Here is a 60,948-nt window from a genome sequence, read left to right on the forward strand (position 1 = left end):
ATAGTTTGAGGCATTGTTTTTTTTTGCTTGCTACCACACCATCCTTTGGGCTTCAGTGAAACCAATCCTGAATTATTCTTGAAACACCCGATTTCTCCACGCCAACGGCTCTAGCAATATATGTAACACTTACAGAAGTTGTTGAAGAGCTCGAAAATGTGAGTAATTTGATTTAGCTGACAAAGAGCTGACTACAGGTGAGTAAACCTACTCAAACTGGTTTCCTCTGGTCAAGGTCAGGTGTTTTGAGTAAGCTCAGCGTCAGTAGAAACATACTCATGATGATTGCATTCAAATAACAAGGCCGAGTAATCATTTTGTGGTTTTTTTTAGTTTGCACACCACTTTATATTATTCTACAATGCGTTATTTGCAAGACAGTGGCCATGTATCATAGAGTGGGTTTTCACCTAGTTTTTAACTGTTGCAGACTTTTCACTGTAAGTAAGAAAGCCCTTAGCTTCACATTTCCACAGACACTGTGAGTGAGTAATAATACCCTGGAGCTTCTTTGGTTTGCATTTTTTAATTTGATTTTGCAGTCTGATTTACTTACAATCAAATCACAGAATTTTATAACGTGGGCTTTGCAATTTGATAGATGCATGTTTTATAAACTACTTTTCGACTTGTTGCAGCAAGCCTTCAGACATTCATCGTAGATCTGAAAAGAATTTGAAGAATGAACTTAAACAATGTTATCCTTAACACAACAAGTTCCAAAACATAATTCAAAATTTCAGTTTACACGCCTGAGTTCCTTGAAAATTACTAATTTTATTATGTTGATAAAACATGCATAGGCTCTTCACAACCTTTCCTGGCAAAAGTAATTTAAAAGCTATTGCATATTTCACACACATATAATGAATTAAGATTTTAAATGAGAACGTATATGACAAATAACTATATTAACTACAGATTTATGCTAGTGTGAAAACCGTTAATAGCTATCCATGCATTTCAATAATACTGTACTAAGGTACTAGACATCTTTATGGTGGAGCTCTAAGTCAACCGAAAATATCGACAAAGGATCCCATACATTGCTTGTGATAAAAAAACTGTATACATTAATTTTCCTGTCACACATCTGAAATTCTATTGGGAGTATAACAGACTTTGCCCCATTTTTCTTTTAAAACAGTACTTTCTCATATGCTAAAAGATGAGCATTCCCTCTCTTTTCTAGAAGAAAATCTAACAAGAAGATGAGAATTTCATGAAAAAGTAGATGTTTGTTTATCTTTTTGGTACACCAAATTTTCACTATTCTTTAAGAGACGCTAATCTAATATTTGACCCATCGTTAAGGATACTGTTTAATTCTGCCATGTGCCCCAGCCTTAGGGGCGTGCGACCTGTGCATAACACCCAGGCTCCAAAATTGTTCAACAAGGGCTGGACTGGGCTGATCCAGGTCATACTGGCCGTTTGTGGACAATTTTAGACCAGCACAGGGAGACAGGAACACAGGCAGGTCACTTAATGTGAGGTTATGTGACCCTGCAGTGAAAGTGATCTGCCAATAAGTGTTTGCGTAGCATAGATGTGTAAGTGGTTGTGTGTTAGCATGGATGGGTTTGTGTGTAAGCATGTATGTGTAAGTGTTTGTGTGTTATCTTTGATGTGTATGTGTGTGTTAAGATGGATGTCTATGTGTAAGTATGTGTTAGCATGGATGTGTACGTGTAAGTGTTTGTGTGTTAGCATGAATGTGTAAGTATGTGTTACCGAGCACGAAGGAAGAGACAAAGAGACTCCAAATGGTAAGAGGCAGTCTGGCTCATCCCCTTTGTAACCAACTGCTCATTTTTTTCTTCCAATACAGAAAATTATAAGGCTTTTTGTGGAATATTGAATGTATAATATTATCATTTTGCTTTTTATTTCAGAAATAAATGAATGCATAAACCTCATGTCTTATACATTTAGTAATTAAAACAAGTTCCATCAGCATTCACATATTGCTTCATTTGTTGCTCTTTCATTTGCATGTCCTGAAGGATTTGAGTTTGGATACTTTTTTACAATACCTAGTTGATGCACATTGTGAGTCAGATACGATCCATCTGTTTTTACTCCTGTTGTAAAAACTTGAAACCTTATTTAGTCATTGGTATTGTTTTATATGCAGAACCGCTTTGTGGCTATTTCTGTTCCACTTATACCACCCTCTCAGTGAAGTAAGATGTATTTAAATTATATCCAAGCCTCTGTCCTTCTAGTTTTAGACTAAGACCTCTTGTCTTAGATTATTTTGAAATAAATAATGTTGATTCTCATAAGCATTCAAGACTTAATTTGTCATCTGTTATAATAGACAATTACTATTTCTCGTGTTGGACGTCCAATGGCTTCAGTTCCTTTGCCCAGCAGACAAGCAGAAAATGAATGACATATACTGAAATGTGTCAAACTGCATTCTAGTATCATTTTAGCCCAAAATGTCAGTTATGAAAATGTGTCAAATTTTGAAGTAAATATTGTAGCAATAATGTGTTTTCTTCTAATATTCTAGAAGTATATTTTGGTATACATTAACTTAACCATGAATTTAGAACATGAGTAATTAACATGTCTTTCATTGAAAACTTGGAGTGCTTAGTCAACTCCAAGCCTTGTGAGGAGTTGTTTTAAGTAGAACCCATCTAAGAAGAAACCATATTCAATAGAAATGTATTTAACCAGAGGGAATTACATGTGAATTAAATTACTTGTGGAACTTCTGAATTGACCTTCATTGAGAATCTTTAGGGTCTATTGAAACTTAGTTGGACATAACCCTCAATGGCAAAAAATATAAAATAAAGTGAGCCAAATTTAACCCCTAAAGGACAATGTGCGGTCCCAAAACCCATTGAAAACAATGCATTTTGAGCCCGTACATGTACGGGCGTTGTCATTAAGGGGTTAACATTCCATTTTTTTGTTCCTGTGATAAAACTACATACATTAAAAAAATAGGCTGGTTATTTTAACAGTGGGAAAGAAAAATAATTTGAAAAGTGAATTCTGACATTGTTGCATAGTCTGCTTTAAGCAGTAACCCCATACAAGCCCAAAATATGAAGCACATTGTTGTGAAGAGATGTGTATCATATTAAAATTAATAATCAATACAATATTTTTATTTATTTTTACCCGCATGATCTATGCTGTGACTAAATTGCTGTTAGTGAAGTGAATATTTTGCTTGATTTCATTTGGTAAATGAGACACATCAATAATGAGGATTTAAAAGGTTTGCACAACTTCTCAGTCGCCAGGTGTTTTATGTGCAGAATGGAACCATTCCCACTAAAGGAGGAATTTAGAAAAGGATCGTAACTAACAAGAACTTACTTGCAGGACGAACATAACTGGCTGTGAATTGGCTTAATCTCAGCTGGCAACTGTGAGCAGTTAATAAATTATCTCACAGTGGTCTCTGGGATTATGCTAAACACAGCAATTCACTTGCTTTAAAGGATCAATAAACTGTAAATGTGTGCAGATACATAGCTATATATATATATATATTAGATATATAAATTAAGGATGGAATGTAATAAAACTATAAGAAATCTTTACTGTGTATTGTACCTGTTCACGGATATGGCAATTTTGATGTTGTAGATACTGCATCAGGAACTGATTGGATCAAATGAGTCACCATCAGTTCCTAATGCATTGCCTTCAGCATCTAATCAGTCGCCACTATTACTATTATTATTACTTTCCATTCATTTTCATGGAATGTTCATAACTCGAAAAATCTCACAGTGGCAAGAATGAGGAATAAAATTCCAATGGGCTCCAAGCAGAGTTCTGAATTAGAGCCCCTCTTTTGTTCCATACTCCCACGTGATTCATCATCTAGGGTATGGAAGCAGGCCCTGTAATGCTTGTTCTGCAGCAGACTAACTGATGATGGATTTTTGGTTCCTGCCCATTTGCCAGCCCTGGCTTTGCAATAGGAATATGAATATGAATGTTTTAAATATACTCAATAAAATTTAGTATTGTGGAGTATGGTTCCAGTTTTATTGAATAAAGATAAATACAGATACAGGTAGCACAATACAATGCAACTTGAATCTTGGCACAAATATGATTAAAAACAATTTGCAATAACATAATACGGAATTTGGATTTGTTTTTTGAATAATACATTTCTTGTACGCACAATGACATTTAATAAAATGAGACATAAGCATTTATAGTATCGGGCTCAGTGAGCACATCAATTAACCATCATTATTGGCATAAGCAGGATTTGCCCACAGAGACTATGGGCATGGTTGCCGGTCTCCAGATCACATGAAAACTTCACAGGTTATGGTAATGAGTAATAGCCAGTATATCACTCTACACTGCAATATGCCATGATTGCTTGCAGGTATTTTGTGAAAGTCATTGCTGCTCTCACATGGGTAAGAGGCTGTGGGAAAGAGTATAGAGTGGACCAAGTTAAATGCTGCTTCATCCGTAGAACAAAAGAGTATCAGAGAGGCTTGGCAATCAGCTAGTAAATCCAGAGCTGCCAGGGCAGAACTGGCAAGTGCCCAGGTATGCAGATATTGCTTGTTCTGCATTGTGACTACCAAGGCCTAGTCCTCAACAGGAAATTTTTCATGACATACTTGTAAAATAAGCCTTACTTTATCCAAATATATCATAGTCCAGGGCAAGGTCTCTTGCTAGTACAGTAACGTACATACAAAACACATGTCAAGTTGTTCAAATGACCTAAAACATAACGTTACTCAATTCCTTGTTGTTGGCTTAGTCATTCTGATACGTATCCAAAAAACTAATCATTAAGTTTCTAGGGATTTACTTGAACATAAAGCTGTTAGTCCCTGTGGCACAAATGTGAATCATGTGCTGTTATGCAGGGAATTACCACACAGCCTCAAATCCTTCTCTTTACAAATTTCACTCTTGATAAAATTCAACAGTCTTTTAACACGATTTACAGCTACGTATAAAAAGCAAAAACAAAATTGTTTTCAAGTTGAATACGGCACTATAGCAAAATATACCCACTGTCAAAATGCGTGTGTTTTTGGTGTACCTGGGAAAAGCAAAGAACAAAATAACAGGTTCAATTATCTTAAAAGAACAGTTTAATTAATTTTCTCTTTCTTTTAATCAACACATGTACATTTTTTAAAATAATATAGTGCTTTTTTTAAAAAAAATCTGTGAAAATGAAAACTGCAATGTGAAATAACATTTCCCTGCATTAATTTAGGTAATTGAGAATGATAATTCTAATCAAGATCTAGATCTTCTCTAGTATTCAAAATGAATTGTTGACATATTTTGTGGATTTTGATTTCGGTGAGTAAAGAGGAAGTCTCATGGAAAAACAAATTTATTTAAAATGTTTTAGTACTGTACACAGTAATAGAGGTTGGCATTAAAGAAGGGCTAGCTTTCTTCCATGTCATTCCAATAAACCTTCTTTATCTGCAAACCTGGAGACTAACATTGTAGGCACTCTTTGCCTTGCCAATGATGCAACAAGAATGCTGGTCATTGTTGTAACCCCGTTAATTGTCCTTTTATACTCCACTAGCTCCTCATCTTATATTCATAAGCAATATGGAATTCACTGACCTTTCCCAACATACACTGCGTGTCATTTACAAGTTCCTTCCTTGTGATTCATTGCACAGCAGTGTGTGATCGTAAGGGCTGGTTTGCATAATCTCATACATTTTTCCATTTTTCTTTTTATATAAACATTTATAGTGTGATTAGTTCATTGAGTGCAAAATCTATGGCAAAGAAATTTGTCATGACGTACACTCATTGCTTCATTATACGACCTTTATAAAAGTGTTTTTTTGCTGTCCCTGCCCAATAAGGATAAGGGTTTTGATAAGTATGGTATGCAAACTAAACATATAAAATAATAAAACATTTATATAAAGGGCTGTTATTTTAATGTGCAAAATGAAGGGAGCCTCGGTCAACGGACAATTCTTGAGTTGGAAAGTAGAATAACATACAAGGTTCTAGATTTCTTTATCGTGGCATTAAGCTTTAGAATTTGACTCTTAAGAATACCATTAAGCAAACCTCACCTAAGATTTTTTTTGCAGATGAAAAGCCTGCTACTTTGTCTCTTGATATCTTACTGTACAAGAGAGGGTTGTGTCTTTCTGCAATAGGATCGCCACTATTAATTATTATAAGTTAGGGTTTTTTTTGAGAGTCAAAAAAGTTGAGTGTCTCTTTAATTTGTTTATTAATGATCTTACTGGAGGAATTGAAAGTCTTACCAGTTGAACAGTGGTGGCTCAAACGAATGGAGATACATGCAAAGCTATGTATTTGGGGTATAAAATAAAATAAAAATATACAAATCACATTTACTATAGAGGTAGACTTAAATAAGGCATATTTAGAATAAATAACAATTATAAACGTTTAAAACACTTTCCCTTGCACTACATTTATATGTATATATATATATATATATATATATATATATATATATATATATAGTCAAAAGTATTGGGACAACTTATCATTGCACCCACAAGAACGTTTATGACATCGCATTCTTAATACATAGACATTAATATATAATATGTATGTATTGGCATGTCCCCTTCAGCTTACTAAGACAAGACATTTTGGACAATGCTATTTGTGGGAACAGTTTGGGGAAGTCGATTTTCTATTCCAGTATGACTGTTCCCCACTGCACAAAGCAAGGTCCATAAAGACAAGACACCTACATGCCGCACAAAGAAGCTCTGTCCGACATTTGTGCCACTATAAATGCAGATATCATAAATGGTGCACTTTGGAGAAGGCCTCATTTTGCATCCCCCAGCTGAATATTCTGAAAGGAAGCATCTCATACTTTTCCAAAAAACATTGATATAAATCTTTTTGTTTAGACGACTATAAATCTTAAGTAAACTGGTGATCAGGATGGATATAATTGTCATGCTCAGAAGAAGAAACGTTATCTGCTGTATACAGTAAAGCAAGTATAACTGTTGTCAAACACCTTATCTGTGAAAATCCTCAACTATTTAACATACACGTTTTTTTTGTCACTGACACCTCGTTCATCATATTGGATCCATGACAAAATCTCTCTGGGATCAGCAATGGAAACAGGGCATAAATGGAGTAGCTGTTGCACTATGGACCATCCGATTCCTCCTCTGCCGAGTCATCAGGAACACTCGGACACACCCAGGCTGTGAGAGTTATGTTTGTATCCTACAATGGAGTTATTCACAAATGGATATATATATATATATATATATATATATATCACTATTTTCATAAATAATGACTAATTTACTGTGTAGCCTATTTCAATAGTGTGCCAAAAAAGAAATATTTTTTTTGGAAAATGCACCACAAGCTGTTAAAAACAAACAATCTCACCAGGCAGGGTGAAATTTGTTTCATTGGCAGCCAGAGGACACCCAAAGGACATCCAGAGGACAACCAGAGGATTTACCCCACATTTTTAACTTACACTCTAGATCAATATGTACTATGTTATTGACCTTACAATGTACAATACAGTAATGTGAATAACGTGTGCATGGCGTCAAAGTACATTATTTGATAAAATATGTCCATTTTATAGGTATGGATAAACATTAATAAGGCAGAAGCAGATTTTGATTAAATGAAGTGTTTTAATGATGAAAGACTAATAATTAAATTACTAAGAGCTTTGTTAACCCCTTAATGCATTGTTTTCAATGGGTTTAGGGACCGCCCATTGTCATTAAGGGGTTAAATCTGTATCAGTTACTCATTTATGATGGGACAGATACTTCCTTTCACACTTAATGTGGACATTCTTGGAAGGTCTTGCAGGACCATGGTGGTCCATGACTCTCATACAGATAAGATGAAGTATACCTTTATAAAGAGACTGTGAGGGATCAATATTTTAGCAGTATGTTGTTTGGAACTATGTGGTTCGATTTCTACTTTATCACAAAATCACATTTTCACAAAATCTAGTAACAATCTAGTTAAAACAATTCAACTTTAATTTAGTTTTGATCCAAGGAAGCTCTGATTGCCTTTGGAGTCAAAGTGGATCTTTTTATCTCTTTGGAACAACGTTTGAGGGGTGTTTTTTGCCTTTTTTTATATGGGTCCTATGAAATATTTGATGGACTTTGTGTTTGTTCAACCTGAGTGACTATGTCATTATGTAATAGTATATTATATATTATGTCATTGAATATTGACGTTTTGTAATGTTGACATAGTAACTGGTGTTCCAACTCAATTATTATGATTAGAAATAAACTTATAATGAGCACCTAATGTTGAATTTACCCCTCCTAATCACTATGGCTTTTTGTGACACTAAACACACACAGCCTTTTGTAATAAAAATCATATTGCCGACCAGAGTTCTCTTGCACACCAGAGTTCTTAGATCATTAGCTCATAAATCAGATTATGGCATGTTTAATCAATGTAAAATAAATTACTGAAATATACCTTTAGAGTACATTCTTCAAAAGAGCAACAAGTGATGCATAACTGATAATATCTGGTAATAAATACTTTGGGTAAAATGATATTTAAATTCCCATACAAGATATCAACTGGAGCATTTGTGGTTTGCTCTTTAAGATAGCAAATTATATTCATGGAAGTATAGATGTAATAAATGTACACATTCACAATGGGATTGAATTTACAGCTCCAAAGCTCCAACGTGTTAGGAAATCTTACTCTCATTATTGTAATAATAGCATGCCTATGGTTTACATACATATTTAACACCGTTTTAAGCCACAAGGACCATGGTCCACAAGGAATTGTTATATCAGGGAGTTGATATGCTTGCCTCTCCTGTGAACTCTCTTTTTAGTGAATATGCCCCAAATTGTGTTAGTTACAAAGTTCAACCTCTGTATTCTTGCATATAAATTTAATGGAATTTCCATTTATGGATTATATATTTAGATACTTAATTGACAATTATGTTAAGGAATAAATAAATTATTTTCATAGAAATTCTTTATAGTATTTTAGCCACTTTTTTCCATTAAAAGCACTGGCTTCCTGTGTATGTATAAATTAAAGTAGCAATCGTATATTTTAATAGGTTTTAAACAGGAGATTAAAAAAATTCATAGCATCCACACACATTAAACATTTGTAAATAACATCATTTCACAGAAATTGCTGACTTATATGTCAACTGCTGTTTTCGTAGTGGGTGTACCAAATGCAATGGAGGTACCTGATGAACAATAAAGAAAGCCAGTCTCTTAATTACATTATGTAAGACTTTAACAGATATTTGGTTGACTAAGCTGTACATCCCTTAGTATACTAATATGTATGTTTATAACAACAGATGCTTCTTGTTGTAATAAATTCATTTCTGGGATCTAAGTGTCCTGACTTTGGGTCCACCAAAAAGTAGCCATTCGCCCTTGTAACATCACATTGTCTGAATATGCAAGGGGCATATGAATAGTTGCATAAATGCTGTCTTCTAGCATTCTCGATATCTTTAAACAACAGCTGCATTCACGGAAATGGGCAGCCACCTGCAGCGGAGAATGAAAAACATTTTCTGAATTTCAAACACACAAAGTACTGCAATAAAATCAGAGCATAGCAACCAATATTTACTTACTTGCAGGATCAGGAATATTGCTTCCTTTATGCCACTAAGTAGAACCTGGGCATTACATGAAGGGTTCAGTATAAAAAGTAATTCTGGTGCAAATTCCAAATAATAGTCATATCACCATGGCAATTAATTAAGATGTCCAACCAGCATATTTTGTCCACTTTGCAAAAACATCCTTGTTACGCTCCAAGCAAGCCATGTCAAGAACTTCCTCCTGAACACGAATGCAGCAATGACATACCCCTGGCTTGAGAATGAAGGCTCCATGCAATATTTTTACTTGCCACAGTGACGACACCAACCTATAGAACCCCTCAGTCACCTGCAGATCAATGGACCTTTCAATCCTACTACAAGTTCACTTCTGTATTGACTAAGCCTGTCCAGCCAAATTCAAATCCCTGCCCTATTGATGTTCCTAACTTTTCTAAAAGTGGCCAATCCGAGTTCATTTCTTTGATTTACTTGTTGTTCATCTCCAAAGGCCTCCCATCTGCCATGCAGTTCCAGCTCCAGTGACATTTCCATCTTAACCAATGTCCTTAAGTTTCACAATAGCACCCCCACAGCCTTAGTGATGTGCTGCCAGTATCTCAAATGATACTATCAAGTGCTGTCCAGATATTTTCTTTTACTACCCCATAAAAATACATCACGCTGCGCATCAGTGACTTACTGCTTTCTTTAAGTATTAATGTCCCATAAGATTATTCAAGGGAAACTATGGTCAGGTTTGGAGCTAACATTTAACAACCTGCTTAGTGCCCCACTCGGTAGAATTAATGCAATTACAGCATGCAATTAAAATCTTGCTATGGGAACAGTCATGCCATTTTTAGAAAAAAATATGTTTATATTTTAATTTTTTAAAGATATATTATTCATCTTATTCACATTACAAGCAGCTATCAATAGGTCATGACAGCATGTAAAAAGTCATAATAAAGCCCACACTAAGTGATGCTGCTAACCACATGCCCTAAATCAAAGGTGTCTTTGGCTCTTTTGGGGGATTTGGGGAGGTACACTATATGACAAAAAGTATGTTGACACCCCTCCTAATGAGTTTAGGTGTATTAGCCACACCCATTGCTAACAGGTGTATAAAGCACATATGTATGCCTAAGAATGGGTTATAGAGGAGAGTTCAGTGACCTGGTCCACTGTAAGTGCTATTATTGTGCAGTGCAAGCATCTCATCTCAGCCACAATGCGGTAGAGCACACACACTCAGGGCAGGGCTGCCGATTGCTGAAGTTCATACTGCTTAAAAATAATTTGCACTCGGTAGCATCATTCAGCACAAGCACTGGGCAACAGGATCTTCAAGAAATGGGTTTCCTCGGCTGAGCAGCTGCAATGCCAAGCATTGACTGGAGTGGTGTAAAGCACACCGCCACTGGCCTCGGGCAGTGAAAACATGTTCTCTGGAGTGATAAATCACACTCTACTATCTGGAAGTCTGATGGATGAACCTGGGTTGGGTGGATGCCAGGAGAACGCTACCTACCGGAATGCCTACTGTAAAGTTTGGTGGAGGTCTGAGGCTGATTTTCAGGGTTTGAGGCTAGGCCCCTTAGTTCCAGTGAAGGGTGATGTTAATGTTACAGCACACAAAGACATTTTGTACCACTTTCAACTTTGTGGCATCCGTTGGTGGAAGGCCCTTTCCTTGTTCCAGCATGACTGTGCCCTTGTGTACAAAGCAAGGTCCAAAAAGACATTCTTTGACAAGCTTAATGTGGAGAAACTCAAGGGACCTATACAGAGTCCTGACCCTAAATCTGTTGAACACCTTTGGATGAATTGGAAGGCTGATTGCGAGCCAAGCCATCTTGTCCAACATCAGTGCCTGATCTCACAAAACCTCTTTTGGTTGAATGGGCAAAAATTCCCACAGACACGCTCCAAAATATTGTGAAAAGCCCTCCCAGAAGAGTGGGGAGCCCAACAAGTTCATATAGGTGTGATGGTCAAGTGTTCGCATACCTTTGGTCATTCAGTGTATAGAGTATATCTATGGGAAGCATTCTGCCACTCCACATTACATTTCATCTGATGACACTGGTCTGTTTAGCCATTGCAACTGTGCCAGATGAGAAAATGAATTTGAAGTACAGATGAGAAAATGCATTTGGATGCAATTGTTTAGGTGAATAAAAGGCAAAAAACACTGTTTCCCTCACTGACGCCTGGAACATAATATCCATAAAATACTGCCCCTTTAGAACTTAAACTTATTCCTGAACCCACTCACCTTAATTTAGTTACTGACAAAAAGTCACTTTTCCCTTTAATTGAGATGCAGAATGTGGAATTTGAACTTCTCTGATAAAATCTTATTCATTTTTCCTCAATAGACTGTCAAACTGTATATGTCGGGGGGGGGGGTGATAAGTAGTGTGTGAAAGGATCATAAAATCCCACATACGCTGAGGCACGGTAAAGGTCAGATAATAAAAATATACACATTTTTTATATGTGTGTGTTACAAAAATGTAACTGAGGATGGTTTCATTGGAATATTCTGTTTGCTTGTGAGCTGGCAGGATCAGTTAACACATCACATATGCTTAAATAATGGGAGGATATTAACAGTAAAAGAGGAGTGTCCTAAAATCCAGTCTGAAATGAATACCTCCTTTCAACACAGTATCCACATGCCTGAAGCAGCAGAGCGTTGATCTGTTCAGCTTTCTGTACTTTGTGATTTCCCAAATTGCTGTGCCAAGGACTCCGCTTTGCGTTCCTGCCTTCATCATCTCACCTGCAAGGGAAACCAGGGTTAAGGTTATAAAGTGGATCAGATACAGACTTACTTATAAGAAAGGTAATGCAACTTTTAAAACAAAAATATTCTGGAAGTAGGTTTAATTGTGACGTTACGTACGTTACATTTCTTGATGACCTTTTTAAATTAGGTCAAATTATGAAAGTTACATTATTGGTTTTTTTATACTGATGTTTTACTTTTCCTTGCAAGATCATTAGCCTATATTTACATAAGTATTGTTTCTTATGGGACTTCAATGAAAATTATGAAAATATCAGACTTTGCGATGTTTCTTAAACGTTTCTTGCTCATAAATGACCGTTTACTATTATTTAAATTACTAATCAGTGATGCATGTCAAGTTGAGAAAACAGCAGTGGACAATAATAAAACTTATCTTCTGAAACAAGAAGTACTAAGTTAGTCAAGATTAGGATGTCACTCATTGTGCATGCTTAGGCTTCCTATTCTATCGCTTATGTCTCATGTACACTAAAGTCTGATGGACTGAAGACCACACAAGAACTGTTAGGTGGGTTGCAGGGAAACACCCTGATGCATCTCTTTTTTTATGCTGTTCATAAAAGGAACCTGAATGGCAATCAGCACTGATTATTCCCTTTACTGGTACGGTGGCATCTCCTGCAGTAGATGATTATAGAATCATATGCACGGCTGCGAAGATGACCAGTAACTGCTTCTCTCACAGATCTGACTCTTGTGCTGCTTATCCAAAGTATTTTTGTGCCTCTATGCTTCACAGTGCATACACAAAAGTCTGAAAAATATTTTCCAGTGAGCAGAAAAGGCAAAATGTAATCTTGTTGTGTTTGTTGGACTCTGCAAGAGGTTTAAGAGTGCAAGTACTATATATAATTAAGATTATTAAGAATTGAAACAAACTCCTATCGTGACATCATTATTGGCATGTTAATCGCACCATAATAGGTTATATACATAAAATATATAAAAACAAATAATATTTCAACAGGTTGATTTACTTTGATTTTTACTTTGAAATAGGAAGGATGGAATATTTTTTCTACACCAATTCATATTAGGAATCTGTAATAATAATTGGGGATAAAAGCAAAATACAATAGGTAATTGTATTGTACTGGATAAATGATATTATTTGTACTGAATAATGTTTAGCAACTGGGAATAATAGTCCAGAAAAAAAGCTACAGAGGCATTAATGAAAGAGGCATGAAGCACTCTTAGCACATTCAATATGTACAATCCCTATCCAAAAGTGACTACTTAACTAGGTCTTTTACCCTTCACAGTGCATAGTCATTTCTACTACAGCAAGCCTTCCATCATTTCTAATGGCTAAATAATCTGCTTGCATGAATATCTATCATACACAATCAAATCATATATTGGACACACATTCATATCTCACAACTTTCATCTAAGAGATAAACCTCTTCCATCCATCTGTTTGCTCTTGTTACTGCACATGTTCTGTGTTGTGGAGAAGTCAGACACTTACCCTCAGTACAAGAAGACAGTGATTTCTGGTCCAAAACGCTGACTGTTCATTTAAAAGAAGGTCACTTTGGCAGATATGATACCAACGGCAGTAATAGTGAATACCGCTGTGAAGTCCTCAATAGGGCTTTTTCAAAGGGAAAGTTGTCAGGAGAGCTTGCAGGAAAGTTGTGTTTCAGCTCCTTGACTTCACTATACATGAGGTACCAAGCTCAGCTTCTGCTGCAGGAAGATCTTGGCTGGCTCCGTATACTGAACAGTTAACTTAGCAAAAGTTCTTCAAAGTTTCATTACACATTGAATTATGCATTATATGAGGCCAGCCCAGCCATTCACAATGGAGAATTTAAATTCACTTTATAATGAATGGTCAAGTTAGAGCATTAAAACGACTCTCCTGCTAACTCTCCCTTTAGTGAATAAACCTATTTTTTGTTAATGTTGGATTGTCAGTGAACTTGAAGATATATTACGCAGCCTTGATCAACAAATTATAACATTTTCAAAAAGATCTGAGGACAAAGTTGTGTTAATTTAGTAAATGTATTTTATAGGAAGCTTGTTATCAACTGATATCAGACAGTGCGGCATCACTCAGTGTGGTAGTAATCATTGTGTAACATTGTGTAATATTAACTATATAGTGATATAGTGTGATAATATAGAAAGTTCAATATACATTATGAGAGGTCAAACAGTAACTTCTGTTTGTGGCAAAGTGCTTACAATGTAAATATAAACCTTGTAAAAATTGGCACAATTTTAACACCACTGTTTATGGCACAAACACAGTAATTCAGGTTCAGTTAAATAAATCATTATTAAACATTATCAGAAGTCATTTTCTTTATTCACTATGCAACAGTCCAAAGGTTACAGAAAACCACACATCTTACTGCAATTACATTATCTCACATCAACGTGACTTCATGTGGTTTTGATTTGAACCCTCCTCTCTCTATATAGAATGGCCTTAGCTATTCAACAAACGTTGCCAACCAGCTTAAACATCACAAAGTGGGCTAATGAAAACAATATCACAATGTATTACTGTAGGGTATTTTTTTAAGATTCTAATAAAATAGACTTAGACATTTATATATACAGTTGTGTGAATAAGAAAGTACACCCTCTTTGAATTCTATGGATTTACATATCAGGACATAATAACAATCATCTGTTCCTTAGTAGGCCTAAAAATTAGGTAAATACAACCCATGACATATTAAAAAAACAACACATGACATATTACATTGTGTGATAACATATTCAACAAAACTAAAGCCAAACTTGAGAAGACATAACCCTTACTGCTTCCATTGATCATCAGCAAGTATGAACATCTCTATAAAAGCCAAAGTTTTAGCACTTTCCTGGTCTGGAGGATTCAGGTGTGTGTTAACAGAATCTTAGAGAAACAACTGTTGGTGGCCATCAATCTGGGAAGGGTTATAAGCCAATTCCAAACAATTCCATCATTCTACAGTGAGAAAGATTATTCAAAAGCGGAAAACATTCAAGACAGTTGCCAATCTTCCTTGGAGTGGACATCCCAGCAAATTCACCCCAAGGTCAGAAAGTGCAATTCTCAGATAGTTACATCTCAGAGTATGGTTTGTTTGGAAGGATTGCCAAGAGAAAGCCTCTACTTTCAAAAAAGAACATGGCCGCACAAGATTTCTGGAACAATGTCCTTTGGACAGATGAGACTAAAAGTGTAAATGTTTGGCAATCATGCACAGTGAAATGTTGGCTAAAACAAAACACAGCATATCAGCACAAACACCGCATACCAACTGTCAAGCACAGTGGTTGAGGGGTGATGATTTGAGCTTGTTTTGCACCCACAGGACCTGGGAACCTTGCAGTCATTGAGTCGACCATGAACTCCTCTGTACATCAAAGTATTAGAGCTAAATGTGAGGCCATCTGTCCGACAGCTGAAGCTTGGCCGAAATTAGGTAGTGCAACAGGACAATAAGCCCAAGCACACCAGTAAATCTACAACAAAATGGCTGAAACATAAAAAGAATCAAGGTGATGCATTAGCCCAGTCAAAGTCAACCCTATTTAAATACTGTGGTGGGACCTTAAGAGAGCTGTGTATAAACAAAATCCCGCAAATCTCCAAGAACCGAAGCAACGTTGTTATGAAGAGTGGGCCAGAATTAGTGCTCCACAACAATGTGAGAGACTGATAAAGTCATTCAAAAAATGTTTAATAAATCATGCCACATCATGCCACAGTGTAATATGTCAGGTGTTGCTGTTCATCCAAGCTTGCATTTCCCTAATTTGTAGACCTGCTAAGGAACAGATGATCATTATTACGTCCTTATATGTAAAATCATAGAATTTAAAGGAGGTGTACTTTCTTTTTCACACAAGTGTATATACTCAGAGAGAGCTGGAAGGTATCAGATAATTGCAAGGTGGGGATCTATCAGCTCTTTACATAGAAACACTCAACAAGGAATGGGGAAACTGTGGTGTTTTAATGTAAACTGTACCATCGTGTAAACAAAAATGATACAACAATTTCTTAAAATAATAAATGGAAGGAGTATAAATTATTAAGAAAACTAGTATTAATATAATATGCTCAATTGGATAGATTTTTATTACTTTGTATGTGAAGCCATTCACATTCATTGACTGTGCCACTATTCATTAGTAGTCCCAAAGTGCAGAACTTGCTAAACTCCATAGAAATATAGAATTGACAGCTGATAAGAACCATGGAGTCTGCTCTTTATCCCTGCTGTAAATACCTTAATAAACCTTAGTTGGACCTTGTTTTATCTTATATTCAGGATAGCCATATCTCTATCCCATACCTATTTAATTTCCCTCAGTGTTGGTTTTTGAGTTTGATTTTGAATTCACCTTGAGTCAGTAGAATACAATTGAAACTTTTGAAATGTATTAAACCCAACTTGGCATCTTTGAGTGCCCAACTTAGCCATTCTCGCAGGCAATACTTGTCTGGGTAGATCAGTTCCATTAAAGCCCACATGCTATTTCTATGAGCGACACAATTTGTGCAAAAACTCAACTGAGGCTTCACAGGTTTTCTGAGTTCCACCTGTGATTTTAGTGATTTTTTGTCCTTATCATGTTGGCTCCCTAAACGGCTGCCAAGGTGGTTTATATAGTAGGAACGGCCTTATATACAGGTGAGTACTGGTGACAAACTACATTGTGTTTGCAGGCGGTTTAACAAACACCTGGCTTTGTACATAATTCAGAAACATAAAGGAAATACAAATTATTAATTTTAAACTGTAACATAGTATGCTATATGTGTTCTGTATAAAATGTTGAATTTCTACAAACACTCAAGACAAAATGGAATTCCTCAATGCTGCACCACATCTGGTCACCTTGCCTCCTCAGCCGTCACGTTCCAAATGTGCATAGGAAGCACCTGCCTTTGATTTTACTAGTTCTGGTCAAGTCATTGAAACAATCTCAATGGTATTGAATGGAACATAACTAACAGAGCAGGCAATATCTCTGCCAAATATATTTTGGGTGATGTATTACTGAGCCTTCTATGGTTGAACGTGGCTAGGTGACTAGCATAAAAAAAGAAATATAAAAAACGTAGTGCCCTATCTGATTTATAAGATTTAACATATATTTTAAAAAAGTGGATGTACCCGCTGAATGCAGCACAAGTAAACCCAATGTGAGCAAAACAATAGTCTTGGTATCTAGAGCTAAGCGCATGTCAAACTGGACTTGCATGCTGAATACAGGAAGTCAAAAATGGTAAGTATGAGTTTGAATTGGCTCCACCTTGTACTTCTCCCGTTTTGACAAGGCAAACTGGTTGGCCCAGCTGTAATAAATTGAAAGCAATCTTGGCCCTATGGACCTAATGGACCATGATAAAACTGGTATGACACTCGAAGCATAAAGCAAGTTAGGTTTGACATGTGCTCTACTTTGAGGCCTAGAGAGTGTTTAGGGGACATTTCCAGGTACATAAAGATATCAAGGACAAGAGTATTAAGCGGGTGCTCTAAAAACAAGCAAATCTGGTCAATCCTACTTTTAGGCAATTATGCACAGACTAATCTATGCATTTATTTTTTAAGAGGTAATTTACTCTGAATTGTATAGATCTCTATGTATGGGTTCATCTTTGGTCAGTTGGAATGACCATCTAAGAAGATTAAGCAGTTGTGTAGAGAAGCCATTAATCTGCATTTGGTCTCTAGTAAAATACTAAAATATTGTTTTCGTTTTTCCTGTATTCCAGCATGTTGAAGATTCTGCTTTTTGCCACTTTGATTCAGAGACTATCATCCCAAGAGACAGATGAGACTATAACTTTCACGGTAAGGGCTTACATCACAAAATTGAGTGTGCATTTTTATAGGTTATAGGTTGTTATAAATTTTATGTATATATTGTGCTGCTGAATAAAAATATAAAAAAACCAAAGGATCTTAACTTCCTTTCCTCGGTGTCTAAATGGTTGTTCCTCTTAAATTACTGACAACCTTTATAAATTCACTGATTGTTGTTAATTAGTTCAGGAGTCCTGTGTAAGGGTCTAGTGAGGAGAAACAGAAAATTGATTAGATATGCTAAAATGTGTGAAAATGAAAGTTACTCTTTCATTTCTTGTAGAACATACATATTTGTTATATAAATATATCTAGCTGCAATAGAATTAAATACTGTTCAACAACAGATTGTATTTAATTGAAACCCGGCATTGTCCAGGGAACACACGGTGGCCCAAGCCAACTTGGCCTAGGGATGGCATATCCAGAGGGGCAACAGCTCTCTGCCACATAACAGGGAGCCATCCGTCCTGTGATCAGGCTCCCTGTAGAACCAATGCTTAATGGTTCTGATCTCCCCAATCGGCTTATAAACACTAAGGAAGGCACCCATAATATCACTTGACTGACAGCAAAGGCAGCCTCCATGTCTACAGATAAAGGCTAATTCAAGGCCAAGTTATATAACAAGCCATCTGTGATAATATGAAAAGCGAACACTCATTTTATTTGTTCGATTGTTAAAATCAAACTATTGCATAATTGTGTAGTCATATGTAAATATTTTTTTTTACTACGCAGAGTTGTTGCATAAAATTTATAAATGAAAATCCTATTCTTGGATAAGTGCCAATGTTGGACTTGTAAGGAACTTTACTGACTTTTTAACCATCTCCCATTTGATTACACAATGGTTATGATAAATGGCAGTACAGGTCAAGCAGAAGAAGACCATTGCCAATTATTATACAAAGAGCATTGTCTGGAAATATGCAGTCATGATACTGGATGGATACAGCCCTGGGGACATTTTCTTACTGTAAGCAATGGCAAAAACATGTTGTCCTTTAATGGAGCTAATGGAGGGTCGATCTAGTTTTGCCGTGAAGACATTTGCAGGTGAAAGTTTAACAACCCCTCTAAATTCTCCTCTAGGGGGAGATTACGGCACACATTAAGCATGCATTGTTTTTAGTAGGCACGTTCTGCCATTAGCCTAGTTTAGTTCCTATAATAAAAACCAGGCGCTGGTTGAAACAGAATGCAATTTGTTTGATGGAACAAAAAAAACTATAAATAACCTATACGGGATGAAGTCTGTTTATTTTGTATGTCTATGGTTATGATCCTCAGCACTTTCCAGATGACACCTTTTTATTATCTGCCAAATGCAATTTTCATACTTCTTTGTGCTATCTTTCTGCCTTGTTGCTGAAAGGCATGAAATAAATTAACTCAAAAGAAAAGAGTTATTTGTATAATGCACAGCTGATCAATGCATAGTAATAGAAGGTTGTCTATAGCTTAGACTACTGGCTACTGCCCCTGGAAAACAGCACACTATGTAAGGTCATGCATAATTAGGCTCCATTAAATTATGTGGAGGGATGCATGCATAGGGAGTGTTATTTTTGGTACTCTACAGCGTGTGTCTATAGTGCTTAAGTGATTGAAGCTGCAATTTGAAATGTGATTTCCTTAATCACAAATAAACATATCAAAAAACATACAAATGGTAAAGATGTGTTTCTCATAAAACACAATAGAATTATGGCGTCCCCCACTATGCATATGTATATAGGAAAGGAAGGTGTCAAAAAATGCATAAAAAGTACAACCTTTTAAAGGACTTGGAAGTGTCCTCTAATTTGCAAAAATCCTAAATATAGTATAATGTTGAGCCGGGGGGGGGGGTAACTAGAAACCACGGGGGCCCTTGTGCGAAAATCCCCCCCAGCCCCCCAACTTCAACGGCTAGTCTGTGCCATCACACACAAATTACACACACTTACTCATGCTCACTATTACACACTCCATCTCACCCTACATCCAAGCTCACACACAATTACACATCCATGCTCACGCACACACAAAAGTACACTTATATGCTCACACACACATACACACAAGTACACATCCAAAAAGGAAAGGGCCAACATCAGCATATATGAAAGTAGTATATAATTTAATAGTAACAAATACCTTACATAAGGGTTTGGAGAAAAAGTGCAGCATCAAATCAGCAGCAATGACAGACAAATCAGCAATGCGTTTCACCCGTCATGGCAGGCTTCCTCTAGGCTAGACATCTATACGGATGAAGAAACTATAGGCTGGCCAAAAGCATAAAAGTCTTATACATTTTACTCTTATACTATAGTAGTTAGTATGGCTGCTGTTCATAATCGGGAAGGACTGGGGATAAAAATTGGCCTTTACACTTTAAGACCAGAAGTCAATAAATGAAATGTGTGTGTCCCCCTGCATAATACACATGGATGCACACTATATTTTTGCAGAATACATCTGCATGTATCTAGCCAAAAGCCACATACTATACAGGGCCAGCCCAAGACAAAATGCCGCCTGGGGCGAAGTTTAAAATGCCGCCCCCCCCCCCATTATCTACCCTTCCTCTCCCTCTCTGCCGCCCCCCCATTAACTACCCTTCCTCTCCCCACCTTGTACTTACCTTTCAGCAGTCCTGCTGCGAGTCTCCCTGCTCGGTCTCGGTGCCAGCTTGTAATGCTGAGCGCCGGAAATGACGTAATCTTCCGGCGCTCAGCATTACAAGCCGGCACCGAGACCGAGCTAGTTGCCCCACTCAGCTCCATTGTCGGGCCGGCCCTGATACTATAGCATTGGATTTGCTGCACAAGTGGAAGTAAGACACTATATGACACTAGCCTACTGGTCATTTTTCCAGTGTACCCAGTCTGGGCCCTTTCGTATTTAAATATATAGGCAGTGATAGTTTTAATCAGTAAAGAACACGTTACAGGCCAATGAACTGTATATGAAGTATGGTAGAGTGAAAGTTCCATTTTTAAGTCCAAATTTCACAAATGTTATTGAATCTGTAGTAAAATGAAAGTATATAAAGTATTTGTTTATGGGATATCTGTAAAACCTTTGCTGTCATACAAATATGAAAACTATTCAGTCATAAGAGTGAAGACTTGGCCTGGTATTTGGACTGGGTAACGTGGGTAGACATGTAGTGAAGTTCTGCCAATAATGCCTGATTATTTAAAGCAATTTAGTTTCCTGGGACACCAGATAGTCATGTTGAAAGCTGCATTCTATTCTAAGGGGAATGGGATTCAACATAAAGCAGGAAAGTATTAGGTCATTTGGACTGGGGCAGAAACCAATAAACGCAAGGGCCAAGTAAAAAAAACAAAAAAACTAAAAGAGGTCATTAACGATTTCTATCCAGTTCTTAATAGTGCGTACGGTTTGCAGTTCAGTACACTGTGTACACCTATAAAAAAAGTGATTAAAAAGGTAATATTCATATTTCAATATATCAGTATTTATATGATTATTATTCTCCATTAAGTTGTTTATTCTCTCTTTTTTTTAAGTTACTGTACTTCTACTCTAGTGGTTCAGAAACCCTTTTATGGGTGTGAGCAACAGCAGAGGAATTAACATCAGGACAGGCAATAGTTACACTCAGGCCCGGACTGGGACAAAAAATAGGCCTGGGCATTTAAGCCAGAGCAGCCCATTTTTATTTATTTATTTATTTATTGTTAAAGCCCACCCTTCATGTACCATCTTTGCATTTACGCACTCATTCACACAAATCATTAACACATTCATTAATGCAGTCTCACAAATCATTCAAGCAATTCATCCACACATTTATTCATTCATTCATTCACACTACCCCTTCTCCCCATCTTATCTGCCCCTTCTATGTTCCCCCTTTTCACTATGTACCCCCTTCCCCACTTCTCAATATGTATCCCCTCTCCCCATTTCTCACTATCTAACCCCCCTCTGCCCCTTCTCACTGCCCCCTCCCTCACCTTACTTACCTTGTTGCCGGAGCAAGCAGCAACTGCGACCGGGCCCACGGCAGGGCTGGATTGACTTAGGGGCTGATGGAGCTGCAGCTCCAGGCCCCTACCTTAAAATAGGCCCAGTCAGGACTGGGCCTATGCAGCCGCATTAACGCAGAGCCCCTTAAGCCTGCCGCAACATCATACAGCATTAATAGCTTCCACAGAATAGCAGGTCGCCATGGCAATCGGTGGTCACTCTGTGCTTAAAAATATGCGACCGGGTCCGCCACTCTAAGGGGCTGGGAAGCCCCCACCAGGGCCGGCCTTAGGGGTCTGCGGCCGCACAGGGCTTAAATTAAAACATCGGGGTGGTTTTTTTTACTTTATTTAACATCCTCCATGTTAAATAAAGTTAACAAAAACTTTATTTAACATGGAGGATGTTAAATAAAGTAAAAAAAAAAAAACCCCGATGTTTTAACTTACACCCTGTGCGGCTGCACACCCGTAAGGCCGGCCCTGGTGGGGGCTTCCCGGCCTCCTAGAGTGGCGGACCCGGTCGCAGTTGCGGCGGGCTTAAGGGGCAGGTGCCACTTATGCCCTGCGTTAATGCGGCCGTAGAGGCCGCATAGGCCCTGTCAGTCCGGTCCTGACTGGGCCTATTTTAAGGTAGGAGCCTGGAGCTGCAGCTCCATCAGCCCCTAAGTCAATCCGGCCCTGCTGCGGCCCTGGCCTGGTTACACTAATTCTGCTCCCTTATTGTACAGATCTCACTTTTCATTGGATAAACCAAATACTACGTAGTTTTAATACAGTAATTTGATATTTTTTTTTGGTGTTATTTCCACCAAGATATTTTTCTGGTGAAATTTTCCTCTTTACTAGCTTCTTTCTTCCCTCTAGTGTGAATATGGATGTGATGAATGTATTTTACAATTAAACATCTACCTTATTTGTTTAATCTCTTACTTTGTTTTGTAAATAGTAAAAATGTAACTTCTAAATTTCATTTCGGTTCCTGAAGTTTTAGCTTGTTTTTATTTTATTAACATTTCTGTGATTACTATGTATGTGAACAAACAGTGTCTATTTCTAAAGAGCAAACTTGATACTTTTCAACCTCTAGTTGACCCATCAAATATGGATATAATGGAATTTCATGAAACACACTCTATTGTGTCTTGGCATCTTTATGAGACTCTTTATTATCGAATTCTCCTTTTAAAATAACTGTAGAAAAAAAGTCAATTATTACTTGGAACTCTTTCCAAGCTGTATTCAAAACTCACTAACACTTGATAACATGAGCATTGACTTACATTAACAAACCCACTGTGTTACCGAACTCCAACATTACTCCCTAAAGCGATATGAACCTTAGGACCTACAAGTGACCAACATCTGTGTGCCAGATTTAGATAATATATATTTTTAACAAAGGAACACTATACTGCAACATGCTTTTTTTAACAAAAAAAATCCAAAACTAATAGATTGAAATGTGTTGTAATTTATTGCTTATTTAAATTGAACTCACTAATTGCTACGTGGAATATTGGACTGAAGATATATACGTAAAGCATAGCACAACTGCAAATCGAGTTCACTGCTCTCATAAATTACATTGTAATATGTTTTGTTCCCAGTGCTGTATTTCCAGCTGTTTCTAATGGACCAGATAGATTGCCTTATTTCTGTTGTCACTAAGGAAATTACATTTTTTTTTGTACAGCAATGCACTGATGGATATGAGTGGGATCCCGTAAGGCAACAATGTAAAGGTAATACTACACGTGTGTTTGATTGCTTGTTTGTGTTTATTCAATAAATGTCTAAAGTCTACTTACACTATTCTTATCCCAGATATTGATGAATGCGAAATTGTGCTAGATGCATGTAAAGGAGGGATGAAATGTGTTAACCACTTCGGAGGATATCTTTGTCTACCGAGAACTGCACAAATAGTGGTTAATAATGGGGAGGATGATACATCAGTCTCACAACCAGGATCACAACAACCTAATAATCCATCAACCTTTGTTGAGCCAGTCAACACACCCGAAGTGCAGCAGCCCGTGGTGGTTCCAAATCCATCTCAACGAATGCAGTGTCCAGGAGGATATGAACTCAACGCACAAAATATGTGCCAAGGTAAGGACATATATTTCAGGCCAATGTTACATAGTTACATACAGAGCCGGTCCAAGACATAATGCCGCCTGGGACGAAGTTTAAAATGCTGGGTAAGCGAAAACCACTCGGCGCCCCTCTCTCTCCTCCGCTTACAAAAAAATAAAAATAAGGCGCTTGGGGCGGCAAAGTGCCGCCTCTTCAAAAGTGCCGCCTGGGGCAATTGCCCCAATCTGCTCCATGGTAGGGCTGGCCCTGGTTACATGGTTACATAGTGACCTGAGCGGTCTCTCTATAGCAGATCCCCATCCTTCAGTGGATGTGATCGCTTCTGCAGTCACATGCACGGATACCGTGTAAGCACTGTCTTTGTCTTTGTTCTGTACTGCTCTCATTCTCACTGTGATTGTAGGCTGGAGAGAGACAGAGAACAGTAAGAAAAGAGTGTTTCCCTGGGTCCCAAGCCTCAGGTGTTTTAAAAATATGTATATATTTTTTATTTAATCTTTTTTTAACTTGACCCTAAGGGGTTAAATTTTCCCTTACTATATTGGCATCGCGTGTACAAATTAAGGAATAACTACGTAGCTAGATAGAAAGATGCTAGACTATATTTGAAGTACCCAACGTATGTTTTGCTGACATGATATCAGCTTCAGGAGTATATAGAATCATACATAGAGTCAGCACTTTCATATAAAAGCTTCCACTAGGTTATTGATTGCATGCAGTTTCGGGGGGTTTGTTTCTTCCACAAGGTCGCTGATTGGGCACAGGTCTCGCGATCGATAATCATAACTGTACCATGGATCAGGTTCAGGCATGGCACTTTTTTGTATATTAGAAAACTTAAAACAAATGAAAATTGCCAAATCAGTATATATTAACAAAAATAGTTTATACTAGCTTTATAACTGTGAATGAATGTGCTTTTAAAAAGCAAAAATTAATCCAGCTTTTTCTTGCATATATAAATATGTTTTAGCCCTAAAAAAATACCGTGTGAGTACAAAATATTAAAAAGAAGGAAATAATGGTTGCTCTGGTCCTGTAGTGCAAAATTGGCCTTGTCCTTAAGCGGTTTAAGACACAGACCTTAATAAGTCCTTGGTCTTGTATCAATTCAGGATATCCATATGTACACATCACAAATATTTCTGTTTATAATAGCTCCACACAAACACTGGAAATAAACTTGGAAATTAAACCCTACCTTCTTCCAGTACTTTCTGCTTCCATCATTTATATGTGGACCAGTCTTGACTGAACATGTATGGAAGCATATCACACAAGTGTTTTCATAGAGTACAGTATTTTAAAACTACAAATGATATTGTTCTAAAAAATATATCAAAATAAAACAGAATATTAGTTGCTTTTTTCACACTTCATGGTAGTATTTTTTTGTGTGTGTGAATGTCTAAAGTTGGTAAGTAGTGTATAACATAAGAATTAGGACTTACTGAGACAAAATGTGAATAATATTCTACATAGTTTACATAATATTTCGTACATATGTACACTCTGAAAGTTCGAGAGATACTAAGGAAGTTCAGCTAGAGATAGGTGGGATAAAGGGAGTTAGGAAGTGGGTGTTTATATTATATTTTGAAGGACCAAAGGCAAGGGGAAAGACTGATAAGCCATGGAAGGACATTCCAGAAGATGGGGGCAGCCCTTGAGATATCTTGTAAATGAGCATCAGATATGGGAATCAGAGCAGTGGACAAATGAATATCACTGGATGTGCATAGGGACTGGGTTGGAGTGTATCTGGAGATGAGTGAGGAGATGTAAGTATGGGAACTACTATGAAGAGCTTTGAAAGTGAGGAGTCAGGATTTAGAATTGACTCCTGAAGCATGCAGGCAACCAGTGAAAAGATTTACAGAGGGGAGAGGTGATGAGTAAGGAAGATAAGTCTGGCAGCAGCATTAATGATGGATAGTATGGGGGCAAGACAATAATGAGGGAGACCAGCCAAACCAAAGTTAAGATAACAATGGTCCACTAAAAGGAACACAAACCTTTGCAGCCTACACTCTCTACAAAGGCCATTCTGTGTTATATCATTTTACGCATTCCATTATCACTCTGTTCACTGTTAAAAGAGAGACTTTATATAAGCGAAAGCAGCACAACTTTCTATTTTAAGCATTGTACTTTAATACGTTTACTTGATAAAGGTGTTATGTATGTGGGGAAATAAACAGCATGCATGCGTGACAAGAACCACATTTGATGTTTATTTTATCATTAACTTAATCAAAACATTATGTGCACACTCTTGTAATTACTCACAGATGTATGACATTTTTCTTCCACTTCAGCGGCATTAAATTAGGTTTTATGAGCAACGTGATGTCGTGGGACTTATTTTAAAAATAATAGTTTACCCAAGGGAGCTATAATGATCCTACTGACATCATGCTGAACATTAAAGGGCCTTCTGTTTAGATGCGTTTGGCCTCTTTCTTCAGAATGCTGTATTTTATAAAAGTGATAATAGGACTGGTTTTATTCCAATTTTAGTCTTAAACCAATACATAAACAATTATTTGTACGAGTTCTCAAAACAGTGTACTTACATCCAGTTTCATTGGGGTGGGGGAGAACATTTTGTCATTTTTTGTTATTACACAATCACTGCAAAAGAAGGAAAAAAAAGTTGCTAAAATATTTTGTTACACTACATTATATTATATATAATACACATAATCAAGTCAGCTCGTTTTAAAGGAACAGTTATGTTTCTGAAATAAATAACTTTCCAGCTTTACAGCATCCGTCACATTCTGGCACACAGCAGTGAGGACAGCAGCCACGGACTTAGGGTGCTGCCCATGGGTCACGCGTAGAACAGTGCCCAAGGTAAATACTTAACTGACTGCCCTGTCAACACTCAACAAGGCCCTAGGCCATAGATGCCATCCCCCACACACCATCCAAACTACACTTCATTCATAGCCGCCATTTTGTGTCAGTACATTTCCGCCTTGCTCTCCCTGTATTATTGGTGAAAAAGCCCAATGTAAACGGTGTTTACTACCCTTCAAATACATACAGTTTAATTAGCTATTTTGTAAAAATAATATAAATAAGATTAAAAAAACTGATTAACATACCTGGGAACTTCTCGGCTCTGGCTACCCGGAGCCTTCGCTTACGGGACGCGGCCAGGACTGCACACTGACGTCAGCAGGCGGTCCCGCTGACGTCGGGTGGGTTCCCGCTGACAGCAGCGGGAAACACCCTCATTTAAAGCGGAAATGGGTGGGGAGCGGGGCGTGTCAAGACCCTGCTCCCGCGACCCAGAGAACCGGAGAAGCATCGGTCACCCGGCAATCTCCGGGTCAAACCTGGAGAGTTCCGGTATGCTGATTAAACAAATAATATTTTTCCATTACAGCAAATTACTAGGGATTTGTTTCAAGACACATGTGACACCGTTTATATCAAACTCTGCTTTTATAGGAAAACCATCTCAAGAAATTCAGAATTCTTTATTTATGCCATTTAACTTACTGGTTCTGAGGATACCTATATTTCCCAATGTTTGCGCCACAGAATAGACAACCACAGCATGTTTATGTTCATGCCTAGGAACTGTGTTCTCAAAGATAAAACAGGTTCATGCTAGTGGCCCTATACCCTCAGGTCAGGACACCTCTGTATTCAGATCATCCCAGCCCCTAGTGCAGCTGTCTCCTGTAGCTAAGTAACTCCTATACTCTAGCTTCCTTTACATGAAGCTTTCATACCTATGTTGTCTAACTTAGCCTTTATCCTATGTGTGATATAATTAACTAACTGAAAGGAATACAAGCCCTCTGGCAAAAGATAATACTTCCTTTGCTTTTTCTCCAGGCGCTGTTTTCTGACATTGCCTAAAACCTCTGTCAAACTTGTGTTGCAATCTTGCGTAATTTCATGTATTTTCATTACATTGCTGAATGCATGACTGAACTTGAGATTTTGTGTATTTGTAAAAAAAAAAATGAAGATAAATTCTGTTTTAGACATCTGCACTAAAAAAAAAGAAGAGGCAAAGGAAATACTGATTTCCTTTTCTTTTATTAAAAAGGAGAATATATGTTTCTAAATGGATCACTGCTGCATAACCAGTAAAATGTGTGCATCACTTTAACTTCTGATAAAACATCTCAGAAATAGGATAAAGAATGTAAGAATGTGTTAAAACTTAGTGTATTTAAATGAGCTGTGTCAATGACCTATTAAAGAAAAACTCTTTAACATACAGCACTGTGCAAAAGTTTTAGGCGAGCGTGAAAAAAAATACTGTGAAGTAAGAATACGTTAAATAATAGACAAACTGCTGTGTAGAAGGAATAAAACTGAGTGAGGAACAGCCAAACTTACTAACAAGGTGAGGTTGCTGAAGTTTAATCAAAAGTTATGCATCATGGCATAACTGACGACAGCAACAAGCCACTGGGTAGTTATACTGCATCAGCAAGGTCTCTTCCAGGCAAACATTTTGAGGCAGACAGAGGGTTCCAGATGTTTTGTCCAAGCTCCTTTGAAGAAGCATAAAGAACTGAGCAATGTTGAGCACCGTAGACACAGTGGTTAGCCGAGTTGGTTGGAAGATGTCCAGCAGTGCGATAAGCTCCGCATTGGAATAAAACATTGTGGCCCTAATACAGTCATTTGCTGTTTAGAGAAGTCTAGACAAAGTGGTCTTCATGGAAGACTTGTGGCCAAAAAAGCCTTTCCTCCAAAGGGGAAACAAGACCAAGGTTCAACTATTCATGAAAACCAGGGCCGGCCCTATAATGGGGCAGACTGGGGCAATTGCCCCAGGCGGCACTTTAGAAGGGGTGGCACTTTGCCGCCCCAAGTGCTTTTTTTTTGTTTGTTTTTTGAAGCGGAGGAGAGAGAGAGGGGCACCGAGTGGTTTTCGCTTACCCGCTCGGCGCCCCTCTCTCTCTCTCCTCTGCGGCGAGTCTCCCTGTTCGGTCCCGGTGCCGGCTTGTAATGCAGACCGCCGGAAGTGACGTCAATTTCCAGCGCTCAGCATTACAAGCCGGCACCGTGGCAGAGCAGGGAGACTCGCCGCAGGACTGTTTAAAGGTAAGTACCGGCGGGGGGGGGCGGCGTTTTAAACTTCGCCCCAGGCGGCGTTAAGTCTTCGGCCGGCCCTGATGAAAACACAGGAACTGAGGTGCAGAAAATGGTAGCAGGTGCCCTGTACTGATGAATCAAAATTTTAAATAGTTGGCTGTAGTAGAAGGCAGTTTGTTCATCGAAGGGCTGGAGATCGGTACAGGAATGAGTGTTTAGGTAATAGTGAAGCATGTTGGAGGTTGCTTGCAAGTTTAGGGCTGCATTTCTACAAATGAAGTTAGGGATTTGGTTAGAATTAATGATCTAGTCAATGTTGAGAAGTACAAGCAGATACTTAACTATCACACAATAGCATCAGGAAGGCCCCAGATTTATTCGACAGCATGACAACACCCCCAAACATACAACCAAAGTCATTAAGAACTGTCCACATGATAAAATGAAATGAAGTTTTAGGTTTAATAGGAGAAGATTGGTTTGTCTTGCTAAAGTACATTTTTTTCTAAATATCAAGCTGCATAGTACATTACTACTTTGTCCCTTACAGCAGTGATAAGAGTCCCATCAAGCATACCTACCGTGCTAATCTGCTAAACCCAAAGATTTTGTTATAGTCACGAGATGGGCAAAAACCTTCACCTACGTTCTAAAAATGGCAGAAAATTACATTTTCAATCCTTGCAGAATCTTATGCAGAAATATCAGGAAGCCGAGTTGGCATGCGCGTTGTGAAGTTACTAAGCAGAAACTCAATGTTCATGTTCTACTTCTGAAGGTCTATGCTTTATCTTGGGAGGTGTCACACAAAATTAGGAAAAGCAATTAACAAAAACTACCACTGGCATAAACGTTTGCTTTTCACCAGGGATCTAATAATAATTACTTTAAGCGGTAATTATTTTGTATTACTTTGTTACGTTAATAAATAACACTCAGATGAAGGTATAATGATGGTTATATCCTTTTATTACTCATATAACTGTGTTTTCTTGACTTCCCATAACTGTGTTTTCTTGACTTCCCTAACTCAATATAATTTGTCATTGTTTAATGTCAGCATTTGTAATATATTAGAAATATATTAGAAGTAGGATCAAAGAATGGTGTATCTATGCCAGTTATTCTTGCAACAGGATTGAGATCTTTTTTCGTCAACTTTAACTCTTAAGTATTTTGCAAAAATATGCTGCATGTGACTATAATTTACAATAATTACTCAATAACTCAGGCTTACAGGTTACCATACAAAGAGGTTAAATTTCCAATCATAGGATTTTACTTCTTTAAAAGCTTTATCTTGAATCCCCAATAAAAAGTTTATTTATAAATTCACCTTGGCAAAACCACAATGTTCTACTGTAACCATAGATTGCAGAATCCTTTAGCAGAGTTTTATGAAAAGGTCAGAATTGCTTTACTGTAGAGAAATTAAAATGTCGACATACAGTAGGTCAGTGTCACCTGACATCATTTAGGAAACCTTTAATAAACCCTTGAGCAGTTAGAAGTTAAGTATTGTTTTAGTGAAAAATAATTAAACCTGTAATCTATAACTTAACTACTGATTCTTGCAGACCTGTGTCATGTTGGGACACTGTCAAGCGCAACCTTTGTCTTTCAAATATTATGTAAATAATTCAACAATGCCCCTGAGGTACTTAACAAGGTGTTCAACAGGATCACACCTGTGCATCAAATGCTATGTTGCATTAACAGCAACAGTGCCATCTACTGTCATACAAGTATTCAGAATTACTCCTAACATTATGTCTTTAAACACAGCCATGACTGAATTGATCTTGACTCTTCCCTATTGTTCTATTGCCTGAACAAAAACAGCATTCCATGAGTTAAACTAATTGGACCGTAGGATAGGACTTTTTTGAGGGGGGTAATACTACAGCTGTTATGTGCATACCTGTCTCGTATCAAAGTATCTTTAAGCTAAGAAGACAGAACATGGCATGTATAACACGTGTAAAATATTGTTTCAAAGGCCTACAGACAGTGGAGAATCTAGGAACAATATATAGGGGGGAGGGCATAAGATACCACAGTCAAAACTGGGGGGGCACTAATAAGTTCCACCACTAAATCATGCCACTGAAAAACTAAATAAATATATATAAAGAAGATGCCAGAATACCAGAGTACTGTAGTATGCAATGATACCTTTTTTATTGGATTAACATAATCCTTAAAAGTCAATCTTTCAAAAGTTTTCCTCTCTTCTTCAGGAAAAAGAGAGGAAAACCGTTGAAAGCTTTTTGTTATAGTTTACAAATATGTGCAGAGACAGAACGACAGGCTCTCGCGATGCCTGGTTGTTATGAGCAGAGCTGTAGTTAGCTCCATCTGTGCCCCAGGCAAGAATGGAAAATTACCCCCTCCCCCCCATACACTGCCCTTTCACATGACTGCCCCCAAACAATGCCTTTACAAACACCTTTCCATAAACACACATATACACATACACTGCCCTTACACACGACTGCCTTTACACACACACACACTACACTGAACCTACACTGCTCTTACACACACCTGCCCATACACAAAGGTATATACACATTCACTGCCCTTACACCCCTTTCTCCCCATCTCTTACCTTTCTAATCTTCCATACTCCAACCCATCGTGGGAGTGCGAGGTCTGTCACCTCAGACCTCTGCTTTAGTGCTCCCTAATCGCTATGACCCCTCCCCTATAGATACGCAACTGTTTTAGGGGCTTTTTGGTGAATCCCATTGCTGGCAACAATATGATTCCTGGCATCAATGTGATTCACCACAGGGCCCCTAGAATGTGGGGGGGGGCAAAAGAGGAGGCAAGGAATAATCCAGCCCCCCTTGCCCCCTGTAGCAACACCTATGCCTTCAGATATCAAAATGATTGTACAAATACACAGAACACTGCTCTATAAAGTATTACAATGCAAAAGTAAATCACATACCTGTATTCATCCAAGACGTTCCATGGCATGAAACATTAGTATAGAAGGAACTGATACAGAGCTCAATGTTGCAAATTTCAAAGCCTCGCTTGCTTTCTATTGGAAAGGGGATCTGGTCGAGATAAGTGGGCTAGCCATTCAAGGGCAGGTTTAGCCGCACACTGGTGCTGCGCTAGCCCAAATTAGACTTGAAAGTGGTCAGAGGAAATACTTTTGTTTTTCTATTATTGTTATTTATTGTGTTATATAGCTCCAACATATTCCATGGCGCTGTACAATAGGTAGACAGGACATAACAATTTGACTTACAGAAACAACAGGTGAGGAGGGCCCTGCTCAAACGAGCTTACAATCTTGAAACATTATGACTGTGTTCTTTCTTATTTTCCCTGATCACACTTTATAATACATTGTCAACTACTGTTATGCAAGCATGGGCAAACGTAAAAGCAAAGTAAAGCACAATTATACAAAAATGCAAACTGGAAGATGTTCCATGGAAGCAGAATAAGGATATTTTTAGACTGGATGTCAAAATGTTCAAATATTTTATTTTTGGCAAACAAAATGATTGCTGGTATGCGAGCATCCTGTTGAATAATCTGAGTGCTTGTTTTCTAGAAAGCCAGAATTAGTTTGCATTTGGCATAAAGTGTATAAATAGACATCATTTTTAAGATGACCACCCCATTGTATGATATATAGATAGATAGATAGATAGATAGATAGATAGATAGATAGATAGATAGATAGATAGATAGATAACTAAGTAGACAGATAGATGCTCTTTTTTATGTAATGGCATTTACAGCTAAAAAATACAAATAGACCCTTATTCATGGACCAGTTCTATTGCACTTGATACTGCTGTATATTTAAGGTGATTTTAACTATGCATCTGATTCTTGGTAACAGCTATTACGATCTAAATGTAGAGGAAATTTATACTGCAGGGCCCTATCAGTAACTACTCGATCACATTAAACATTTTAATGATGAGAATTGCCAAGAACAACTGGAGAATCAAGTTAAGTTGTGCTCTTCAGGGACTCAATGGCTAGATTTTTAAGTCTTCTGTAAAATGTCTCATTCTCTTAAGTTCCACATAACATACATTATTTACTCCCAGAACATGCTGAGACTGTTCATCTCCTGATGATCTTTAGTGGCCATATTATGAAAAGTTTCTCCCAAGCTTCTAACTTCCATGACACATTGCTTCATTTATATACCTTCTCTGTGAACCGCGTGAATGAGTTGCTTCGATTGCTTTAACCCAGACACTTCTGCAGAACACATGCTAATATACTGCAGTAGTTTGTGTAAAACTAAAGTAATCAATATTCACAAAAATGCCCACTATTACAAACAAGTAGCAAAAGCAAATAGTGGGAACATTGCATTTGTTTCCATGGTGATTGCACAAAATTTAGCATTAGCACAACTATCGGATTCAAAACTGCCAATGCTGTTAGTTTTTATGGTTATATCTTTGGGCTTGTAGTGCCATTATAATTCCCCCCTAATGTGTCTTACACTTAAAGCTAAGTTCTAGATAACGTTAACAGATTGAGAGCTTCCATAATTAAGACTATTAATATTGGAGCTGACAGTTCTATATGACATTTTAATGTGCCTCGGGATTCTAGAACTTTGTCCAAAACAAGAAACTCTTGAAACTTCTTTATTAAAATTGTCATCTTTTCTTATACAGAAATCCCTTAGCAACATCTTAATGAATACATCTGAAAGACCTAAGTTGTGTGTCTCATTTAAAAGACAGTATTTGTTGTTATAAGCAATCTACCATTTAAATAGTAAATAGTTACAAATTACCCAAATTTCTACAATCCCACTAGGCCACTGATAAACTATGTCTTGTCATACGACACAAAATTAGATTCATTTCTGGCAGGAACATTATGTAAACAGCTAAGCTTGCACGCTGTCTCTGATCTTTAAGAAGACATGTCAATATGGCAGCTTGGTATGGATGACTATAGCTACAGTATGGGATAAATAGAGTTGAATTATGTAAATGTGACGTCATTGGTTATCATTCCTATAACAGAACATTTTGTCTTGCTTGCCTTTTTAATGCATTTTTTGTACTACTGCTGAAGCAGTTTATCCACCATACTGTAAGGTGAGATGAGATGAAACATCACCATCATCACCGAGCCTTAAGTAGGCCTCTTGGCACCTGGAGCAGGTTCAGAGGTCCCACCACCCACATAATTTCCATCCACTTCTGTAAACAGAAGGCGTACAAGGGGTATTGATGAGGGGCAGCTCAAATGTACCCATCACAGGTCTGACTATACAATATGAAGAACCAGCTCCAGGGAGTTTCTCCTAAAACAGGAGCCAAGTTAGCCCTTCATAGCGCTTACTTAAATTGGTTAGATTATCTCACAGATTACATTTTATATCATGCAAACTAATGTTAAAATTCACATAATTTAATCATTGATAGGCATTTATATATCATTTCAGGTGCTGCATACATCATTGTCTAGCATGCTCTACAAGACCTTTATGGTCTACAGAAGGTTGTATGTTAGATGTTACTACATCTATATTTTGTATTTCTTCTGTAAACAGATATAGATGAATGCATAGCAGGAACTCATAATTGCAGGTCAGATCAAGTATGCTCCAATCTTAGAGGGTCATTTACGTGTGTGTGCCCCAGTGGATACCAGAAGCGAGGAGAACAATGTATTGGTAAGTACGCTATTGCTCACAATCTCTTTAAATATCTTGCTTACAAATCCAAAATTTGCAAATGTTACGAGATGCGCGTGTGGCAAATGCTATAAAAACTAGGCGGACGATAATTTTTTCTTAAAATGAATTTTGTTGACATAAAAAAATATGAATTTGTGTGATTCTAGCAAATTACATATGACGGAGCTAAATGTGTAATGTGTATTGCAGAATAAAAGAGAAACAAATCCATAAAAAAGGAAAACTTTGTCTTAAGATATAAATGTCCTTGTAGTTCTATTTTTTTTCTTACATTTTATATCACTGATATATACATTTAGTTTAGTATTATTTTAAATAAATTTGCTTGTGAGGATTTGTATCATGTCTCAAAGAACTTTATAAAGACCTGGCTGCCAATATGACTGTCAAAAACATAAAGGAGATATTAACCTTGATGGAATAATCATGAGGCTTTCTTGAACATAAGAAACAAAAGAATACCATATAAGGTTCCAGTACTGGAACAAACGCCAAGGAAATGGCTCATATGGTCCAAATATTTCATCAAAATCTATATTTTTAAATGAATATTTATCTATAAAATTCTAAACATATCCTGCTTAGAAACACCCACATTTAAGATCAAAAGGGTTCTTTGAAATAATACAGAGAGAATGAGCTGGCAGGAAAAATCTGATCTATTCAGTGCTAGAAATGTTTTTGCAAGGTTGAATATCATTAACTTTGCCACCTAGCGAATAGTGGATTGGTATCTATGATAAATTCTATATTTAAGCTTTGCTGTTAATTGTCTGGATAGATCTAAAACAAAATGGTTCCTGGGATGTAACATTTTGTCTCCAAATAGCTGTGGTTTCACCAAAGCTGCCTTAGATCTCCTAGCATCAAAGACTGCGTAACGTTCAGCTCAACCCCTGAGCTGAAGATCTGATGGAAAACATGCAAAACAGCGATTGTGCCAATGTATAAATAATGTATAAATTATTTTGCAACATTTTTTAGAAAGCATCAGTCACATCAAAGGCACACAATGAGATCATAAAATGTGGCACACCTCATTGTGAGCCCGTACCGGCTTTGTCGTGAAGGGGTTAAACACTACACCAGAACTTGTTTTTACTTGTGACTTATGGTGCCTTTCTAAATCACCTCCAATACTATATGTTGTTATGCTTATGTTATACTTACGCTTAACATTCTTATTCTTCATATTGCAGATATAGACGAGTGTTCATTATCCTCATTTTGTCATCATCATTGTGTCAACACACTGGGTTCCTACTATTGTCAATGCAACCATGGCTTTCAGCTTGCAGTGAACAACTATAGCTGTGTAGGTAAGTAGACTAGTGTACTTAAAAAAAGATAATCCCTATCTGCTGTGTTGTAGTAGAAATTGTTAACTCAAACTACATTTAATCAACATAAACTCCAGGGACATACATAGATTACAATTGTATCTTCAGAAGAACATTTGCAGTATGCAATTGGATCAAAATGTCAAAGAATAATAAACCTATTAAATGTATGTTTCAGATATAGATGAATGTAACACCAGCAGTCCATGTGCGCAGGAATGCTACAATACGATCGGGACGTATTTCTGCCGATGTAGTCTGGGATATGAACTGAGCAGGGACAGAGTGAATTGTGAAGGTAATTACGAATCATTGGGGTTGTGCTATATTTATACTGAACCATTTACAGCCAATATATATATATATATATATATATATATCGTGCAAAGCAGTGTTGTGTTTTCTCAAATCAGCTCTTTATTTCTGCATTCTGTAATTATTAACTTTCTGAAGCATTTTTCTGCTCCCACATTCCAATATATATATCTGCCACTCCTCTTCATACTTCACAACCCGCAATTTTTTGTTTCAGGTGCCTTAGTTCACCAAGGCTGAATGCCAGGTTTGCAGTCCAAGTCAATATTTATTGATTCACAGTTGACTTTTATTGTCATGAAAACTAATTTTCATCAAGTCGACTCAAGTCAAGTTATTGAGGAAATGTAAAACGAAATAATTAAATAAATAATTGGAGGTCCTCTTGATGCCCAATAAACCAAGAGTGTTACAAATAAACTCATTGGGGTGGACATGGGGGAGCTGAGGGATGTGGTATTTAAAAATTATAAATCATCCCTTGGGAGATTTGTGCCCACCTTCATGGGGGATTAGGCTATAAACAGACACATGGTCAAGGTCTCAAGAGATCCAAATGATTTTTTTTATTGAAACTATAATGCAATTTACAGAAAATGAAATCCTAAAAACCAAAAGGAGAGCCAAAGAATATGTAAACATAATAATAAATAACATATAAACTTTTGGTTTACCCGGTTGTCACTACCTGCACAATGACCATCCTAACATCATTTTAAGTGTTTAGTGAATAGAGTCCATTGTATATATATGTCAAGTTGGGTGTTGTCCGAGTCTGGATGTTTCAGTTCCTGATTTTTGAGAAGAGTCATGTGTGGGTGGAAGGTGAAGACACTGATGTTTGTTAGGTCAGTGGGATCGGGTCTTGTCTTAGGTTGCGTGTTGGAATGTGCATTTAAGTCGCACACGTGTTTGGATGGGGAGTGAGTTAATGTATGGTAGTTAGGTGCAGAAGAAAGATGCGGTGGCAGTTTTTTTTGTACATTGTGCCATTAACCATGATATGCAGAAGAGGTGGGATCATTTGAATTGGAAAAGTGGAAGAGGTGGTGGTGTGGTTTCTATCCAGTGGTGGAGTATAGGTTTTAGGGTGACTGCTGTTAGGATTCTTTGTAGCTTGGTGTTTCTGGGTTATGAGCAAGTGATGCCGAGAATGGCAAGTACGCTTTTGAAGCTGCCATTAGTAATGTTTGTTTTTAATGATATATGTAATTATGTACCAAACTAGCCTACACTGGCTACTGGGCACACCAGTCAAATGTCCAGTGGGACAGTGCATCCCACCGGTTGTATGGTAAAAGTTTACCATACAACTGAAGGCAATGAAGGGGTACCAGGGCCAATTTAACGTGCTTGTCCAGTACTGTTACAAGCACACACAAGGTTTTTGTTATCATATTACCATTTTTTTTTTTGCTCTATTATATATATTGTACTGTAACTGAGTACCAAATTCACACAAACATATTGATGTTCTGTTGAAATGGGGGCATGGCCATGAAAATAGCCTTTAAATGTCTCCTTATTCGTGATTGCCAAATAATTCTATTTGCACTTTTCTCCTAACCAAACTGAAAGCACATTTCAGAAAAGCCTTTGCATGTCTGAAAACCTTTACAAAAGGTACGGCAAACAGCGGAGCTACTGCAAACATGACATGCTATAGACTGATTGCCGATGACTTTTATTTTACAGAGTGTAGACCTTTTCGCAAACACGAAAAGAGTCATTTTGGCAGGGTGAAAATATGTTTCTTGCTGTGTAAATATTTTTACATTTTAAACAAATGCTGTTGAATCACACTTATTAAATGCTGAACTGTAGAGACATTTCTGTTTGTACAGCATCTGTTTGGGAATAAACAAAAGCTGATTTATAGATAAACAAATATTTCTCGGGTTTATCTTTATTGCCTAAGATATCAAACGTGACATTTAAAAATGTCTCAAAACAATCATGATGGTAAGGAAATAATCATCACCATCATGTCTCTAACAACATACCAAAAATATTTGTCATTATGTTTTGTTTTTAATTGTAAATCCTCTAACTTTTTTTATATCGCAAAACATCAAAAAAGTAGTCCTCTTGGGTACTTAATGATGAGTGTTAAGTCTTAACATTTATTCCAATTATTAAAAAATGTATATCATGTACTAAAAGAGATCCCAGCAGCCTTACAATTTCATAAACCGTGATGCTTAATTTACTGGAATTAGCAATGGACCACTTTAGCGCAAGAGCTTAGTTTTCATTTGTATGGCTTTTGTAAATGCTATTTCCTGATACATTGTACTGTTTTTTCGATTCCATTATTTTCTAGTGTTAGACATTCACACTGTACCAATTAGGCTAGGTTTCCACTTGGGTTTTTGTCCTGCGTTTTGGCGTTTTTTCTGGAGCTTTTTCTGGCGTTTTAGCCTTTCTGTGGAAATTGCTTTTTTTTTACCTTAGGCAGTTTTTCCAACCTTTACACGTTAGAATTTTCACCTGGCTAAAAGGGATTAGGATAAATGGCAAGTATCTGCCCCCTCCTGATGTCATTTCCTTGGTAGAGTTCTAGTTAAACACGCCCCGGCAGACCCTTTAGTCTCTTTTCTGTGGTTTGTAAGGCATGCTTTATTCCGAATGTCTGCTCCTCTAAGATTGGCCCCAAATGATGGTGCAAATTGTTTGCTGTTGCTTTTGGCACGCAGGATCCAGTTGGGTATGTTTGTTTGTAATGGCATGTTTGTTCCAAATGGTGTAAAATTCAATATGAACTTTGTTTTGTGTGAAACTGTTTGTTTCCAGCCTATTTCTCGTAGGACACACAGATACTGGGTCCATCCTCTGCATTGTAACTGTGGAAAAAACACCATAAAAAACGCCAAGGCAAAACCCACATGGCTTTTTCATGGCGTTTTTTCTCTCCCATAGACTTCTATTGGAGAAAAACGCCAAGATTTCCTTGCAAAAAACGCGTCAACATGCTGCGATTTTGAAAAACTGCCACAGAGCCCAAAAAAGCAGAAAAACGCCAAAGAGGACTGAAAAAACGGCAAACAGAAAAACGCCAAGTGGATAAAAAGAAAACCCAAGTGGAAACCTAGCCTCAATCTTATGCTTTCATATTTTATTCTTCTAACATGCTACCATGCTGCCATTTGACCATCACATGTAACACATGACTTTGTACCGTGCAGCAAAATTATTATATTATAGGTCAATTACGGAAACAATGTACCAACATGTCCTTAGTAAGTGGACCTTTCCCTGGAATGCTACTTACCCTCCTACATGTTATTTATAGGGGGTTTTGTTAAAGTGTACTTATCATGGAAATGTATGGTTTTACGTTATATAAAGAAGTTCCATATGTATTGTGCTAGCAAAATGTTTGGCCAACAATATAGAAGAACATTCAAAGTTTAACTTATTAACAATGCAGTTCCGTTGAGATGCATCCCACACCATACCGTGTGTGTCGCTCATACAAGGGCAGTCTTTTGTAGAGACCCAAGTCATATATGAATTTGGGGGGATATTTTTTATCCACAAAAAGTTAATAGAACACAAAGCAACACAAACATTTTGTTTATTTTAATGCATTATAATTCCTGTGTTATACTTCATCCTCTTTACTGAGGCACATATATGAGGACAGGCTAGGCATCTGTTTGCTCCGTCTGGATAAGGAAACTTGGGTTCCCCAGCCTTGGCTCCCTAGAGCTCTCCTTCTTCTAAGCAAGGGACCTGTAAGAAGGTGAAGCTAATGATGAATAGAGACAGGGCTAGCCACACTTGGGGTGAGGCTAGCCATGTGTGGGGTGCAGCTACCCCAAATATTGGTTGAAGGAGTAGGAGGGCAAGTGGGCAGGGATTAGGAGTAGCCAAGCGCCATTCCCCTGCTCGGAGAAAGTGGCAAATGACACAGAGACCTAGACATGCATTGCTTCACGCAGAACCTCATGGTCAAACCCAGAGAAGAAAGCTTCAATCATGGATACATTCTCTATGGATCTGGCTGGCATAATCTAGATTGGTTTGCCTCCTGATCTAGAACTTGTGATTGATTTTCAGAGGTCCAGCCCATTTTAAAATGTCCCATTTGTATTTCTGTTTATAATATTGACAAATACTTATTGGTAAGTAAAGATTTTAGAAAGCATTTAATGAATGTTATTTAATGTTTAATCTCTTGGCCTCCCCATCTGTCATGCAATTATGGGGATAAATAATATGTCTCAATTAAAGTCTTTGGATGCGGCATTTTTTTGTGATTCCTGATGGTATTGTTCAGTAGCCGCAGGTTTGTTGTTTTAGCTGATGAATAACACACAGGAGAATTGATTCTGTAAATTAACTAAAGAGCTTTGCTTCTAATTTTGAAAGAGATCCTTTTCAACCACCTGCAGAAAACAAGAACATCAACGCACATGTATTTTCCATGTTTTACTTGTAAGTGTCTTGTTTAACAGATATAGATGAGTGCAGAACCTCAAGCTATCTGTGCCAATACCAATGTGTTAATGAACCAGGAAGATTCGCCTGCGTATGCCCGGAGGGATATCAACTTGTGGGAACTCGATCTTGTCAGGGTAGGTATAAATCATCCAATCTTTTCTTTTTTAGAATGTAATAATACTAAGGTTTAGTCTACCATTAAACACAGTAATGAAATACTCTCTCTCTCTGTCTACATATATATATATTGGTATATATAATACATTATTATCATTATGGTGTACTATTCCACCTATGTTTCCGTACATTATTATATATTTTAATGGTGTGTTAAGTTGTGAATTTGGGTTTCCAAATAAGAAGAAAAGTACGATTAAAAGATTTGCACAGCCTGGGACACAATAATTATGCTTCGTTTAGGAACGTCCTAAAAGACACAAATGAGATATCTAACCAGAGCTAGATGAGATTGCTAAAAGTTGTAGTCTTTTAATGACTAACCTTATATAGAATGTGCCAGTGTTTTAACCCCTTAAGGACAATGCATGAAAACAATGCTTTGTCATTAAGGGGTTAATAAAATCGTTTGGGGTTTTTTTTGTATTTGAAATGTAAACAGATATCAACGAATGTGAAAGTAACACACATGACTGCGGAGAAGACACAGTGTGCTGGAATTACTACGGTGGATTCCGATGTTACCCAAGAAATCCTTGCCAGGAGCCTTATGTTCTGATGTCTGAGAAGTAAGTATCAGAAGGGTTGATAAGGAGACTTCTTGATCACACTATGACTTCTTGATCACACTATGGCTCCTTTGTACTACCGGTAACAAACATTGCATGTTCCAAGACTGTTAAAAATACTCAACCAAGATAAATAGCCAGCTATGTATTAAAGCTACTTCCTCGCAATAAGGAAAACTCTTTGGTGCAATTCAACATTTATATTTAATGGCTCGGCAGATTCAAGAAAACACATTTTGTGTGAGATGTCTTTTTGCCAAGTCTGCACTCACAGCGATGGCCCTGGCAGTCACACTGCAGAAAATCCACCTGCTTGAGAATACTTTCCACAAATATGTCTTTATATATATATATATTTTACAATTAACTAATCTGTGGAACCAATGTTGTTGCCATATGATAAAACTATACTATACAAAATATCATATTCTGCATGCCTTTAACTGCATTAAACTTTTAATACTAACTTTGATTTGTTATGAGCATTTTTATTATTTTGGGTCCTTTTGTGGGCCATCAACTACAATAGAAAATATAGTGTTGTTTGCTCTATTTCCAGTCGCTGTGTTTGCCCAGGGGCAAATCCTCTTTGTCGGGATCAGCCATACAGTATTGTACATAAATATATGAGCATCAGGTCTAACAGGGCAGTACCTTCTGACATATTCCAAATTCAGGCCACCATGATCTATGCCAATACAATCAACACATTTAGGATTAAATCTGGAAATGAAAATGGAGATTTCTACTTGCGGGTGAGTACATCTCTCATTTTTTAAATAAAAGTTAACTGACTTTTATTACCTAGTATATATAACTAGGGTATATCCTCATCTTTAAAATTATACAAACCGTTTTTTTCTTTGCTCCTCCATTTCCCTCTTTTTTTGTCTCTTCCATTTTTTCTCACAATATTCTCCTCTCCCTTTCTTCCTCTCTCCCCCCCATGTTCTGCGCTTCTCTACCCTCTTTTTTTCTTTCTCTCTCTCCTTCTCCTTTTTTCTTTCCCTCACTTTCTTTCATTTTTCCTTCTCTCCCTGTTTTCCCCTTTTCTGTCATTTTTCTTCTCTTTCAATCCCATTTCTTTTCTCAATAATTTCTTCTTTCTTCTCCTGACTTCTCCTGACTGTTCAGGATGCATGAGAGGAGTATATGTGGAGGAAAGATGTTCTATCAGGCTCTTTTTTCTATAATAATGCACAAACTGTGTCTCTAGAGTGAAAGATTATTTCTTGTTTTTTTTTTTTTTCAGCAAACAAGTGGAGTAAGTGCCATGCTTGTCCTGATAAAACCCTTAACTGGACCCAGAGAACATTTTGTCGACCTGGAAATGGTGACTGTCAATAATCTCATGAATTACCGCTCAAGTTCAATACTTCGATTAACAATAATAGTCGGCCCGTACCAATTTTAGCAGTTCTGCTTAATAACCCAACACTGGAACAAAATAATATCATCAGCAGTACATTACTTTTATTTATAGATCTTCTTTGTTTAAAACATGTTAGATATGTACTCTAGACACACTGAAGATCTATGGTATTTCATACAGTAGATCCTGAATATTTCCATTTTTAGTTTTTAACTTTGTAAATTCAATTATGCTGATACTTCTCACATTAACAGTAACTATAACCGGACATTTTTGTTTATATTGTGTAAATATCCTGCAGTTACTATGGATTTATATGTGTTTCTGTTGTTTATGGTACATTTAATTTTCTTGCGAAATGATTTACCAAACAGATTTTTGCATTGGTGAAATGATCACTGGGGCCATTTAACTAAATGTTCTGAAACATTTGGTTGCTTTCTACTTCACATTCACACCTAGTATGTGGATAACCCATATGTGGATGCTCCCTAAAGAACAGATCTAACAATCTGGTTGTTTGTTAATTAGATAAATCTTTATATAATGGATAGATTTTGAGGGTTCTTCCATTTTACTGTTTTTTGGGTTGTGGTTACACTGGTCTAGATTTTTATATCATGAACCAAAAAGGCAATCAAGTAAAATAAACTTATGTCAAGATTGGTCTAAAGATGGAGCTCTTCATTTGATACTTGCAAATAAAGACAAAAAAAGACAAAAAGTATATCACTTTTGGGTTTCTAACCCACTGTTACATGGCCTCCCCTGTTTACTAATATTAACATGAGGAGCATTTCAAAAAAAATCTTAATGACCTTCATAATGCGTGGACTTCTCCTAATGCGAAGCTAGTTTATAGATATCCAACTTATAACACCTTGATATACCTCTATCCATATCGCTACATGTTGCAATGTCTTGTGCCATTTCCATTGAATTTAATTTGTTGTCATTATTTCTTAACCCCTTAATGACAAAGCCCGTACATGTACGGACTCAAAATGCATTGTTTTCAATGGGTTTAGGGACCGCCCGTTGTCCTTAAGGGGTTAAAATTGTCACCACTGTTTACAATTAGAAAATACATTATTATTCCTGTCACTGTACACTTACCCTACAAAGCTTGTTCTCATGTAAGGACATCAATATGAACTCGGGTTACAAATGTCAGGATGTAACAATGTCGATATGTCAAAGACCATTGGTTACATGCATGCTGTGATCTGATTCCAATATATATCCATCTTGTTAAGGCATTATTTTAAAAAAAAAAACATACTAATGCCTTAATCAAAGCACACAGATGGTGAATTTTCACAAAAATGTGAACTAGAAGTAGAATATTTTGATATTTGGTGTACTTAATGCTTAAATGGTATATAGGAAATGTGCCTTTGGAAAACCAAATGATTTGGAGATTTAGAAAGTCTATTTATTGAGCATAATGTTTATTACGACAATTATATTTTGTGTCCAGTGCTAAAAACATTTTTTTTAATTGAAAAATAACATTTATTTTCCAATAAAACAAAATTTATTTTTCAATTTGCTATGTTTCACGCAACCTATTTACTATAGCTAGATAAGCCAGCGTGTACTTGTGGACAGCGTGGATTTTAAAGGAGAGCAAGCCAGCTTGGATAAGGAGAAATAAGCCAGCTAGGATGCCATCTCCCTTGTGGCAATTTGATTCTCCTCTTACCAGTGAGCAAGTCCAACTTGGGCTGTACATGGCCTTTATTATTTACATGGTTAAATGTGCCTTTAAATTAGAAACATGTGAGACATAAATGGAAAAATGATCACAATAGACCAAAGTCATACTAAAACAAAATGCCTGATGTTTTGGTAGAAATGAATTTGTGCCACTAGTGACTCTTTCATGATACCCTGTTTCCAAGGGCATAAAACATAGCTGCAGGAGAGCTTAGCTGGTGGACCTCTTGCCTCAGTATTCTTTTGTTACACTACTGGTAAGCGTGAATAAGCATCATACTTTGTGTGTATTACATCATCATTATACCAATACAATATAAATATACACTATTTCACTTGATACTGAAAATAGCTAAAATGTACTGATCTAAATGGAGAGAATTAGTAAATACATTTATTTTTATAATAAACAGATATGTTTATCTTGTAACTGCACCGCAATATTATATAATTATACTTTTTGATGCATTTTACATATTAGGTTGGTTCATCTCAATTTGTAATCATTGACAATATATTACGTTTTTTCTAGTTACATTATGTATTGTATTATAAACCATGTGTTTTTCCTGAATCAAAGCTTATTTCATTATTTTGTATTTTGTGTACTGGGTGGGCATTGTGAAAATTGTTTTTACTCCAATGTACAAAGTTTTTGTTAAAATAAATGGAAAACTAACACCTAAAGCATATTGTCCATCTTCTATGAAATGCTTTCACAAAATTGTTTCTGGTTATCTTTTTTTATTATTTTGTTGCTCGCTGTGTTTTTTTTAAAGTAAATGATGTAATATGAAAAATTCGATTCTACCTTTTACTGTGACTTGAAACATGTAGATAAACTAAGAAAAAAAAACAACCAGTTACATAAATTTGAAATTTGTATTTTTCCAGGTATTAATCAGGATATAAAAGTCATATATTATTTCAGTTATGGCAATAAGTCAGAACTGGGAGTTTTTGTTAAAGCATGGTTCTTCTTTTCCATATTTGATGCACCCACACAAATGGGACATAGTTTTGTTCAGGACAAGTAGGCATACCTGGGATCTTTCCGACTCCAGCTACCTGCAATACCCCCTTGTGGGATGCGGATAGGAGGTCCTGCTGATGGTGGTCGGTGGTCCCACTGACATCACGGAACACACGCTTGTTGATGGGGATGAGTGGGCAAGGAGTTGAGGGTGTCACAACGCAACTCCCATTGATCCAGATAGTTGATCTATATATGTAGTACATGATATGTATTTATTATTCGGGTGATCACTATGTTACATGTGGTATTTAGTTAAGCTCTATGATATTTAGTCTTGAGCCAGCCTGGGTGTATTTCAGTGCTTAACAGCGCTAAAACACTTACCTATTTGTATTGCGGGGGACGCCTAAGGCCGTCCTCGTTTGTGAAACATGCTAACGTTTCCACTTTTCCACTGACTTCTCTTCATCATGCTGTTCTCTGTAATGTGTTCTGTGTGTTATTGTGTCATTGCATAGAACTTGTCATACAATTTAATTCACAAGATCATAACAACTTTCCAATGAAGACTTTCTTGTTTTTAAAGTCAAACTCACAAGAGTGTTAAATTACATTAATAGTTCATCAAAACAAGACAAAGTGTCGAAATTTGGAGGAGGAAAAATAACAACATGAGGAATGTGACTACTTTTTATTTTCCATGCCTTTCAGAACCACAGGTTTTTCAAATCTATTATCCTGGATTTGTTCCACAAATATGTTTAGAGTTTCCTGTTTATTTTGACTTTGACTATAACCTCGTTTTATTTCTCTGTCCAGTGTGATGTTTGAGTTTACCTTAGTCAGCATTAACAGAGATCTGAGGAAACTTAAATGCTGTTTTGTTGTTGCATTTCTACATGAGAAAAAAAGTAAAATAGAACCAAGAGTCCCATTCCTGTCATTATTTAAAGGGACACAAAATGGATGAACTACTGCAAGTATCTGAGGGCAGACACCAACTAAACTGGGAGTTTGCAGATGAGTCAAAATTACCTCATACCAGGTTTCTATCCTTCTCCAGGTTAGTTTATTCTCTCTTTGGGAAGAAAGCAGTATATGGTCATATGCCTCTTTCCTGCCCACTAAAGGCTTTTGGGGGGGCTAAATCCATCCCTAGTGTGGCTAGTGTCCCCCTACCTTGTCACTTTGCCAGAAGGGTTGGTAGAAGGCTGTACCCTGGGAGTTTAAAGATAAAATAAAACATTTTTAACAACCTCATTTAATTTTCATCAATACATATAATACCCTAACCTTGGAGTTTGTTGGGAGTTTTTACAGTAACTAAATCCTATTCGCACCTTTTACCTGTTTGCATTTTCCTTGGTACAGAAGGCTTATTCTACATTGATCCAATAAAAACCATCACCTTTAAGTGATCAGTCTTTGATTAAAGACTCAACTTACTCTTGGGCTACTATAGCTCCATAAAATCATACATGCATACAGGAAGTACAGAGAAATCTACAATTATTCACACCAAGGCGCAAGTTGTGTATACGTGTGCAACATATAATAATGTATCCACTAGAGTAGATAATACACATAGAACAGTGTGTCCACCTCAAGATCCCTGGATGAGATGTGGTTCTTAGTTGTTTTTCTGAGGCTCCACCCTCATAGGTTCATTGATTTTGGTTAACCAACTTTATAGTAAGAATTCCCTTCATAGCCTAGAGTTCTGAATAAACAATTGGTCACCTCATTAAAATGTTGGCCACCAGTCACACAGAGCTAGGGATGCCACCTATCACGGCACCATTTCCTGGACATTCAGATATTGCGTCTAGTGGTGTAGTCAGTGGTGTAATCATGGGCATGGTTTAACAAGTTTCACCTTGATAAGGGCGTTTGTTCATGCCGAAACTGGTCTGTGTTTCCATTAATGAAGAAGAGAACTGTTTTTGATCAATATCCTGACTGAGTCTTCTGCTTTTCTTCATATCCATTATTGAGGGCGATACATTTGTATCCAGTGAGTACCCACTCCTTTGTTTTCCCTGTCTCTCTCATTGAGAGCTTTTTGAACACGGTGTAACAAATGACAGCAAAAAGTTTAGTTTAGCAGAGCAAAAGTTGAGGTAATAGAGAGCAGACACAAGAAAGAAGACAGATAAGAGGAGCAAAAGGAAAGAAGAAGAGAGAGAAGAAAAGTCTGCAACCAACTGCGAGGGGTAAAATTTGGACTGCCCAGGAAATGCATCAGTTAGTCACCCTCTTCTTTCTACAAAATACACACTGGCAGGACTATGGGTCGCATACTCAGTATGCAAATCTCCAGCATATGCACACCTTGATACTAGAGCTTAACCTTCCTCACACATTTCCCAGGACATAATTGGGTAAATCCTGTACATGGCATGATACAATGTTTTTTTAGTGGGACTCTGTAAAACCAAGATATGTGGCAACACAGAGCAAAAACAAACCTATTGATTCAACGTAGGATATATTTCATTTATATGGAATTTATAATTTTGTTGATACAGTTTAACTACACTATTTGAAATTTCTGTTAGCACCATAGCAAGACAAACCATGTTTCTCAACCTACCTTATAGTTGGTGGTGGTAGGTACCCAGGGGCTGGATTTGCATTGCAAGCACTACAAAGATAGTAATGTGGAAGAAGCGAGGTGTGACTTTTTCACATTAATCGTATTACTATAGCAACCAACAGAAAAGCACAGGCAATGCAACATCTCATCATCATAGTCACTTATATTATCTAACCATCAAATACTACCCCGTATTTTATAATTAAAAAATGAAAAAAAAAGCCATGGCAAAGTAAAAAAACAAAAAATGAAAGACCAGAAACACAAAATGCCAAAATATGGAAACTTAGCTCCTTCCCCTGCTTGCAAGGCACCATGAAAAGGGGTAGTCTAGACACATGCCTGGTCTAGCAGGCTAATGTGCCAATGGCATGGAAAGGATGTTGCTGGGTTCAATTCTAACAAAAACATCAGGGAAAAATGCACTGGAATTTTGTACTGAAATGTGTAGTTCCAAAGCACATGCCTACTGACTCAGAGCTGTTGACTGACAGATGTGACATCGACTTAATTTCACAATGAAACACTGCTCAGATTCCACCGATCATTAAAGAAAAACAGTAAAAATGCTAGATTCCAGTTTTGATGAACATCAAAAGTTCCGAGGTCATCTTTCTGCTTCCCCCTGTCTCCTTCACTCTCTCTGTCTCTGAGCAGTTGCTATGGATGCACAAATCTTACAAAACGCATAGCAACAAAGCTGCAGAAATATCATTTCTAAGCCCAGAAATAATAAAATGCAAATATTTACAAAAGAAACCTAACACTCAGGACAAATATTTTGCAAAGTGGACATGTTCCAATTAAATGGGAACAATATTGCAGTGGGTGTAAACAGCAACAGACCCTGTTCACAATAACTTTATTTCCTTATGCATATTTACTGCATATTGTATAATACATGAGATAAATCAATAAATCTATATGTGGTCAACCTAAATGTCCTGTCCTAGCAGTGTACTGCTTGTTGATGGCTAAATGCTTAAGTTTTAGGGACCAAATACATATATGGTCAGGCAAAATTGGACAATATCAAGTGTTATAAAACTCTAAACATGCTTTTGATATTCAAGGAGGACAAAATGCATCCCTCTTTTGGTCCCAAACCACTGTGTCGCTTTTCCCTACCCTGATGTCAGAATGTTTGCTGGGTGTGAGTGTATCACAGTGTTCAACAGCCCTTAAAGTCACAATAATATGTATACAAGCACCAGAAAATGTGTGCATTTCCCAATCCTTTCCTCTCCTGCCTGTATGTGTTGTTTAGTGTTTGCTTGTGTAACATTTTACAGGAGGTTAATATGGCGGTGGCATGGGTGAAACTCTATTGAGTTGAATTGTGAACCAAGCCACTGGGGAGACTGCCTAGGTACTCCCAACACTCAGGTAAGTGTGCATGGACAGATGTGCCGTGGCGCTGCCTGTCAGGAGGCAACCTCTGAGAAAATAAACAGGCATACAAGACTTACTTCCTGTTTATGGAACTGCATTTCCTGTTTGTGCAGAATGTGCACAAAACCAGAGACATGGTATCACATCCTATCAGTATCACCAATACTGACATCTAAATAACCGCACCTAAAAAAAGTTATCTTGAGTACTAAAGTGAAATCTCACCCTTGTACAAGTGGCTTGTGTTATTTAATCCTATTTATCTTGGTCATTAAAGAAAAAACAACAGCACCAGATGAAACCTTTTACCGGTGTAATAACTTGTAAATTGTTTAAATCTGCCTCAATGGATGTTTTTAAAAGAGAGTGTCTCTTTTGAGATGTATTCATGCATTCTGTTTACTCTAAAGCAGGGGCGTCCAACATGCGGCCCGCGGGCCAAATGCGGCCCGCGAGACCTCGAGGTGCGGCCCGCGTAAGATCGGCAGCCAGGGCAACCGATCTCACGCGAGCCGCACCTCAAGCCCTGCTACTTACTTGTGGGAGGGACTTCTGGACTGCACACAGAGGAAGCGGAGTTCACGTGACATCCTACTTCCTCTGTGCTTTAGCAGAGAAGGCAGAGGGAGGCCGCGCCCCCTGCTGAAGTCTGTAAGCGGCATCGAGGAGCTGCCTTGCAGGTAAGGAGGTGGGGAGGGTGTTTGAATGAGTGTGTGTGATTGAGGGAATGAATCTGTGAATGAATGATTATATGAATAAATGAGTGTGTGTGTGTGTGTGTGATATCATGGATGTGTAAGTGCTGGAACCTAGGCATGATGGGACTGTGATTGCTGTTAGCAATCACACTCCTATCATGCCAAGTCAGCCAGTACATGCTGAAACCTGGCCAGCTGCCCCCCTTGTGTATTGATGCTGCCAGCAGTATGGGGTCTGCACTTACAGCCACCCTGTACCAGCATGTACTGGCTGACTTGGCATGATAGGAGTGTGATTGCTAACAGCAATCACAGTCCCATAATGCCTAGGTTCCAGTATTTACTGGATGGATGTGTAAGTGCTGGAACCTAGGCATGATGGGACTGTGATTGCTGTTAGCAATCACACTCCTATCATGCCAAGTCAGCCAGTACATGCTGAAACCTGGCCAGCTGCCCCCCTTGTGTATTGATGCTGCCAGCAGTATGGGGTCTGCACTTACAGCCACCCTGTACCAGCATGTACTGGCTGACTTGGCATGATAGGAGTGTGATTGCTAACAGCAATCACAGTCCCATAATGCCTAGGTTCCAGTATTTACTGGATGGATGTGTAAGTGCTGGAACCTAGGCATGATGGGACTGTGACTACTGTTAGCAATCACACTCCTATCATGCCAAGTCAGCCAGTACATGCTGAAACCTAGCTAGCTGCCCCCTTGTGTAGTGATGCTGCCAGCAGTATGGGGTCTGCACATCACTTACAGCCACCCTGTACCAGCATGTATTGGCTGACTTGGCATGATAGGAGTGTGATTGCCAACAGCAATCACAGCGAGCACAGTCCCATAATGCCTAGGTACCAGCATTTACTGGTTGCCTGGGTTGCCAGCATTTACTGGTTGCCAAGTCATATTGCTAATTTTGTCCAATTGTGTGTTACCTACTTTTATTAAAAATGTGAGTTTTTATTATTATTTTTAAAGGTGGGGGTCATTTTCGGTTTTGGCTAAGTGAACCCTGAATGTTTTGGTCCAGAATTTTCATTTTAGTTCATCCCTAGAATAAATCTAGGGAATCCTGAATTTGTAGTCGCAAAACTTTCTAGGCCCAGAAATCAGTGAGAGGAAAAGTCAAGGTTTTGTGTCATTTTACTTTATTTTAATCTGCATATTTTATTAAAGGCCATATTTTTTGTCACAGTGCAAAATGAGTGCGGCCCGCGCACGTATACAATTCTGATGAAGTGGCCCACTGCAGAAAAAACTTGGACACCCCTGCTCTAAAGAGTAAACAAAATAACATTATAGTACCCTGTCAAATTTTGACATCCTGCAAGAATATAGTGTGTCACTGCGGAATAATGTAACGAGTAAGGTTTAAAAATAACAGTGTTACTGTATTGTTTCTTGGAACAATAGAGTTCCCGTTTCACAAGTTATGGGTGTTATGGATGAAAACAATCATAAAAATATAGAACAGCTGTTGGACCGATGACATGGTTTTCCCACTCATCCCACCGGGGACAAGGTCCACTGTTAACACCAGAAATTAACTTTTTTACGCCCTCGCATTTCTAAATCGCAGCATCATCCCGGTACAACAGCGACCTTATATAATTAACAGCTGGAAATACACCTGACACGCACGCAGAGTAGCGCAGCTGGTCGAGAACGCTGCATCATGTTTAAATTGATAATCGTATGCTTTTGAAACTCAAACACCCCCAAATTATAATCAGAACAAAAAGGCTGTTTGTTTGATTCATCGTGTCATATTTGTGAAGGTAAGCAGGCCAATTATTAATACCCTGTGATAACGAGCCAGAAAACAATCGGTGAAATGTTTTTTTTCCATTTCAGATCTGTTGGGTCTGGATTTTCTCCCAGAAACATAACTGCTAGACTGTGTATTTTTCAATATTCAATATTACACTACATTCATTTTTTAAAAGGTATCCTTTTATGAGAATGCTGTATATGGTTCAAGCAACAAAAAATATCCATATATTCTTTATGTGTTTATAGTTTGCAGCTTGTGTTGACAAAATAGTATTTTACACTGCGTGAAGCACAAAGATGAAACAAAAATAATTCTGATGATACCAAATTACGGAGAATTTTCAAAATGACTGGTGAACAAATATAGGAAAATGGTCCATCTGGCCACTAGTTTAATTGTAGAATATTTCATCATATCTTCTGTGATATACAAGCAAAACAAATGTAAGTATCGTATAGCCATCTGTGTAATCTTTGAAGGTGATGACTATGGACCAGAAAAAGGCTGTGGACCTGGCATCTGTATAATGCCACCTATACATCACCCCTTTTTTCCATATGCCTATCTATGGGCACATGCCCTTTATCCCACCAAGGGAGCAGTAGCTGAATATTTGATTAGTGTTTTAGGTCCTCCACTAAACATACTGTATCACTACTACATCCAATGACACTGCCTGGTATTTAAATGTTGGAAGAAGGAGATTTTTTCCTTTAAGTTTCCCCATAGAATTGTCTAAGAGCTAGTGGTGGCACTTTGCAACTGGATTCTTGAGAGACTACTTCATTGATTCTACAGAGGATCACAACACCTAAATTACTAAATACTTCTGCAATGGAACTGTAGTTAGAGCTTGTCACGAACGGGGTCCTTACAGACGACTGTAATGACCCACAGCGCCCAGTGATGGAATTTCAGGAGTCACCGTGCAAGAGCGGAGTAACGGGACCAGATGCAGGGTAACCACACTTCCTTGAGTGTTGGGCCATCAGGATTGTGTGGCCACATACCAGGACGCTGAGATAGCAGTGGGAGGTATGCGGTACAGATAACAGATATAGAGATATCTGGCAGCTAGGGACAGAAAAGGCAGGACAGAGCTAGAAAACAGTAGAAACAGGTTGCAGAATTAGGAATACAGGTTACAGGGACAGGCTACACACAAGATCCAACATAAATAGGAAAGGACACCCTCTGCTGGGGCTCAGGACAGGACATCCCTCTGCCAGGGCTCAGGACAGGACACCGCTCTGCCGGGGCTCAGAACAGGACATCCCTCTGCCGGGGCTCAGGATAGGACACCCCTCTGCCAGGGCTCAGGACAGGAGAGTACAGGGCTGACTAGGTTACACATGACAAGAATATACAGAAATAACAGGACTGAACAGGATAGACTAGACAAGGACATGAATAGAACCCCTTTCTAAGATAAGATTGAAAATTCCCTCACATATTATGGCCATAGCATGCTTAGCCCACCACTACGCCAAAGTACTCCAATATATCGGTGGGTCCTAACACTAAACCCTGCCTACTGAATTACTAATAAACAAACTAAACATCGAATCTAAACACATATCAGAGAAAGACATACCTGCAGAATGTGACAAATATAACAGGTGGGGCATACCTTATAAAGGGAACAGAAGCTGATGCTAAAGGCAGGACTGGAATCTAAGAATCAGAAGTTGAGGACAGAGCATAAGGAAATCCAGGAATGGATTGTAGCGAGACAGGGGAACTGTAGCAAAACAGGGGAAACCAGAGATATGCAGCTCCGCTGCCTGGATGGGGCGTGAGAGAGCTTCATAAGATTCCTTCTTCCGTGCATAGCCCCAATCACCAGCTGACAGCCCCGGTGCATCCAAAAGTGAATGTCACATAATTGGTAAGTAAATATTCGCTATGACAAAACTGATTGTCTACTGTGATATAAACATAATGTGCTACAAGCACTATCCTGGAATATTAATTAGCTTTTGTGCATTCTACAGAAGGCATTCGAGTCCTGATTCACACTCTGATGGAAATTATAACAGTACAATAAATCCACTTGGTCAATGATGTGACACAAATACGACCTACTACATTGATAATGTAAAGGATATGGCTACACACACGTGTGGAACATTGGAAAAATGTATACACCCAATTAATCTCGCAGTCTAGCACTCAAGATACAGGCTATTATAAAATGACGTCAAATGAATGTATATTTTTCCTTTTTATAGGCTCGGCTAGCAATAGAGCCAAGATAAATGAAGTCCCATGGAGAAAAATATTTTTCTCCTTGAGCAAAAACATATAATGTACAGTAGCTGTATATTAGCATTGACAAAAACCTTGACTGAAAAATTGACTGCTTTATCTGATTTTGTTCCAATAAAGTTCCTTCATCAGCAGACCTGGAGACTGCCATTCTTTTCATTTATGTGATATTTTGAGACTTTCCCTGCTCAACCACCACACCGAGCTGAATCTTTAGGTCACTGCTAATGAAGTCCAAAAGACTTTCATTAGTCAGAGTGTCCGGCTGGGTGATGAATAATGGGACTTTCTATTGCTTGCCACATGGCTTTATGAAAAGTGTATTTGTCTAGTAGAATAAAAATACACAGCTGTAAAAAATGAACAATAAAAAAATAAAACAGCACAATATTTTGTCTGATACCAGTAAAACTAATGTTATGGGAGTCCTCCTTTAAATATCATAATCACGGAAAAGGATTATAGATACACAAGGAATCAGCTAAATTGTGCCTCGCTGTTTGAATCTGAGCCTTTATTATTAATATGTTTCTGACTCACCACACTTACCCTCTTAAAATCTGAAAATAAAATATGGCATTTATTTGAGTAATTTGATTGTGGGCCAATTACAATTGCATATCACTACTACAACATGCCATCAATTTTATGATGTCTTAAACCCATAATTTTCTGAAAATCCCAAAGGCACAGTCTGAAGAGCATATGGTTTAAATGTTTATACTCTGTTGCTGTTATGCGTTAGGCACATAGCTCTGGATTTTAAAACATATTGATGTTATCTGCCCCAGAGGCTATTGTAAAGGGTTCAAAGATAAGTCAGCGCAGAGCATAGCGGGGAGAAGCGGACCAAGAAAGAAAATAGAAGACAGAAGAAGCGAGGAACAAGAAGTGGCGTTGCAAAACAAGGAGACAGTGACAAGGAAGCAGCTGATGGACAAGGTAGGGAGACAATGGGAGAGCATGAGAGAGTGCAAGAGATAAGAGAGTGTGTGAGAGAGTATGAGTGAGAGAAAGTGAATGAGGTTGAGTGACAACGAATTTCATTCTCGTATTGAAAAAGCCCTATGAAATTTCGGCCAAACCGAATGGACAGGAAACAAAATTTACATACAACTGTGTATGTATGTCTAAGTGTATTGTGTGTGTATGTACTGTATGTATACATGTATGAGCAGCAGCACGGGGTCACGTAACATCCTGCTGCAAACGTACCCCCGAGCTAGCCTGCCATGGATGGATGGCCACAAGACTGGCCCCAGGGCAGGATGCCTACTGTGAAATTTCCAAGTAGCCTGGTAGGCCAGTCTGGCTTTGGGTATATCATCATATCTTAGCACTTAGACAGCAGCCATTGAGGTGAGTCCTGGGGTGGCAAGATCGTTGCCCTGGGATGGACCTAGGCAGCATCTTACTTACATAAATTGTTGAATACAGGGATCAAGCCAGAGAAGACAACAGGTGGGTATATTCACTAACCCAATAGTAATATATTAAGAAGAAGGGAAAGTCATCACAACATACGTTATGAATAATTAATGCTTCTTATGAAACCAAAGCTTACTGCTGTATAAAAGTGTTTCCTGAAAATATATAACATCAGCAACTTTCACCCACACAGCTGTTAGTATCATTAGTTGTTTTTTCACATAGTTTGTGTTTTTTGTTGTAATTACCATATTTTAGAGATACTATTTCACCTGAGATGGTTAAAGTTTAGTGAACAGTACAAACCTTGCTTTCCTATTCTGAGGATAAAGATCAAAGTATCAGCTTTTACCTATGAGGAAGAGAGCGCTGATGGGGTTATCAAGGCCTCAGATTAGGAGCTCTGGTGCTCTGCTGTTTATGCTTCCATGGACTCTACAGAAGGATGCTCTGGATGCTCTGCTGACCCAGTATTGCCCCCCAAAGCGTTAATGTGCTAGTTGGGGAGATTGGTGACCAAAAGGTACAGTCAAAGTGGAGTCCTGGACAGGACTGATTGTTCTGCTTTCATTTAGTTCATCAATTTTAAACAAATTATATGTTAAGGTCATCTACGATATATCAAATTGATTCACTTAGGCTCACCCATGCCTTGGGACTGTTACAAAGAAGATCTCTAACAACTGGCCATTTATACAAAGGAGGATTGTGCCAAGTTGGCACAACCTCCATAGAGCTTCGCCCATTGCCATTTCTGTGTATTGTGCAGAATGTAACTAAAACAATATAGTTACAAAAAGGTGTCAATTTACTTTCAATGTTATTGTTGGCAAATCCATTCACTAGTCACTTACTGTATCTTCTTGTCAACGACTCAAAAGGGTTAAAGTGAGAGCGTGGGCAAAATCCTTCAAGTGTTGTTCTATGGTTTTATTTATAGTTACATTACTATGTGTCCTGCTTTATTTCAAACATGAAAGAAGTGAACAATAAAATACAATTCCCAATACTTGGTGATAAAAATAGACATTTGCAGCTGTTGGCTTTTTTTTCCTTTTCTTTGCTCATCTGCAGGATTTCAAAATAAAGTACAAAAGACACTTCATTATAACCTCTGATTGCTGTATAATACAAGGATAGGAAAGCACAATCACTATTGGATTCGACATTTAAGGAGAAAAATAGTTGTACTATTAATCAGATCACAAACACAATCTGAGCATCTGATTAATAATTTCCACTAGCATTGCCAATAAATCATTCATTGGAAACGATTTGGGATTTTTTTCTTTAAACAGATGGGAATTAGCTGAATATCGGAGAGGAGGGTGAAAGCGTAAATGTTTATACCAATCATATAGTGAAATGGATATCGGAGGAATCGGTCCGCTTTCATTCCATGTAAAGCAAGTTAAATAATCTCGAAGGTGTAGCAGGCACGCTTTTAGTGATCCCGGCAACATGTTTTATAATGGCTTTGCCATGTTTGGCAGTAAGTAATATTATTAAGCACATTCCTAGTCATGCAATGCAGATTCATGAAGTGAACTTTTCATCTTAAAGTAGGTATAAAATATATTTATGGAGTAGGACACAAAGTCCATAGATTTCAGCTAGCACAGGAAAGAGATAATAAAATAAAAACTTTAAATGATGCTGTCCCCGTTTTAGCATTATTCATAACGTGGTCCCTTACGCAACTACATAAAACAGGAGGACATTTTGCTTATTTAAGCCCTATTTTTTTATTTTGCTGTGGTAATTCGGTGAAAAGCAAAACTATTATTTATTTATGTGTTTGCATTATTTTTTTTAGGATTTTTGCTGCCGTTTTGATTTCCTTTTTCTCCTGATGAAGCCGACGACCCATCGGCGAAACGCGTTGCGAGAGAGAAAATAAATTGGAGAGATTTTATCACCATATACCGGATGCTTTATTTCCACATGCTTTTGCACAATCGGGAGAAACATCGCTTCTCTGGTTCTCCAGGTCAACACCTGAATCCTCCGGGTCACGGGAGCGGGGTCCTGACAATAACAGCGTGACTGCCCACCGACGTCAGCGGGATCGCCTACCGACGCCAGCGGGACCACCCAGTGATGTCACGGGACCGCCCACCGACGTCAGCGGGACCGCCACTAACCCATATCAGCTAGTGGGTAAAAAGATTAAATGTGAGCCTTAAGGGTTAATGGGCCGTAACATGCTGCCCTTTTTTCCACATCTAAACCGTGTGCAATGGACTAAAAAAGGATTCATGTGTCAGTTGCAAAAAAAGTGGAAAATATAGTTCCCAGTTCTAGATTGCTTTCAAATAATGTAAATACCTTTTCAATAATGAAATTATTAGTTTTAAAATTAGGTACATAATTACTTTATTGCAATGGCACAGAGGAGGTTACGAGCAGGGCATCTTTAGCTTGCCTCATAAAGGGGATTACCAGTTAATATCACAACATCTGCACCGTACTTTCCTATCAGCGGCCACATGTTGTGACAATGCAAAATCCCCCAGATCTGCCTGCTTTAATTAAAATTCTTGCAATCGCGCTGCCAAATGACAAATTAATAACAGTTACAGTCTCCTGATTGATCCTTCAAAAGATAAAGTACTATTTTGTAAAGAAAAGGTCTTAAACTGACACTCTATGGACAAAAGTATTGGGACACACCCCTTAATTATTGAATTCAGGTGTTTCAATCAGACCCATTGCCACAGGTGTATAAAAACAAGCACCTAATCATGCACTCTGCATTTACAAACATTTGTGAAAAAACAGGTCGTTCTGAAGAGCTTAGTGAATCTTTTCAATAAGAAAGTTCATGAAATGTCATCCCTGCTAGACGTTCCATGGTCAACTGTTAGTGGTATTACTGGAAAGTGGAAGCGTTTAGGGACAAAAGTCATCAACGCTCTGCTGATTGCATAGCAGAAGAGTTCAAAACTTCCACTAGCATTAATACCAGCACAAAAACTGCGTTGGAAGCTTCATGGAATGGTTTTCCATGGCCGAGAAGCTGCATGCAAGCCTCACATCGCTAAGTACAATGTCAAGCGTCGGATTGAGTGGTGTAAAGCCGAACACCACTGGACTCTGGAGCAGTGGAAACGTCTTCTGTGGAGTGACGAATCACACTTCTCTGATTGATGGGTGAGTCTGGGTTTTGCGGATGCCAGGAGTTAGCTGCTTGACTGTATTGTGCCAACTGTAAAGTTTGGTGGAGGAGGGATAATGGTATGGGTCTGTTAAAGACATGATTGGATGAGTTTGGCGTGGAAGAACTTAACTCGCCCACAGAGAGCCCTGACCTAAACCCCATGGAACACCCTTGGGATGAACTGGATTACAGAGATTACAAGACAGTCCTTCTCATCCAGAAGAGTGGAAGCTGTTATAGCTGCAAATTGGGAATAAACTTTAATATTAATGTCTATGTATTTAGAATTCAATGTCATACAAGTTCCTGGTGTAATGGTCAGATATCTGAATACCTTTGTCCATATATTATATGTAGTATTATTGCATTACAGTAAAATGTTATAAAAAATGGAGGTAAAAGGAAGGTCCAGAATATACAGTTTAATATAATCAAAACAAAATTCTATCACTCTTACATGCAGATTAAGATTCTGACTAGGCATAACAGTTGTAGAATGGATTTGAATAGCAAATTGTGCATCCAGACAGAGGCTGTCAATGCTTGGCTAGTAGGTAAATTGATGTACACAAGAACCATTCTTGGGCAGATACAGAGATATACAGAGGCTCTGGTCATAGGGCATTTGAATTTAGTTTACAGTAACAGGCAGTCTATGCATTAGCGTCTAAAATGCCATTTGAGTTACCGATGTAATTTAAAAGCACACAACTGCACTCAGTCAATCAACTACTGTCTTTTCAAGTAAGACTCAACAATTGCCAATTTTCTTTGTCAGATCGAATAAACGTTTGCCCATTTATTAAAAAAAATGGTTGACCATTAGAGCAGATATATTTTATTTTGTGGCATAAGATTCCTTTTTATCTCAAGTCAGGAGTGGAAGGTGACACCCTGTATTAGACGAACACAGAATAAAAAATATGAAGTAACATAAGCTTCCAGGACTGTACAGATCTCTTCTATTGGAATGCTTTCTTCGAAATGTGGTAGATGACTATAGTAAGCGATTGACTACAGGGCATGATTGTATTTACCATATGTATAACTTCTAAATTGTGGGAAATACATTATTGTAACAAATTATAAAAAGTAGCGTTTTATCAGCTATTGTTAAGTGCCGACTACCATATATTTACATGTTTATGTCTGGTATTTATATCCTTATTTCTGGTTACAGATAACTTTGTGCATGCCTGGATTATTCTATGTTAGCTAACCTGTGCCACCTAGAGGCGACCATATGTATTACACATACATGTAAATCAAAATATAGTTTTCAGAAAATACTTGGTTCAGTTTATAAGGAGTCAAACGTTTATGTACATAAGTGCAGACAATAATATACAATTGAATATACATGAGTTGAAGTCATGAAAGACACATGTTCCAACAGTATCAACAGTTCCAACATATAGTGTAAAAGCATGTGTGTATATTAGTGTATGGTGTTAGTATGAGTATGTGTGTTAGTATTTGGTGTCAGCATGTGTGAGAGTGCTGGTGTATGGTTTTAGAGTGTCAAGGGTCAGCCTAGGGTCAGTGTGTGTGGGGGAGATACTCTGTA

General features: G+C 37.8%; 1 protein-coding gene across 2 annotated transcripts; it reads left to right on the forward strand.

Moving 5' to 3' along the window:
• Positions 1–12,288: 12,288 nt before the first annotated feature.
• On the forward strand, positions 12,289–44,078 carry EFEMP1 (EGF containing fibulin extracellular matrix protein 1). 2 transcript variants are annotated; one of them, XM_053460731.1, is made up of 11 exons: positions 12,289–12,470; positions 18,178–18,256; positions 23,954–24,002; positions 24,085–24,372; positions 34,997–35,119; positions 36,343–36,462; positions 36,662–36,781; positions 41,259–41,378; positions 41,864–41,990; positions 42,529–42,745; positions 43,243–44,078. In XM_053460731.1, the coding sequence occupies exons 2-11, from the start codon at positions 18,179–18,181 to the stop codon at positions 43,402–43,404; spliced, it is 1,404 nt and encodes a 467-aa protein (XP_053316706.1). In that variant the 5' UTR covers positions 12,289–12,470; position 18,178; the 3' UTR covers positions 43,405–44,078. The 2 variants fall into 2 exon arrangements, with proteins under 2 accessions (XP_053316706.1, XP_053316708.1); XM_053460733.1 differs by having other exon boundaries at positions 42,550–42,745.
• Positions 44,079–60,948: the final 16,870 nt, after the last annotated feature.

This window comes from Spea bombifrons, chromosome 3, assembly GCF_027358695.1.
Source record: "Spea bombifrons isolate aSpeBom1 chromosome 3, aSpeBom1.2.pri, whole genome shotgun sequence".
Lineage (NCBI taxonomy): Eukaryota > Metazoa > Chordata > Amphibia > Anura > Pelobatidae > Spea > Spea bombifrons.

Excerpts from the sequence above, each read along its gene's own strand:
- EFEMP1 (XM_053460731.1), top strand. The coding sequence starts at position 18,179 with ATGTTGAAGATTCTGCTTTTTGCCACTTTGATTCAGAGACTATCATCC. Across the intron at positions 18,257-23,953 it reads ATGAGACTATAACTTTCACG|CAATGCACTGATGGATATGA; the intron begins GTAAGGGCTTAC and ends TTTTTTGTACAG. Across the intron at positions 24,373-34,996 it reads CGCACAAAATATGTGCCAAG|ATATAGATGAATGCATAGCA; the intron begins GTAAGGACATAT and ends TTCTGTAAACAG.